We start from the raw sequence: 72,089 nt of genomic DNA, 5'->3' as shown, positions 1-72,089 counted from the left end.
ATTCAGTTGGAGATCTGGGCCTGTTGAGTGGCTTGAAACTCCAAGATAAGTATCTAGGCCTGGGGACATTGACTCTCTTTTCAACTGGAACCAAGACTAAATAAAAAGACAATTTTAAACCCCAAATCTTTGCAGAAGTCTGAAGTAGGATTATGTTTTGCCAAGAAATCTCTCCTCTTGGCATAGCTGCCTACCGGGACTCTTAAGCATTGTAAAGACATTCTCTTCTCAGTGATGACCTTTATTATATCTCTGACAGGACCTCTTGCCACTGAGGAGTCTGTCTTCCTAGCAAAGCTGGTTTCTTAGTGCCAATAAAAATCCCTTTTGCCATTCAGACTTTTTGGGTTTGTGAATTCTTTCATGTTGTACCTGCACTGACCAGAGGGGATTCTCACACCTGAATTCTCTACCATTAGAACTACATCATTAGTAAGGGAGCACACTGAGGAAATAAAATCAACAAACATTTATTAGACTTTTACTATATTCCAGTCATGTGCTAAAGATGGGTTACAAATTAAGGCAAAAATAGCCTTTACTTCCAAGGCAATCAAATTTAATGGGAGAGTGAACATGTCCTTAAGAAGAATTTACAAGATGGACTGCTAGCCTTGAAATTCTTTGTTTTTCTCAGGAAGAGTCTACAAGATTATTAATTGATAAGCAAGAACATTTCTGTACTGGATGCTCTATTCAAATTGTTCCTTTTTGGGGGGAACTGGGGAGTGGGGTGGGCAGGGAGACAGCATTTTTTTTTCCAACAAAAACATAAACTCTATTCCAGGATTTTGCAGAGCTTTTTCAGTTATGCTTCCATGGCTATACTTTGAGATGGTGTTAGTCTCTATTATCAAGAAGCCATTAGCTTGAGCTGGCATTCTGGTTGTTCCATTATATAATGATGCTTCACTTATTTCCTTTAAAAGGAAGGAATGCAAAAGAACCAGTGAGGTGAGATCCTTTGTGTCAGTCATGTAATTCTGTGGAGTTTTGTTATTTGTAGGTTTTCCCTATATGTCTCTATATATTTAACTTATTTCCAAATAATATTTCCTCTTGCTTTGGAGAACTAGCAAGGTTTACAAACTATTTTTTATGGAATTTAATAATAATTATCTACTAACTTTATATTTAAAAAGATTTTTGTCAGTTTTCTTATATCATAATTTATAATAATCCTTAGTGTACCCTTTTATATTACTACCCAGATTATTAAGAATAAAGAAAGTTTAACAATTCCTTTGGTGCACTGAAGTGATTAAAATCTTAAATGCTAACAGAGGATTTGAAGACTCTTTGTAGCTTCCATAGTTTCCCATCACATCACAATATCAAAATACAAGCAAGAATAATCGATGTAAGAATACTGTTCATATTATATAAACATGGCTCATCAACTTCCTTTGAATTCCCCTATGTCATAGCTAGTCTATTGGTTCTAGCATTTTCCCTGTGTTTTAGGAAGGGAATGTTATGGTGCCCTAATAGTCAGAATACTTACCAGAGTTATATTCCATTTTTGATGTACTGTGAAATATTAAATAATTTGGATAACTTTTTAATGTCATGGGGTATTTCTATTTATAATAAACAAGAATATTTTCTATATATGCAGCAGTTTTCGAAGATGTTTCTACATAAGAGAATTAAACAAGTGAAGGTATTATGTCACAATGTATCACAGAATCAAAATAACCTTCTTGAATAATGAATAAGAACTTTTATCTCATTATAGTACAAAATATTACATGCAGATTTTTTTTGGGGGGAAGCTAGTGTCATAGTTTATTCCCTCAGTCATGTATAGAATGCTCAAGAACATATTTAGTCTCTGAGATTGAAATGCTAACACTGTAAGCCAGTGATGTCAAAGTTAAATAGAAATAAGGAAAACCCATACATAAGGATCCTTGCAGGTTGAATATTGACTTAGTTTTACAATGTAATGTTAACTGTGTTTCACTGTATTTTTATTTATTTTGTAAAATATTTACCAATTACATTTTAATCTGGTTTGGGACCTCAGGAGTGTTGTGGGTTGTATGTTGCATGAGGGGTGGTATTGATAACATTTGCTGTAGGATATAGTGAAATGGGGAAGAGTTATGGAAAAATCCAAGGAAACTAAGTACAATATCCAACCATAACTATACTACCAAGGAATTCTTTTACAATTTAATTGACCTTATTTAGTGATAGAGTGTCAAGTACTGACAATTCTATGCTTGCTTTGGTAGGCACATGATGGCTGTTAGATACCAAAATCTATTTTTTAAAAAAAACAAATATTCTACAAGCACTGTTATAGGACTAAAAATGATAGAACAGCATAGTTTTCAAGGAATTAACTTTTCAGCAGGCTCAGTTAGCAATAGAGAGCTACACGATAGGCACAAGTGAAATAAAACATATTTCCTTTAATGACCTATGACCAAGAAATAATGGTAGGAATATCTTTTTTTTAAATAACTTTTTATTGATAGAACACATGCCAGGGTAATTTTTACAGCATTATCCCTTGCATTCACTTCTGTTCCGATTTTTCCCCTCCCTCCCTCCACCCCTTCCCCCAGATAGCAAGCAGTCCTTTGCATGTTGAATAGGTTACAGTATATTCTAGATACAACATATGTGTGCAGAACTGAACAGTTTTCTTGTTGCACAGGGAGAATTGAATTCAGAAGGTAGAAATAACTTGGGAAGAAAAACAAAAATGCAAGCAGTTTATATTCATTTCCCAGTGTTCTTTCTTTGGGTGTAGCTGCTTCTGTCCATCCTTGATCAATTGAAACTGAATTAGTTCTTTTTATCGAAGAGATCCACTTCCATCAGAATACATCCTCAAACAGTATCATTGTTGAAGTATATAATGATCTCCTGGTTCTGCTCATTTCACTTAGCTTCAGTTCATGTAAGTCTCGCCAGTCCTCTCTGTATTCATCCCGCTGGTCATTCCTTACAAAACAATAATATTCCATAACATTCATATACCACAATTTACTCAACCATTCTTCAATTGATGGACATCCTTTCATTTTCCAGCTTCTAGCCACTACAAACAGGGCTGCCACAAACATTCTGGCACATACAGGTCCCTTTCTTTTCTTTAGTATCTCTTTGGGGTATAAGCCCAGCAGAAACACTGCTGGATCAAAGGGCATGCACAGTTTGATAATTTTTAGAGCATAGTACCAAATTGCTCTCCAGAATGGCTGGATGTGTTCACAATTCCACAACAATGTATCAGTGTCCCTGTTTTTCCACATCCCCTCCAAAATTCCCCATTATCTTTCCCTGTCATTCTAGCCAATCTGACAGGTGTGTAGTGGTATCTCAGAGTTGTCTTAATTTGCATTTCTCTGATTAGTAATGATTTGGAGCATATTTTCATATGTCTATAAATAGTTTCAATTTCTTCATCTGAGAATTGTCTGTTCATATCCTTTGACCATTTATCAATTGGAGAATGGCTTGATTTCTTATAAATTAGAGTCAATTCTCTGTATATTTTGGAAATGAGGTCTTTATCAGAACCTTTGACAGTAAAAATGTTTTCCCAGTTTATTGTTTCCCTTCTAATCTTGTCTGCATTAGTTTTGTTTGTACAAAAATGTTTCAATTTGATATAATCAAAATTTTCTATTTTGTGGTCAATAGTGATCTCTAGTTCTTTTTTGGTCATAAATTCTTCCCTCTTCCACAGGTCTGAGAGATAAACTATCCTATGCTCTGCCAATTTATTTATAATCTCATTCTTTATGCCTAGGTCATGAACCCATTTTGACCTTATCTTGGTGTATGGTGTTAAGTGTGGGTCAATGCCTAGTTTTTGCCATGCTAATTTCCAATTTTCCCAGCAATTTTTGTCAAATAATGCATTCTTATCCCCAAAACTGGGGTCTTTGGGTTTGTCAAACACTAGATTATTAAAGTTATTGGCTGTTTTGTCCTTTGAACCTAACCTATTCCATTGATCAACTAGTCTATTTCTTAGCCAATACCAGATGGTTTTAGTAACTGCTGCTTTATAATATAATTTTAGATCTGGTACAGCTAGGCCACTTCATTTGATTTTTTTTTTTCATTAATTCCCTTGAAATTCTTGACCTTTTGTTTTTCCATATGAACTTTGTTGTTATTTTTTCTAGGTCATCAAAATAGATTTTGGGAGTCTGATTGGTATAGTGCTAAATAAATAGATTAGGTGGTATTGTCATCTTTATTATATTTGCTCGCCCAATCCAAGAACATTTAATATTTTTCCAGTTGGATAGATCAGACTTAATTTGTGTGGAAAGTGTTTTGTAGTTTTGCTTATAAAGTTTCTGATTTGCCCTTGGCAGATAGATTCCTAAATATTTTATACAATCAGTAGTTACTTTAAATGGAATTTCTCTTTGTAACTCTTACTGTTGGGTTTTGTTAGTGATATATAAGAATGCTGATGACTTTTGTGGGTTTATTTTGTATCCTGCAACTTTGCTAAAGGTGTGGACTGTTTCTAATAACTTTTTTTATTAGAATCTCTGGGGTTCTTTAAATATATCATCATATCATCAGCAAAGAGTAATAATTTGGTTTCCTCATTGCCTATTCTTATTCCTTTAATCTCTTTCTCAACTCTTATTGCCAAAGCTAGCATTTCTAATACAATATTAAATAGTAACGGTGATAGTAGGCAACCTTGTTTCACTTCTGATCTTACTGGGAATGGTTGCAGTTTGTCTCCGTTACATATGATGCTTACTGCTGGTTTTAAATAGATGCTACTGATTATTTTAAGGAAAAGTCCATTTATTGCTATACTCTCAAGAGTTTTTAATAGGAATAGATGTTGGATTTTATCAAATGCTTTTTCTGCATCTATTGAAATGATCATATGGTTTTTGTTAATTTGATTATTAATATGGCCAATTATACTGATAGTTTTCCTCATATTGAACCAGCCCTGCATTCCTGGTATAAATCTTACTTGATTGTGGTGTATTATCCTGGGGATGATTTTCTTTAAGTCTTTTTGCTAATATCTTATTTAAGATTTTAGCATCAATATTCATTAGGGAGATTGGTCTATAATTTTCTTTCTCTGTTTTCAACCTACCTGGTTTAGGTATCAGTACCATGTCTGTGTCATAAAAGAAATTGGTAGGACTCCTTGATTCTCTATTTTTTCAAATAGTTTATAAAGCATTGGGGCAAATTGTTCTTTGAATATTTGGTAGAATTCATATGTAAATCCATCTGGTCCTGGGAATTTTTTTTTTAGGAGTTGATTAATAGCTTGTTCTATTTCTTTTTCTGAAATGGGACTATTTAAGCAATTTACTTCCTCCTCTGATAATCTGGGAAACCTATATTTTTGGAGGTAGTCATCCATTTCACTTAAGTTATCAAATTTATTGGCATAAAGTTGGGCAAAGTAACCCCTTATTATTTCTTTAATTTCCTCTTCATTCGTGGAAAGTTCTCCCTTTCCATTTTTTAAGACTAACAATATGATTTTCCTCTTTCCTTTTTCTAATAAGATTTACCAAAGATTTATCAATTTTATTGGTTTTTTCATAAAACCAACTCTTAGTTTTATTTATTAGTTCAATAGTATTTTTTTTTACTTTCTATATTATTAATTTCTCCTTTTAATTTTAAAATTTCAAGTTTAGTAATTGATTGGGGGTTTTTAATTTGGTCTTTTTCTAGCTTTTTAAGTTGCAGGCCCAATTCATTGATCTTCTCATTCTCTATTTTATTCAAGTAAGCCTTTAAGGATAAAATTTCCCCTTATTACCACTTTGGCTGCCTCCCATAAATTTTGGTATGATGTTTCCCCATTGTTATTATCTTGAGTGAAATTATTAACTGTGTCTATAATTTGCTGTTTCACCCAATCATTCTTTAAGATGAGATTATTTAGTTTCCAATTACTTTTTGGTCTATTTACACCTAACTTTTTGTTGAATGTAGTTTTTATTGCATTGTGATCTGAAAAGAAAGCATTACTATTTCTGCCTTGCTGCATTTAATTTTGAGGTCTTTATGTCCTAATATATGGTCAATTTTTGTGTAGGTTCCATGAACTGCTGAGAAGAAAGTATATTCCTTTCTGTTACCATTCAGTTTTCTCCAGAAAGCTATCATACCTAATTTTTCTAATATTCTATTTACCTCTTTAATTTCTTTCTTATTTGTTTTGTGATTTGATTTATCTAAATCTGAGAGTGCAAGATTGATATCTCCCACTATTACAGTTTTGTTGTCTATTTCTTCTCGCAACTCTCTTAACTTCTCCTTTAGGAAGTTAGATGCTGTACCACTTGGCACATATATGTTTAATAATGATATTGCTTCATTCTCTATAGTACCCTTTAGCAAGATATAGTTTCCTTCCTTATCTCTTTTAATTAGATCAATCTTTGCTTTTGCTTGATCTGAGATAAGGATGGCTACCCCTGCTTTTTTGACTTCTCCTGAAGCATAATAGATTCTGCTCTAGCCTTTTACCTTTACTCTGTATGTATCTCCCATTTTTAAATGTGTTTCCTATAAACAACATATTGTAGGGTTCTGACTTTTGATCCAGTCTGCTATCTGCCTCCTCTTTGTGGGAGAATTCATCCCATTCACATTTACGGTTAAAATTACTAATTCTGTATTTCCTGCCATCCTAATATCCCCAGATTATACTTTTCTTTTTCTTGCCCTCCTTCCCTTCTTCCCTAGTATTAAACTTATTGATCTTACTTGCATCATGCAGCTCTCCATCTTTAGTATCCCTCCCATCTCCCTTTGAATCCCTTTGTCTTTCTTGTACCCTTCCCTTATTACTCTTTTTCATTTTCCTCTCCCACTTTTTAATGAAGTGAGAGAAGATTCTCTGTAAAACAAATATGTCAATTATTTCCTCTTTGAGCCAACTCTGATGAGGGTAGGATTCACACAATCTTCCTCCCCTCTCTAAGTTCCCTCAGATATGATAGATTTCCTTTGCCTCATCTTCACATGTAGTTTCCCTCTTTTTATCTCCCCTTTTCCCTTTTTCTGACACTATTCCCTTTCCATTTCCACTTCCCTTTTTTATGTTATATCAGTAAAATCAAATTATACATATGGTTTTTATTTATATCCACAACAGAAATACAGTTCTCAAGAGTTCCTTTCACCTTTTTCTACTTCTCTTGAGTCCTGTTGTTGGAGATCATTTTTTTGGTTTAAGTCTCGTTTTTGCCTTAGAAGCAATTGGAATTCCTCTGTTTCATTAAATGTCCATCTTCTTCCATGGAAAAAAATACTCAGCTTAGCTGGGTAGTTTATTCTTGGCTGCATTCCAAAATCTTTTGCCTTTCGGAATATCTGATTCCAGGCCCTTTGATCCTTTAATATTGAGGCAGCCAGATCTTGTGCGACCTGTATTGTGGCACCTCAGTACTTGAACTGTTTTTTCCTGGCTGCTTGTAAAGTTTTTTTCTTTAGTCTGAAAATTCTGAAGTTTGACCACAATATTCCTTGGAGTCTTTATTTTAGGATCTTTTTTCAGAAGGTGTTCCATGAATTCTTTCAACACCTATTTTACCTTCCAGTTCTATGACTTCTGGGCAGTTCTCTTTGATGATTTCCTGTAAAATAGTATCTAGGCTCTTTTTTTCATCATAATTTTGAAGTAGTCCAATGATCCTCGGGTTATCTCTCCTAGATCTATTTTCAGGTCTGTTGTTTTTCCAAGTAAATATTTGTCATTTTTTTCCCAATCTCTCATTTTTTTGGTTTTGCTTGACTGATTCTTGATGTCTCAATGAATCAGTCATTTCTCTTTGTTCAATTCTGATTTTTAGTGAGTTATTTTCTTAATTAGCTTTTTTTTAACTTCTTTTTGTATATGTCCAATTGAGTTTTGCTCTATAGAATTTTTTTCCATTTCACTAATTTTTTTTTTTTTTTAGTGAGTTATTTTCTTTTTCCAATTCACAAATTCAGGTTCCCTGCACTTCTTGGGAGTTTTTTACCTTTTCCAATTCACATTTCAGGAAGTTGTTTCCTTTTTCCACTTTATCAAATTTTTCTTTTAGTGAGTTATATGCCTTTTCTGTACTCTCTTGCATAGCTTCTCTTTCCTTTCCCTATTTTTCTTCTAATTCTCTTTTAAGGTTTTTAATAGTCTCTTCTAGGAGAGTCTTTTGTATTGGGGACCAACAATTGTCTGGAGACTGTCTGCTATTAGTTTCTTCAGGGTTGAAAAGCAGTTCTCTTTCTGTATAGAAACTATCAATTGTTCTTTTGATTTTTTTACTCATTTTGTTAAAGCCTGTAGGGTCTGCCTTTAGAGCCAGGAGGTTACCAGCTTCCTCTGCAGAGCAGTGAAAGGTGTATGGATGGGCAGCTGTGCTGCTAGTTGGGTACAAAAAGCAGAGAGGTACTGGAGTGCTCTGGGAAAGAGTTCCCCACTGGGGAGGTTACCAGCTTCCTCTGCAGAGCATTGAAAGGTGTATGGACGGGCAGCTGTCCTGCTAGCCGGGTACAAAAAGCAGGGAGGTACTGGAGTGTTCTGGGAAAGAGTTCCCCACCTGGGAGTAACTCAGGCTTGCAGGGCTGAGCTGGAAAGTGTCCTGGAAAGAACCCTGGCTGTGTGAATTAACAACTGCCCTGGGGCTAGATGCTGAGCAGTGAGAGTTTCACTACCCCAAGCCAAAGCCTGCCCTGGGGCTGTAGATATTAGCAGCTGAGTAGTGAATGGATTTGCAGGGACAGGAAGTGTCTCCCTGGGAAGCACAGTCTGCTGGGGAAGTTCTATTGCTCGAGGCCGAGCTCCCCACTGTGTCAATTAGAGGCTGACCAGGCTGTGCCCCCCTGCCGTGCAGATTTGTAACTGCCCCCACAAAAGCTCTAAACTGCAGGACGTAGCTGCAGGGCCACATTACTGTTTGCCTGAGTCACTTCCGGGTTTGAGGGGTTACAACCAGATCTTGTTAGGTTCTGGCAGTTTTAGAGGACCCTCTGTTGTAGGCTTTAATTTCTCTGCCAGTTTACTGCTTTGTAGTCAAGGTGGAGCAGTTAGCCTATAGCAGAGTCGTCTCTATAACTTCTCTAGCCACAGAAATCACTCCCACGCTTGGTCTGCTCAGGACGCTAGTCTCTTGCTGCCTGTGCTAGTCTGTTCCTGGCCCCTCAGGACAAACCTTTCCTGACAATCTTCCAGATTGACTTTGGCTGGTAAGTTGTAGTGCTTCTAATCTTCATGAATTTAAGCAGTGAAGAACTATTTTTGAGGCTGAATTAAATAGTTGGTTATGCGGGGAATGAGAGGAGCTTAGAAAGTTGTGTGTGCCTTCTCCACCATCTTGGCTCTACCCCCGGAAGTCTGCAATTGACATCTATTGATTAAAAGATTTATATGCTCAGTTTTTATCTTTTATTCACAACTTTGTTTCCTCAGTTATTTTATCTTTCACTCAGCAACAGTTTTGACAAGTCAAACCCTGTAGAATCAAAACTTGGACCCCCAAATCCACAATCTTTTAAAACAAAACAACTCTCTACAGTGTTTCAGTTAATTTTTCACTAAGGAAATTTTTCATGGAAGACTGCCACTTTTCTCCACCTGCTCCTTCAAGAGACGCTCTCCTCATTTTCTCCAAACTAAGGTAAGGTTTATCCCAGCTCTACTGGAGATGGTTTATCCTCACCTGGAGATTGGAGAAGGGTTATTAAATTTATGGGAATTTTAAGTTTAATTTTACTCCCACCCTGAAGGCTGAGGAAGATTACTTTGGGTAATAGTAAAAGATTCTCCTTTCAATAAAATTTTTTGTCATAAAATCAGGGGAAGAACATGCTGTTAAATTGATAACCTAGTCAATAAGACTTGGAACTTCCTATACAGAAGTGGAGAGGGTGACTAAAAGAGAGAGCTCTCAAATTATCCCAAAATACATAAAAATCTAAATTATTCAGAAATTTGGGCTGAAGAAGGGACTTTTAATTACAGCAAATTAAAGACTTTGATTCTCAGTGGGAGATAAGGAGGTGATGAGCGTGTTTGTTGTATTTGTCTGTGGTTTTTTTTCTTTGTCGTATGTCATATCAAATGTTATTTTTAGATTCTGCTACCTTAAAAGATATCTAAGGGAAACTACAGACAGCCAAAAAGATTCCTAGAAAGCTGCAATTAAATTGTTTATTATGCTGAGGAGGATTAATGACATTTTATATTTGAAACAATTCTTCTAGCTATTTGTCACTTGAACTACACACTTTGTCCCAGTAATCAGGACTAATTTACATTTTAGGCTTTCAACAGGAGATTGGGTTAAAAAGAAAAAAATCTGCAAGATACTTTTTAGCCATTGCCATTTTGAGATTACATTTGAGATTATAGTCATGTAAAGGAAGTAGAGACTAAAAAGATTCTAATAAATTTTGGATATTGGAAGATTAAAGAGATTAAAGATTAATCATTAGGAATTTTGCAAATTAATAATTTAAAAATTGTTGGTAAGAATTCCTGGAACTTTGGGTAATTCTAGAAACTTCCTTCTCTTTGTCATAATTGATAAAGTATAAATCAGAAGCTTAACATATGCTGAAATACTTTATGGAATTTTGAAGTACCACTTTGTAGAATTTGTTTTAAGAAAAATAAAAATTAAATTTTATGAAAGTTTTAGGGGTAAATAATAGTTAAATGAATTTACCCCTGTGAAGCTTGATCTGATGCTTGATATATTTATTATTTTAAGTGTAATGAAGAAAGACAGGCAGCTAATTTGAATATAATCCCAAAGTAAAAGGGGGAAAAAAGTGTGCAGTTGCATTTTAAATTTATCCAAAACTAAAATAGCTTCTTTTTGTTGACCATTTTTTGACTATGAAAATAGAAAAGATTATTTAAATTATGGAGCTAATTAAAAATAAGTAAAATTTAATTAAAGAATGAAGAGAGTAATTTAAATGGAAGAGATAATCTTTGGGAAGGTGACCAGAAAGTAGAAATGTCTTTTGGAAAGACTGAAGTAGAATTTTCAAAGTATTATGTTACAGAATTAATTGTTAAGGTAAACTAGAAGCAATGTCACCAAAGAAAATTAGAAAGAAGCCATGCATTTGTAAGCTTCTAGAAACCCCAAAAGGTAATAGGATTGCAATTAATTGGGGTTGTGTAAAATGTTGCATTAAATTACAAAGGAGAAATTCGATGGAATAATTATTAGTTATTTAGATAATTTGGGATTTGATTACAAAATATAGCTCCTGAAAAATATTTAGAATCTCTTAAACTGCACAGCAAAGAGATGAGAATTGTTAAGACTGTTGCTTTAAATCTCCATCTTTCACTTGTGGTTAAAGCTGAAAAGGCTTGGGGAATGAGAGGGTGGGGCCAGGTTATGAATATGAAAGGAATTTATTTGCTTCTTTGCATGATTTTTAAAAGAAAATAAATAAAAGTTTATCAATAGGTAAAAGTACTACTGCAAACTTTGAGATTTTGATTTTGTCATTGTAAATCCAGACATTATTTGACTGATATTTGTTCTGTAACTAAATTATTAAATTGTAATATATGTTCTTCTATTAATTGTGACATTAAATAGAAAAAAGATGAACAAATACAGAGAAATCTGAATTATACTCTCAGTCTTAGCAACTTATTAACTAAGTGGTCTTATGCAAGTTATCTTAATTCTACTTCAGAAAACTGAGGTAAAAAGGAAAATAATAATGGTAGCCATCTTCCAGGAATACTGTAAGGATCAGATGATATAATGATTGTGAAATACTTAAAATTGTGACTAGCATATGGTAAGGCTATTTAAATGTTAAGTATTGTTTTTGCTTCTTTGATATCATAATGTTATGACTGCCAAATTTTAGATATAATTTGTATAAAATATGAAGAATGATAAAGTGAATAATTATTTTTATGTAAGACAATTTAGAAATGCATTAAACTGAATTGATATCATCTGATTAGTATTTTTTTCATTATTTAAATCCATGGCATTATATGTTATTATTGTGTTTCTAAACATTTTTCTTATATTGTGAAATGCTGTGAGAAACATATTAGAAATTTTAGAAAGGCAACTTCTTTTAAAAAATTTGAACACTGTTATATTATAAATTCAAGCCATTAAAAGAAGGTGATAAAATACATATTTGAATACTGTCAAATAGTTAATGGGGCATTTTGTATTAAAACAGATAACAACAATAATAACAATGATGCTAATAATGATGATAATTTACTATTGGGAGAATTTACAAGTTTATTATAATGGAATGAATTTTCATTTGAATATTTTTGACTATCACTTAGAAAAACTGTGAAAATGTATAGAGTGGTTCAAAGAGGTAACTTTAATACATCAATATGAATCTACATTCAGTTATTTTTTGTATGCCTGAAACCCCAGAATGTGATTAGTTTGAATTTATAAGTAAAGAATAAATGAAATTTAACTGTTAGAGAAGAATGAGAAACTTCTATTCAAGCCCCAAGCTGTGATTAGTGAAATTTGGTGTTTGTGGAAAAATTTCTTGAGATTTTAATTTTGTTTTAAGCTTTGATTACAAAGATGGTTGTGTGAATTATCATGCAGTCAATAGTTCATCAGTGAAGGGGAAAAATTATATATGCTGTAGTTTAAAAACTATAATAGATAGATGTCAATTCATAGAAAAAGTTGAAGGGTTGACTTTGGCATGGCCTAAGATAATCTCTTTACTCAGTTTACCTATTACACTACTTTTTTATGTTCAGAACATTTTCCTATCAGTTTAATCCTGAGAAGGACTATTGATACCCTGTGACTACATCACTAATTGTCAGATGTAATTTGTGCCTGAAAACAAATTGAGCTAAGAAATTTTTCTCTTGTTATAATTTGTATCATGACTTTAAGGGGACAAATCTTGACATTGCTATGATTATGTCCCTTCTTTTCCTTTCATAAAAAATTTCTATAATCAGAGGAGGTGAACAATAGACATTTTATGAGTACAATACTATATCTATTAATAAACTGGAACTGGAATATCACTAACTTAAACAAGTATAAAAATTTTTTTAATTAATCTGAATTTTTGAGTAAATGATAATACAAAGATGATATCATCCACTTGTGAAATAATTTTAGATAATATAAATATAAATACATTTTAAAAGCAAATAAATAAAGATAAATAGGATCCAAAGTGATAAAATAAAGATGTAATGAAAAAGTTTTCTAATTAAATGAAATAGTAAATTTTCAAAAAGTAATAGTTTAAAATGTTTTCTCTAAGATATATCCATATTTATATGCGTGACTTGCAAGTGTTTCTCATGGGAAATTCAGATTTTGATTATGTTTCAGTAATAAGTTTTCAAAATTGGATTCTAGGATTTTACATATAAAATTGCATTGAGAATTGTATAGTAAGTAAAATTATTTCCTCCTTTTAAAGCATCTGTCTAATAATTTTAAAAGAGAGGGAGGTTTGTTTTATAAATCAGATCATCATGAATTTTTTAGATATTTATAATAGAAAATGGATTTAAGTAAAAATAAAAATAAGAAATTGTACATAAAAACTAAAATTCTCTAAAATCTCAGTTCATAATTTGATGTTTATTTTATAGAACTGTTGTTAATAGAATCAAAAGCATAAAACCTAAACTGGTTTTTATCACATGAATTAGTTATTGGAAAACCAAATTTAAGAGATTGTTCTAACAGAATTTCTGTTTTCTCTACAAGTGATTTCAGACCAACAAAGCAGAGATTACTTCAGATTTATCCTGAGAATGAGGCCTATTCTAGAATATACAAAAGAAGAGATTTCCGAGCATTGGATGATCACATGGGACATTTGAAACTCAAGTCAAAATGTAATAATTAAAATATGGACATTAGGAGTAGGTTACTAGGATACAAGGAAACTTGATGTTGTTTAATATTGATGATCATCATTGTATTTCCTTGTGTTTTATGGTGTTTATGTTTACTGAATTGTCTTGGTTACTTTGGTCATGTGTAAATTTCCTCTCTTCAAATTAGTTCATTGTGAGCCTTCTAAGTAGATTGATCTCTGGCTTGGCAATGCAATTCTGATTATATATATATATATATATATATGAATAACCTTATAGATAAGTGATCCATGAGAAGAGTAGGCTGGCTTCTCCTCCATAAATTCAAAGAGGGAATTGAGGGAATGTAGGAATTGAGTAAATTACACTGACTCAACTTGTGAATCAGTTTTGGAACTACCTTAGGTCCTTTTCTAGTCCAATTTCTGTGTAAAAGAAATTTTTTTTTTCAATTATGAGGATTGTGAGGAAACTTTATTGATCGAATCTTTCTTTGCATAGTTTGGAAGCTGAACTACTTCTCCCTGTTGCTTAAATATCCTTAACTAAAGATCTAGGTTCTACTAACCAGAAACCCAGTTCGTTCTGAACATTGGTACAAATTGTTTTTCTCACAATGTTACATGTCAAACAATCCATATTTGAAAACCGATCCCATACTGGTCAATTAATTATTTTTTCCATGTTCCTTTGATTGACTATAGACACTTTTTGGGGACTGAAATACTCCTTTTTCTGATTTCAGGGAATTGTTCTTATTTATTCTCTCCTTCTCCTCAAGTCTCGAAATTTACTCATCCCCTTTTCAACTCAGAAAGTCCTTAATATTTCCCATAATTAGTAAGCATATCCTTTATTTATACATTCTTTTTTAATCTTATTATCTTTTAATGTATATGAGTCTCTCCTTCCCACAGCCCCCAGGCCTAGTGCCAAAGCTGAGGAGGTCTGGTATTGATTTTTTTATGCAATTGGCATGCATTGCTTAATGGATTGAGATGACTGGAAACTCAAACTAATTTGAAGAGAGGAGATTTACACATGACCAAAGTAACCAAGAAAATTCAGTAAACATAAACACCATAAAACACAAGGAAATACAATGATGATCATCTATATTAAACAGCATCAAGTTTCCTTGTATCCTAGTAACCTACTCCTAATGTCCATTTAATTATTATATTTTGACTTGAGTTTCAAATGTCCCATGTGATCATCCAATGCTCGGAAATCTCTTCTTTTGTATATTCTAGAATAGGCCTCATTCTCAGGATAAATCTGAAGTAATCTCTGCTTTGTTGGTCTGAAATCACTTGTAGAGAAAACAGAAATTCTGTTAGAACAATCTCTTAAATTTGGTTTTCCAATAACTAATTCATGTGGTAAAAACCAGTTTAGGTTTTATGCTTTTGATCCTATTAACAACAGTTCTATAAAATAAACATCAAATTATGATCAGTTATTTGTTTCATCTTTCCCCGACCATTGAAGTTGGAAGAGAAATCTTGACCTTCTCACTATATATCTAGAGTAACTTCTCCTCAAATGCTAAGTACACAAAAATGATACATAAACAATGGATAACCAAAACATTTTATCTATGCTGATAACAAACAAAAATCAGAGAAGTTTTACAAATGTGAACACCATATATCTGTGGTGGCTCTGATCAAAGGAGTAAGGAGTGTAATTTTTTTTTTTTGATAGTTGAAACCTCCCAAGATATTTTGGGATTTACTGACTATAATTCTTTCTTATGGACCGTATCTTAAACCCAAATGACTTTGGATTTCATTGATTTGCCAATAATAAGGCCCAACAAGTCCCAGTGGGTCATTATTTGAGCTCTGATTGAGTCAGGATGAATGTAAATAGCATTGTTTCCACTTTGGTCAGAAACCCTGATGAATATCACACAAAATATCTAGTGAACAAACCTTTCTTCTAGGAGTGACATATCTCAGGTCAGCCAAGAGAGAGCTTTGAAGGGTGTATTCTCCAAAGTTTTTGTGTGGAAAACTAGAAATAGGAGTTTGATTGATGTGCTAGCTCTTCTATATGTCAGCAACTTCCCAGAGTCTTTTTTTACCTTCAAGTATCTTTTGATGAAGAGCATCCTGTATTTCCTCATAAAATTGAAAGGCAGAAGATCAAGATATCCCTTCCAAGCTCTTGTCAACTCAGGGTAACTGTATTTGTACTGTATACTTCTCAGGATTGTTATGAAGGAAGCATTTTTAAAATCTTATAGCTATATAAATGAATAAGCTATGCTAATTTTATTATAAAATTACAATACATTGTATAAATTAAAAAACGACACAATTAAACCATTTTAACCAACAACATGTTTAATAATAGCCATGCTTTCTCCACCATTTCTGTTAACTAATTAATTTACATTGAAGATAAGCAGTAAAATAACTGATTTTTCTTCTTCACTGCTTAGGAACCATCAATAAAGAAAGCATTAAATATATAACCAATAGAAGAAAATAAAACCATGCATGAAATTGTAAACTATATTAACTAAATATTTTAAAAATAAATCTATTAACTTCACTAAGATAAAAATTAAAGCCTTTTGTTTATTTTGTACTGATTTTGGTTATAAGCATCCTTTAAAATTGTTTTATACTTTATATTTTAAAATTATTTCTTTCTATGATTATTATTACTAAATCATCAGGGTACCTGTTATTGTTATAATTCTGCTTTTATCCCTGCATTATTTCATCAAATTTCTTTGCATTCCAATATTTCTTTGTATTCTTCATCTGATTATTTCCTTTCATACAATATATGCTACTTTGTGCTTATACCACTACTTTTTAAGTCTTTCCTCAATTTCAATGTATGAGTTGTTTTTAGAGGTTTTTTTGCTAATATTCCTAACATTGTTAAAGAAAATTCTGGGGGTAGCTAGATGGTACAGTTGATAAAGTACCAACCCTGAAATCAGGAATATCTAAGTTCAAAACAAGCCTCAGATACTTAACACTTATTAGTTGTGGGACTTTGGGCAAGTTACTTAATTCCAATTGCCTTACTTAAAAAGAATATTTCATTATTTACTGAACTATATTTCATCTATGCTTTGACTTGAACATTATAGATGTATAGCTAGAGCCATAGCTAGAATAAGGTAATGGGGCTTTGTTCCAATGTGAAAAATTTTAAGGTTGCTGTCATAGAAATGCATTCTTTTTATTCTCCTCAATCTCACTTCTTACTCTGTTCCTGTGATAGCCAAAATGTAAACTGCTGTCTCATTTCTGTGTGCATCCTCTTCTTCTTTATCCCTGGATAGTACTTAGGTTGGAGGTAAGGTCAGTAACCTAAACACAGGGATTCTTACACACTCTTTAGCTTTTAAGAAACCCCTAGTTGTTGTGGGATTCACTTCTTCCCACTAGCAATAGTGTTCATGTGAGCCTCACTCCCCTTATCCTCCCAAAGCATTATTTATTCCATATATATAAATCACTAATTATAATTGACATTAGCCAAAAGGTCTTCCAAATTATTTCAGTGTAATGGAGAACTGGCTAACAATCCCTGTCCTTATTATCATGCAGAATGCTTCATTGATTAAATTCTCATGAAGCCTTTGAAGAATGTGTAGACATTCTGTAAATGGTTCTGGTCTACTATGTGATGAGAAGTCTTTTTGTCTGGCTGTATCACCAGAACCAGAGTATATTCAAAAGACACTAGTCACATGGTGCCAGGCTTGGTTTATTTATCTTAGTTGCTATTCAGGTGAATGAGACAGTTATATAAGAGGAAAAACTTCCTATCTGAAAGCATAGGTGGCCTATTGAGAAAGACCTCTCTTCTTTGCCTGTGTTTTTTTCTTTCTTACTTTAAGTAAAAAATAATGGAAGTGTCTATGATCTTGTGAACTTCAAAAAGACAGGAAAGTGAGACATTAGAATCTAGAAGCTGGAGCACATGGCAAGATTTTCTGGAAGCTATAGGTTGAGATGCAAAACCCAGAGCAACTTATTTGACCTTGCCCATCAGTAGAAGAAATGTGCATTCATTTACCCTTTGCTACACTGACCATGCTACATTTGAAAATGAACCTGGTGGGATGAATACTATAGAGAAGATATCTTAAGTCTGAGCTCATTTCTCTTAGCTACAGAGGAAAAAGGTATAGAGGGCTGAAATTCCAAAATGGTATGCTTGAATCAGACAACTGAGCCTTTAAGGCTAATTACCTATTCAATGTGAGACAATGACTCTATTAGCATATGTTTGGATAAATGGCTCTTCTCATCATTGATACTTGCTGAATGTTTGTGGGCAAGGATTGGAGGGCAGAGGGAAAGGGGCCAGAGAGTCACTTGGCAGCAGGATGAGGAGGAGAGAGGCTGGTGACTCAGGACTCCAGAATCCAGGAGAGATCTTTGGCAAGCCTTGTGGCTCCTTTACTTCCCCCCTAAAGACCAAAGACTTTAATTTATCCTGACTCTGGCTGACCCCGAGGCTCTCTAGAAAAGGGAAAGCCTGTTTGTAGGTATTGAGGGAGGAAAATGTCTGCACTTCTATTGTTATGCCACAGTTCTCTTTAACTGTCTTGACTCAGTTTCCCTGCACTAGTTTCCCTTGTCTCAGTTTCTTTAACTGTTCTGTGTCAATCCCCTAAGTTGTAAACCCCCCACTCTGGTCTGACCGAGGACCGTTTGCTCTAAGGTTATAAATTGTTAGCAGGACAAACAAGAGAGTAGACCTCCTGACTCTTTTCTGTCCTCAAGGATTTACAATATCCCTATAAAATATTTCAAGATATTTCACTGACACCTTTATCTCTGTGTATTCAGACATCCTGTTTCTGGGTTTTTTGGGGGTTATCCTGACAGAGGCTTTCCTGCATTCCCTCTTCTTTGTCTCCAAAAGGTATTTAAAGGTTTGAGATTCCTCCATGCATTGCTAGAAGCTGGAGGCTGGAGGCTGGCGGCTATATGCTGGATGCTGGATTCTTTGGGATGACAGTCTCCTCCAGCCCTGGGACCAACATGGATTCCTTGGTCCCAGTATATCTTTATCTCTGTCTGACTGGATAATTTGAGATGAGAGTTCTGTCCAGTCAATTATACTCTCCCATTAATAAAATATTAAAAACTCTCTAATCTCTCTCCTGCCTCAATTTCTCCAGCATTACATTATTCTTCAAAGTAAATGCTCCTTTGTAAAAGAGAACCAAAATTCATTGGCTAAATAGACATAGGGAATAAAATATTGAGTTAACAGTGAGAAAACCACACCGGAATCAAGAATTAGCCAAAAATACTCTAGAAAGAACCCTATTGCCTTGAGCCAGCAATATAGTTAGTTTCACTCTGGATGATCAAAGCCAGAGGTAATGTAACACAAATTATGTTTTCTATGCCTTGAGTTTTCCACCTATTTTTCTTCTTTTAAAGAACATTTAACAACTTAAAACATTTTGTTATTCTTCTTTTCTCTTTTTTCTGAGGCAACTGGGCTAAATGACTTGCACAGGATCACACAGCTAGGAAGTATTAAGTGTCTGAGACCATATTTCAACTCAGGTCCTCCTAACTTCAGGGCTGGTGATCTATCTACTGCACCACCTAGCTAAACCCTATTCTTTTCTTTGTATAACTTGGGTAGCACAAAAAACCTGTAAAAGAATTGGCCATAAATTTCTAATTCCAATTAATGCTTTCTATTCTATTGCTAAGGCACATCCATCAGAAGTCACTTGAGAGTTCATTTTGAGATCTATAAGCTACAGGATGTGATGCCTGAGTAAGAATGAATTTCAGTGATTTCATTGGAATTGGTGTTTCTATTCAAACCATGAGTAGAATTCATATCAGTTTAAGAAATAGCTAAATACCATGTGCAAATAGTTTGAGACTGAGATGGATGAGAAATGGTTTAATACTATGCCCCAAATTACATATCATAGTAAGGCAGAATTGTGTTTCAAAATATACTATACTACTTCTCATTCATACTATGATGAAAACTGATTATAAGTTTCATGGAATTTTTACTGAAGTCATTTCTCATGATCACATGGATATTAGATCTAAGATTAACTTCTTGCTTTCCTTTCCATCTTCCCTCCCTCCCTTCCTATTTTCCTTCCTTTCTTTCTTATAGATTGCTAATTTTTTAAAGTGAAATAGCTTCATGGGCTCAAGCAAATGCAACACAGAAGGTAGCCATATTGAATAAGCAATTCATAAGGGCAAAGACAAGTTCCCTCATGAAATTCACAATTAACCAGGAGGAAGAAGCCATTAAAGGGAAGATGCCATGAGATGGGAATACCCCATAATATGCTAGCCTTAAAAGAGATTAGCAAAGATCTATAGTATGAGCAGAACTTTTATAGGGGAAACATAACCTCAGGATTTTGACATCATAAATTGACTTTCTGATTGGATATAGTAATTTGGGGCTGCTGACAAAGAACCAGGGAGGAGATTGGGGAGATAAAAATGAGATCAAAGAGGAGTTAGGTAGAATCCATCTGGTGATCTGAGTCCTAAACCTATCTAAAGATAGATCAATCGAGATCTCAAAGGTTGTTAGGACTACTTTAAAGATGATAACTAGATAATCTTAGAGGTTGGGATTTTGGACAATGAAAAATCCAATGGGCCAATTTAAGAGTTTCAGCCTCACATTATTGAGACAATAGAAGCTGATTAAGGATATAGTCTCTCAGTATTCCAAAGAAACTGGACAGTTTATGAATAACTAAGTTCCCAGGAAAGAATCCATTCCATCAGACTACATTATATTTAATTATCTTTAAATTTTCTTCCATGTCTTTCATGTGCTTTAACACATGTTTGCCTTCCCTGGTTCAAGATTGTTGGAAATAGAAACCCAAAAAATATTGTCTGTAGATTCCTACAAACGTTCAAGTCAGGCAAAAAAGGCATAGTATAATTGTAATGTGAAGCTTCAGTTATCCTGAAATTTGTCTACATCATAATAACTAATAATTCCTTGACTTGCTTAATCATAGCTTCACATTTTATTAGCTGAAGGAACCATTGAGGGCAACTTTGATTCTGCACTTGATTCTTACCAACAAGGAGGAACTAGTAATTAAGATAGAAATGATGGCAATCTTGGAGGGAAGTAACACCTTGCTCTTAGAATTAGTGACAGAAAAAGAAAAGAAAGGCTGATTATAATTTGCATGCATTATTATTTTGAAAGAGATTTCAAATCATTAAGAAAAAGGATAAAGTGGATCCCTCAAATGAAAATTTTATAAGGAAAGTTAGTCCAGGAGAAATGAGAAAATTTTTGTGAAATTCTGAAGACAAACAGTTTTGATGAGAAGAAACCTGAGTTGGCTAAAAAAAAAATGATGTGGCTGTATGTCATCTGAGTTATTAACGCAACTCATTTTTTTTAAAGAGACAATATAAAAACAAGAGCAAGATATGAAAGAGGAAACAAACGCTGGACACATTGTTAGTGTAGCCTGGGAATGGACATTTAAACTGATAACATAATCTTTAATGACATTCTCTCTAAACCATGGTTCCTTCATCCCCTTTTTCTTTCTTTGGGCTGGTCCATTAATTCATCTTTCATTTGCATTGACAGATCTGAGGTATTTTCTCAAAGTGAGAGACTAATCACAGCCATGATCAAATTAGATTTAAGAGGTAATCCTTGTGGAGGGAAAAATCTCTATTTACCTTTGTAGCTTCTGAGTCCAAAAGTGCTTCCCATTTATGAAATGTAGTTGCAATGTTCTTAAACATATATTAGCTCTTAAATATAAAATATTTATTAAATAAAAGACAAAAGCAAGAATAACTATAACCTGTACTCAATAGATGGCAAAAGCAAATTTATACTTAACCATGATTATACTCTCCTACCAAGGTATGGTATCCATAGAGGGATGAGTTATGAATTTATATTTATACAAATGTAGTCATGAGACACATGAATAGAGAATCTATGCTCCTGGCAGCAACTGATTACTCTGGATTGAAGGCTTTAATGTCTTTGATTATTTGAGGGTATTGGCACCTTGATATGACACTGACTTTGGTGTCAATCTTCTTTGAATATTTAGCTTCCTGCATAATCATGAACAAGTTACTCAACCCAATTGGGTCTCAGTTCATCATCTGTAAAATGAAGCAATTGGACTACATGGCCTCTGGGTTTCCTTTTAGCTCTAGACCTAAAACTCTATCATCCTAAGTCCTATCAGGGTGCATAACACATCACCTATTAAACACAACTGATTTTCTGTTCTCTGCTTCTCTCCGGTCTTCACAATTTTGCTATGCAAAGCCACTTTTCAGCTATTGAAACATATAAAGCTAGTTTAGCATATGGCTATCCTTCACAGGGTGCTGGGATACTCTCTAAACAAAAATATATCAATATTATACTATTTCAGTGAACCAAAATTTTTAAGCCTGAGGTTTACAATTTGCCAAATCAGCTTCTTTTCTGGGTACAGAAGAGCAAAACCAATTAGTCCAACATTCTGTACATGGGAGATTTCTATTTTCGCTAAACAATTCCTAACAATAATGCTTCTCCTCCAATCATCAGAGATTCCTGGAAAATAACTAAGAAGCTTGTCTTTCCCATCTCTCCCCTTTCTAAATATGTAAAGGGAATAAATTGCAACACATATACCTGAAAGGGTTTCCCTCTTTGAAACTATAAATAGTGGCAAAAGGCAATGCAGCTTTTATTCAATCATTCAGCTCTCAGCAAAGTGGTACATCTCTTCCAAACAGTATAACTCTCAACAAAGTAGCTGAAAAGCCTGTTTATATTCACTCAGATCTTTTACCTTGAAATAGTAATAATTTTCTATGTTCTGTTTTTTGGGTTTTTTTTAATGTTCTGTTTTTTGATGCCTTATCTCCTATAAGCAGCTTCTCTTGTGAACTTCTGGGCTTCTGGCCCTGGAACAATATTATTGTAGCCTGAGAATGATCATGTGATATACTTATGTTGGCAGGATAACCTGTGGTAGATTCAAAGCTGTGGCTCCTGTACCTCCTTTTTTCTTTTTTGGGGCTGGTCTATTAATTCAGCTTTCACACAATGACTTGTCTGGGATGTATTATAAAAGCTGGCTCTTGACTCTTCTGTATTCAGTTTCCTATTTTTAATGGGTCAGGGTAAAAACCTAAATACTGTATACAGTTCTCTCAGGTATGGCACAGACAATATACAGTTTCCCAAATTCTACAACAGTTCTTTGATTTATAGATTCTCATTTATATCCTTCAAAACTCAGAAAAGTCTTATGTTGCAGAGTTGGTAGATCACGGTGCTTTTCACTTCTTGTCATATACCTGTATTCAGGCATATCTTCTCTGTACATTATCTGAGAATTGTTGTTATTCTTTTTTTAGGTTCATCAGAACTTTCAAGCTGTTTTTCTTACATTAATATCCTCTTTCTATAATAAGTAAAATGTCCACTAAATGAATAGTTTTTACATATAAATATGTATGTATATATGTATACATACATATATACATACATATATATATAGATGTAATATTAATATCTCTGGGGTTTAGAATGAATTGAACCTAGGTGAAAACCGAGGAAAACAAAATGTTTTTGAAAGTTATGTTGGAGCAAAGAGCAATAACTCCATCTAATTCTGGGGTGGATGAGATCATGATAAAGAATAGCAGAGAAAGATGAGGCTATCTAATTCTTATGCTTTTTGTATTTTCTCTGAGAAGCAGAATGATCTTTCAACTTAGAAGGAAAGAATAGCTAAGGAGGGAGATAATAAAAGAGTACCACAGTAAAAAAAAAAAAAAAGTAGTGTCTTTCTTGCATTCAATAAGCCAGATGGGTCCATATAAACTATATTCCAGGATATTGAAAAAAAAAGCTAGTAGTTATGATTGCTAGAGCCGCTGTCTGTCAAAAATTTGTAGAAGATTGTGGAGAACAAGGAAACTGAAAGAGGAAAGGAGATGTTATCTTGATTTTTGAGAAAAAAAGATTGGAGTCCTCAAATTATAGATTGATTACTTTGCTACTTATAATGTTATATATGCCAAGCGCTTTGGACATTGTTATTAAAGATAAGGATAATGAACAGACAGAAGGTGAACCAATAAAGTTTCATTTAGAAAAGATCATGGCAGCCTAACCTTATCTCCCTCAGTCTTTTTTTAGTGGGGCAGGGTGAATAGTTAGGCAATTCAGGGAGAAGGAACTGATATGGTTTACCTATCCTTTGCAAAACACTTAAGAAAAATTCCCATACTTTTTATACATAGTAAAAAAAAATTGGGACATAGAACTAGAAAATAGTACAGTTAGTTGAACTTAGAACTAATTGCATAGTTGAATCAAACAGTGATTATTAAGTGTACAATAGTCTGTTGGAGTGTCCTGGGCATTAATACTTGTCTCTATATTATTTTTACTTTTTGACAGTGATATATACCAGCATAGATGTCATACATATCAAATTTTGAGATGACATAATGTTAAGAATTAGAATATTGAATGACAAAAGTGGGCTCAAAAAGTCTGGATGAGTTAAACTTGAAACATTTCTTTGAATAAAAAAAATTAAAATTGGAGGAAATTTTAACAAAGAAATCTTTTAGATATTGGTTAAACTAGATGTCTTCTGAAATTACACATAGATTAGAAATACAAGAAGTAGGTAGCAGTTCATCTCTAAAAAAAAATTAGAGATATTTAGTAGGTTTTCAGCTAAATGAGTCAACATCAATCAAGAAAATAAATGAAATCCAAGATTTCATTTGGGGAGTAAATAATATCCAGGACCAGTTAGGTGATAGTTCCATTGTATTCTGCTCTGGACAGACATCATCTGGATTATCGTATTTAATTTTGGAAAACACATTTTAGGAAGGATATTGATAAACCAATAAACATAAAGAGGAGGTCAACCAAGATTGTAAAGGGAGGATATGAAAATACCACACAAGCAGTTAAAGGAAATTTTAGATGGTTAAAAAGGAAAAGAAAAGAATGGGGTGAGAGAAGGCACATGATGGTTGCCTTTATGTATTTGAAGAGCAAAAAGAATTAAAATTTTTCTGCTTTTATTCATAGAGAAGAATTAGAAGCAATGGTTAAAGGTTATAAAAAGACAAAATAACCCTTTATATAAGAAGAAAAAAAAAACTATCTCAAATTTTGGACTGTCTAAAAGTGGGATGGGTTAGCTTGAGAGTTAATGTGTTAGCTCAGGAGTTAATAGGTTGCTCCTTATTGAGGTTTTTCAAGCAATCATGAAATGATTATTTTTATTTATGTTGTAGGAGACATTCAGGCCTAGACACTACTAGGAAACAGACCAAGATGGCAGTATTCATATCATAGCATGCCCCAGGACAGGTTACCCAAGGGAAACTTAGTCCAGAAGGAAGAAAATGATGAGTGCAGCATATATATTGATTGGGGGAGAAGGGAGATTATAGGTTACAATCCAGTCAAAAATTAGGGAGAAAGTGGAGACCCAGCCCAGCCATCACCTGCTTAGCCTGCTAGCATTTAAACCTGCTTGGAGTCCCACCTGGGGACAAGAAATTAGAACCATCCCCTAAGGTCTCTTGCCACAGTTCTGGCTGTAGAGAGAATAGACCCTGGCCATAAGAGAATATCAGGTGAGATCTTCATGCTATCTAGAGAAAACAAGGCTACAGAAATGAGATAAACAATGCTTACCTAATATGAGTTTAGAAGAAGAGAGCCAGAAAGTTTCCTCAGAGTGAGAGTCCTCAGCCAATTGTGTTTTTACTATTTCCATGGTTTAGTACTTTTAAGATAATTTTTCTGTCTTAGAGATGAGAGGAGTAAAACCTAAGGAAAAGGCAGAGGAAGGACAAGTCTTTAAATGCTTCAATAAATTTGATTCCACAAATCAGAATTTAAAAATTACAGTATTGTTAAAAAGTCTGTATTAAAGGAAAAAACAAAATAAATAAATTTGCATTTAATTTATTGTTTTGAGCTGGGTTTGACTCAGACAAGTAGTTTAAATCCTGCTAGTTTAGGCTTAATATTGTAACACAGGGAGACATTTATTTAAAAGTTAACAAAAGCAGATTTACTTAACCACAGAGAAGAAAGATATTAAACCAGAATAGGTAATGAAAATATCTTGGGTCAGTTTGGCAGAGCAAATCTCCTTTGCCTGAGCTGCTCACTGTGGTCCACAGGCAAGCATCAGAATGTACCTATACAAGGTTCTTCATTATTCTTTTGTAAGAAACCAGGAAGTGATATCAACAGCCTGAGCCTTTAATTCCTTGATCCAATCAAATATCTTTTTTCCTCCCCAAATTTATTTTATTTGAAGAAACAGAATAAGAAAAAAAGAAAAAAACAGAAAAGCAATACAAAACAAAAAGAAACAAAACAGGACATTATTATGTGGCCAGCAGAACACCAGGGAAGATTCAAAATATATGACAAATGCCAATTTAAGAAAGTGTGTGTGTGTGTGTGTGTGTGTGTGTGTGTGTGTGTGTGTATACACACACACATATACATATATATATATATTAGTAGAAGAAATTATATTTATGTGTCTGTCTTTACTTCATTGTAAATTGTTCTTTTGTTCTCTGCTGCACAACTTTTTACTTTATTCTTTTTCCCCTTCCTCTGCATCTCCAAGAAGGCTATAGTTAAGAATATATATATATATATATATATATATATATATATATATATAATATATATATATATATATAATATACACATAGACTCATACATCTCCCTTTCATCCCCCCCACCCCCAAGCAAGCCACAGTTCAAAAAAAGATATATTTATGTATACATATATAGGTATATATACATACATTCACACACACATATCTCACATACACACATCTTTCCTATTCCTGATGACTATTTCATTAAATTCTGCTCCATAACTTGACTTACTGTTACTTAACCTTCCCCTAGCCAGGGAATCCCTTGTCTTCTTACCTTACCCTTTGCTTCCCTATCCAACTATCCCTCTCTTATTAAGATTTTTTATTTCTTTACAGATTTTGGAGGATGCTGTACCCTTTATGGTATATATGTAGTGTTGTATATTGAACCCATTCCTGATGAGAGTAGGTTTTAGAACATGAGATTTCCTCCCCTCTATAATGCCTCTGTGTCTATTCTTCCTTTGCACCTCATTTGTATAACATAATAACTATTTTTACCTTTACTCTGCCAATCTTTCTTTTGAGCTTGCCCTATTGTTGATGTAAATCTTAAACATAAAGTATACATTTCCCATGTAAAAAACATATAAACAATTTGTCCATGTTTAAACTGTTTATGTTGAGTTTCTTAAAATTGCCCTTTGATAATGGTTCTTATAGGTTAAAATTTCTATTAAGTTTGAGTTGTTGAATATTCTTATTCAAAATTATAGATGATTTTGCTGGATGTGATATTTTTGGCCACAGGCCTATCTCTTTTGCTTGTTTGTAGATATGATTCTAAAACTTGTGGTCTTTTATTGTAGGTGCAGATAAGTCTTGTACAATTCTAATTGTAGCTCCAGCATATATGAATTGTTTTTTCTTTTGTCTTGCAAAATTGTCTATTTGATCTGCAGGTTTTGATATTTGGCAATAATATTCCTATGTATGTTCCACACAGGATCTCTTTGAGGTGGTGATTAGTGGATTTTTTTTCTAACTCTACTTCCCTTCATGTTCTGTCACTCCAGAAAAATTTTCTTGCCTTGTTTCTTGCAATATTGTGTCAATGTTTTATTTTTGATCACAACTCTCTGACAGTCCAATTATTCTTTTAATTTTTCTACTTGATCTGTTCTCCAGATCTGTTGTTATTCTTATGAGATGTTTTAAATTCTGTTCTACTTTCTCATTCCTTATAATCTGTTTTGTTATTTCTTGCTCATAGTTTACTGGCTTCCCCTTGCCTGATTCCTAATTTTCAGAGTTATTTTCATATTTGAAACTCTGTACCTCCTTTTCTAATTGGTTAATTTTTTTTCATAATGTTCTTATTTTTCTTGAATGGTTTTAATTTTTTTTCTTTAGTTTTCCCTCAATATCTCTCATTTGATTTTGAATCCTCTTTTAAGTTCTTCTATAAATTCTCTTTGGGCAGGGAGCCATTTCATGTTACTTTTAGGGGTAGAAGCTTTTTAAATTTTACTAAAAGTGTCCCTCTGAAGATGAATTAAGATTTTCTCTGTTCCCATAATATGTTTCAGTGGTGGGGTTCTTTCTTTTTTGTTGGTTAATTTTTTTTAATGAGGTATAGGGGAATGGTGCCTCAAGCTTCCCTTCAGTTCTCCACTCTGACCAGAAACCCCAACCAATAGTTCTACCCTTCTGCAAGTTCCCACAGCCAGCAGTGTCCCTGCCTCACTGCTTCTATATCCACCAGGTGCTGGTTCCTTCTTGCTCAGAGCCGCATCTCAGCAGCACAGCTGGGCCTGGTGTTCTCAATCAGCCAAAGTTTACTCTGCCTTTCAGGACTCAAACCTACACTTGACAAACAGTCCTGGAAAATCTTTGTGGTTCCTGCAGAAGGTCCAGCCACACCCAGGTGTTTTTGCAGAGCTAATTTAGGGGTGTTTGCCCTTCAGACCAGTTCTTTCTTCAGATCTTGTCTGGTTGTATCAGGAGGATTCCAGTTCTGTCCCAAATCAGTCAAAACTTGCCAGTCCCAAGTTTTTCATCAAGTTTCTATGTTTGCCCTGAGGCACAAATTAGTTCTATTTGTGGGGGAAATCAGGAGAGCTTGAAATTTTCCAACCTACTCTAACATATTCCCAGAATATTCTCTGCCATCTTTGCCAATCAAGTATCAAAGATGTTTCACTATCCTTTAAATAAAAACTAGTGAGATTTATATGGGGTATAGAGCTTTCTAAAACTTGTATCAAAACTTATTTCATCAATATGTATAAGAGAATTGACATGTTAAACATATATTGTATTGCTTGCTGAGTAGGGGAGGGTGGAGAGAGGGAAGTGAGGGAGAAAATATTTAGAACACAAGGTTTTGCAAGGGTGAATGTTGAAAATTATGCACATGTTTTGAAAATAAACAGCTTTAATTAAAAAAGAATGCAAAAAAGAAAGAAAATAATAAATTTATTCCATCTTTCGATGATTACCCTTTGACTAAAAATGCTTATGTAGGAATGAAGGGAAGAAGAAATTCAGGATTGGGGATTTACCTATCACATCATATGTTTCTCAAGTATCATTAGTGAGTCGGGTTATTTAAAATGAATGATGTTGGTCTAATCATAATGTTAATTGGTATTGATAAATTATTCTTTCAAAGCTTGCTTCCTGATCCTCAGATTGGCTAAATTATGGTTCTTTCTCCCTTTATCTCAGAAGTCCAAAAATCTCTGCCATGTCACAGGTAGTAATCATCATTATTTCCACACATTTTCCCCAGTGGTCAAGGAATTTCACAAATGAAAGACAGATATACAATTTTTATTTCTATACTATTTTGATCGTCAAGTGGACCAGATGATTTCTGGTGATCATTTCCTTTTCCAAAACTTGAGTCATGCATTTTAGCTGATTCCTAGTTCTAGCTAAAAATATAAAACAAGGCTAGATATCACTGGCTCATTATCACATGATATCCCTGGCCTCCAGCTTCTTCTTTTTCATCTATACTCCATATATTTACATAATCAATATTCCCAAAGTATAAGCCTTATTATTTTATGCTTTTGCTCAATAAACTCTAGTGGATCCTTCTTTTCTTTCAGATTAAATGTAAACTTCTGTTTGGCAAGCAGAGTCTAACTCATTTTATCTGACTGATTTCACATAGATCCCTATTATATTACAAGATATTCCAAGCCAAATTGATTAACTTGCTCTTCTTTGTGGGTGACATTTTATCTCAGGTCTTTTTGCTTTTACAAAGTTTGTATTCTATGTCTAGATTGCTCTCTGTCCTTTCCTTCAGCTCTTAGAATCTTTTATTTTCTTTCACAACTCAGTTCAAATACCACTTCTTAGCCTGAATCATTCCTGATTGTCCTCTGCCCCAGTAGGTTAAAGGGATAGATAGATACTGGTTTTAGAATCAGTAAAACCTGAATTCAAATTCAGCCTCAGCAACCTATATGACTGAACGAGTCACCTAATCTTTGTTTGCTTCTGAAATGTAGTTATCAAATATTTTGACATTTTTAACAAATAAATCCATGAATCTCAGGTTAAGAACTAATAAGTTAATACTATATCCCTACCTTATTTAGGCTGGAATTTTAGAGTGGCCATTCACAAGCTCAATCCTGATGAATATGGAAACTTTGACCTATTCTATTTCTAACCTGGGCTGCCTACATTTAGGCAGCCCAATGGCCCCTCTGTACCTGTAAGCTCACTATATTGGTAATGACCTTATAGCTGACACCTGATTGATATTTTTCCTATTGCAGCTTAGATCATCCAGATTCAAGTAATCCACCAGCTTTAGTTGCTATAGTAGCAGAGATTAAAGGTGGCACCACCATGACCAGATATTTTATGCTTTAAAAAGAAACATTCAGGGGAAGTCTTTGGTCCTCACCAGAATGCCAAAAAGGTCTACGAGACACAAAAAGTGAAAAATTCTTGACTTAAGTGAATAGAAGAGAGTCTTATAGATGCAGGGCATAATATGGAATAAAATGTGAAATCCAGAGTGGAAACAGGAAACAAACTGAATCAAGGGAGGGTTGACTTGACAAAGATATAAATTATAGTAATATAATATCCTAGGAAGTATGATGAGTCATTCAGTGGCAAAGTTTATTTCTCTTATTCTGTAGGTAAGAGTGGAAATTCATTTGGAGTCAACTATTTCTAAATATATCCAAAAACATTTCTATTTAGGATCTTAAACTTCACCTTGAAGCTCTTCATGTTGGAGTTCCTTGTGATTTTTTGTAAAAAAAATCAAGAAGCCATATCAAGAGTCTGAGTTTAAGTTGGCTAAGATAATTAAATCCTGAGGACACTTTTAATAATTATTAAGGAAAAACTAGCTTAATCTTCATGGACAAGACCTTAAGTTATGGTTCCTACTACAAGTAGGGATTGAGACAAGAAGTTTACAAGAAACAATTAGAGCAGCAAGGGAGAGATGCTGTAGATAAGTTTAAAGACTTTGAAGGAGAGGGGATTCTTCCTGGCCACCAGAAACTTGACTGAACTGTTCAGAGGTCAGAGATGATGGATATAGATGAGGCAAGATGGTGAGGTAGCAAAGAAAATTTCTGTTTTTAGACTACATCCCTATTTCATAGTGATGAGTTAGCTACAGTAAGAAGTTGAAGAAAAAGTGCCCACCTCATCTAGAAACTCAATAACTATTTATTAAGTGCCTGCTGTATGCCAAACAATGTGTAAGCATTGGGGGGTACAAAGAAAAAATATTCTTCTATTGGTTGAGGCAACATGTTTAAATATAACTACATATAAATATATGCACAATGAAAGCAAGGTAATTAGAGAAGGAAGTACACTAGCAGCTGAAGGTACCAAGAAGGTTTTAAGAACAATTTAACACCTGAGTTGAGTCTAGAAGAAAATCAGGAATTCAAAGAGATAGAAGTAAAGAGGGAATTCATTAGTCATGAAGACATTTAGGACAAAGGTATGGAGAAGGTAGATGGAGTATGGTTTGTTTGGAACAGCAAGTAGACCAGTATGATTAGATCAAAAAATGAAAAAAAGGAAGGTCATTTTTATGAAGTCTGGAAAGGCGGAAATAAACCAAACTGAGAAGAGATTTAAATGTCAAATATAAGTGTTTGTGTTTCATTCTAAAGATAATATAGAGCCAATGGAGTTTGTAGAACATAGACAAAACATGGTCATATCTACACTTTAAAAATTCACTTCAGTAGCTGTGTGGAAAAAGGATTGGAATAGGAAGAGGTTTGATGCAGAAGCCAAATAGGAGGCTGATGCAATATTCTTTTTTTTAATTTAAATTTTATTTTAGTTAATAATAACTTTGTATTGACAGAATCCATGCCAGGGTAATTTTTTACAACATTATCCCTTGCACTCACTTATGTTTCATTTTTTTCCCCTCCCTCCCTCCACCCCCCCCCAAGATGGCAAGCAGTCCTATATATGTTAAATATGTTGCAGTATATCCTAGATACAATACACATTTGCAGAACCGAACAGTTCTCCTGTTGCACAGGGAGAATTGGATTCAGAAGGTAAAAATAACTCGGGAAGAAAATCAAAAATGCAAATAGTTCACATTCGTTTGTTCCTTCTGTTTCTGTCCATCATTTATCCATTGAAACTCAGTTAGGTCTCTTTGTCATAGAAATCCACTTCCATCAGAATACATCCTCATACCATATCATTGTCGAAGTGTATAATGATCTCCTGGTTCTGCTCATCTCACTTAGCATCAGTCCATGTAGGTCTCTCCAAGCCTCTCTGTATTCATCCTGCTGGTCATTCCTTACAGAGCAATAATATTCCATAACATTCATATACCATAATTTACCCAGCCATTCTCCAATTGATGGGCATCCATTCATTTTCCAGTTTCTAGCCACTACAAACAGGGCTGCTACAAACATTTTGGCACATACAGGTCCCCTTCCCTTTTTTAGTATTTCTTTGGGATATAAGCCCAATAGAAACACTGCTGGATCAAAGGTATGCACAGTTTGATAACTTTTTGGGCATAATTCCAGATTGCTCTCCAGAATGGTTGGATTCGTTCACAACTCCACCAACAATGCATCAGTGTCCCCGTTTTCCCGCATCCCCTCCAACATTTATCATTATTTTTTCCTGTCATCTTCTGATGCAATATTCTAGATGAGAAGTGACCTGCAGTTATACTGTATGTAGTTTATACACAGTGGCACGTTTTCTCCCCCATTAAACTATGAGCTCTTCTTTTTTTTTTTTTTTTTTTTTTATCCTCAATATTAGCCAAGTTTCTGGCAAATAGGAAGTACTTAAAATATTTATTGACCAGTGAGGTCCTGAACTAGTTTGTTGGAATCTTTACAAACTGCTAACTCATTAGAGTTGATAGGTTATTGATCTGATCCTACAAGGAAATGTTTTGGGCCAGAACCTGAAACAAGGTACTAAGTAGAACTAATTGATACAATGCTTGTGTTCACATCTTTACTCACTGGAGTTCACAAGCATGAGAGATTCACAAAGTTAACTGTGTAACTTTGTGAATTCACACCTCCCTTGAAGCTCTTAGGACTAGAGAGCACTATGGGAGAAAACCCATAATCCCTCTCTCTTGTATCCCACAATTCCTCTCTCTCGTATAAAAGAAACAGACAGAGGCTCTTGGACAGATTTCAGCAGAATTACATGAAGAGTGGAGCTGGATTGAAGACTGAAGAAAGCAGAAGCAGAAGCAAAGGACAATCTGCAAGAGCTCTTGGAACCAGAGAGATAGGCCTCGACTAACTGGGCTATTCTGAAAGGAGAAAATAAACGTTTGCATTTTTACCAACTGGCTGCATTTGGAAGAACACGAACCCAACACTAGTTTGCTAAAATTTTTAGTGGAGAAAAAAGGTCATACATGAGAGATGTTTTGGTGATAGAAACAGCAATATATGACATCCAGTTGTATGAAAGTGAGAAGTTAATTATGATACTGAGGTTTTAAACCTAGATGATTGGGTGTCCTTGGCAATTTGTAAGATAGGGAAGTTTGGAAGAGATGTGGGTTGGAAAAATTAATGGAAAAGAGGACAAAGTGTGAAAACATCTTTTAAAAGGATTTTGGCTGAATAAGGGAGGACAGATATGAGACAATAGTAATTAGGGGGTATAGTTGAAAAGGTCTCTGATGATACTAAGAACCAATTCTAAGACAACTACAGACAATAATTTAACATTGATCTTATTAATTTTTTCCTTTGGCTAATGACCAAGACAAAGAAATATTACTAGATAAATTGAACCACACCTCTATTGATCTATTCAATTATAAATGGAACCTGATGAATTTAAGGACATAGCAACTAAATTCCTTGACTCTGAAAAATATTAAGTAGATGAAAAAAAATCACTGTCACTATTTCTCTTTTTTCCCGAGGCAATTGGAGTAAAGTGCCTTGCCCAGAGTCACACAACTAGCAAATGTTAAATATCTGAGACTAGATTTGAACTCTGGTTCTCCTGATGTCAGGGCTGGTATTCTACTCATTGCACCACCTAGGTACCCCTGGAACTATTTCTTAGAGAAGTTTGACTGATGGAAAACCAAAATAGCAATAAACATAGAAATTGCCCAAGTCAGGAAAAAAAAATTTCTTTACAAATTTGACAGCCTCAATAACCAAAGATAATACTAGTGTTGAGTACAAATTCATCTGTGCAATATTAAGCAGAAGAATAATGGGAGTATCCTCACAAGTAGCATCTCACAAGAGGTTCACAAGTTCAGGACCTCAGTGGATGAAAAGATCAGTTGAGAAAATGATCATAAAGAGATGTTGATGTAAGCTTTGTGTTGATGTAAGCTTTGGGTTAAACCAAATTATCCCATCCTGAAAAGTATTTGTTGATGAGACTAAAAGTAAGAAAACATATATCAAATGGAATTGATTTGCTCATGTTTCCCAAATAGCCAACTCTTAGAGAAAGTAATGATGGAAATACCACATTTGGATTTTACAACCTCAAAATCCAAGGTCCCATGTGAGGAAGTGACAATAGTACTTAAAAAGATAAATCAGAAATTATACTCATGTATGCCCAGACACATACAGAAAAATTCTTTGCTGGGACTGGCAGAATGTATAATGGTACTCAGAGATGTATAATGGCTACCTCAAAGAAAAGAGGATTCTAAAAGAATGAATAACACCTTTATCCCAAATTAAACCACTAGAAAGAGATCAGCAATTAGTGACCCTAATGTTCTCACAACATAACTTCACAAAATAACAAAAATAAAAATATGTTAGAATGATCTGTGCATTTTAATGGAAATATGAAATATGAAAAGAAGATAAGATTTTGCTATGATATGTGTAGTGACATAGGTGATTGACAGGTTTAAGGAGTTTTAGAACCTGTTTCTCTTGCTTGTTGATTTTAAAAAACCCTTGATTTAATAGAACAAAATACAATTGTAAAAGCTCTCAAACAAGTTATATGCATTTGATTAATATAAAAAAAATCATTAAAATGAGAATATAGGTAGCTTTTAAATGCCTGGCTAAGTATTAGTATCAAATAGGAAGATATATGATGATTTAAAGTATTAGCTATTTTCTTGGAGAATATCTTGCATAGATATTGAAACCTGGGAGAATTCCTTGCTGATATGCTTTTTTTTTTTAAATAACTGAAATCCAAAGATTCTGAAACTTAAAATTTAAAATTATTGAAATTTAAAAATTATTCAAAAGAGAAATATTAGCTTAAGCATCTATCAATAATAGAAAACCAAAGTAAATGAAAAATAAAATCATGGTATGTAGCTAGTAGACAGTGTAATTGAATTTCCATTTTATTGGATAGGTTCTATGATAAAAGATGAGTAGGACCAAGATTTGAGTATGTGCAAAAGATTGCATTAGATCTTTTTTTAGAAACTATGCCAGAGCCCTTCTTGTAGTGGCAAGAAATTGGAAACTGAATGGATGCCCATGAATTGGAGAATGACTGAATAAGTTATTGTATATGAATATTATGGACGATTATTGTTATGTAAGAAATGACCAATGATTTCATAGAGGTCTGGAGAGATTTATATGAACTGATGCTAAGTGAAATGAGCAGAACCAGGAGATCATTATAAATGGCAACAACAAGACTATACAATGATCAATTCTGATGGACATGGCTCTCTTCAACAATGTGATCATTTAAACCAGTTCCAATTGTTCAGTGGTGAAGAGAGTCATTTACAAGACTGTGGAAACTGAGTGTGGATTACAACATAGCATTTTCACTCTTTCTGTTGTTGTTTGCTTGAATTTTGTTTTCTTTCTAAGGTTTTTTCTTATTTTTCTTATGCAGAAAGATCACTGTATAAATAGGTAGACATATATTGGATTTAACATATATTGTAACGTATTTATTATATATTGGACAATCTGCCATCTAGGGGAGGGGATAGGAGGAAGGAAAGGCAATTTTGGAATATAAGGTTTTGCAAGCATCAGTGTTGTAAAATTACCCATGTATGTGTTTTGTAAATAAAAAGCTTTAATAAAACAAAGGTAAAAAAAGAAACTATGTCGTGCTGAATGATACTAAGGTTCATCTTCTGCAAATCATGGAATGGCTATGAATCAAGTCCTGTCTAGACAACTAGAAGACACAGTGTATAGAATACTGGATCTAGAATCAGCAAGGTATGGGTTCAAATTCAGACTCAGACACCAACTATACCTAGGCAAGTCACTTAACCTTTAGTTCACTTAGTTTCCTCAACTGTAAAATTAGAACAATAATAGCACCTATAAATCCAGGTTTCTGTGAAAATCAAATGAAATATTTTTAAAATCCTTAGCACAGTGTCTAGCACTGTTATATAAAGGCTGTCTGTTATTATTATTAATCACGTAATACCAAACTCTCAAAAGAATCAAAACTGTATATGATATAAAGTTCAATGAAAAGATGCTACTTTTGGCTCCTATCCATAGTGCCAATGATAACTTATTCCTCAGAAGCAGCATTAAATATTTCATCAAAGATATATATGACTGGAAAAAAGAGGTAGACGTGCACATGCATGTACCCAGGCATAAGGAAAGGTCTCTATAAGCAATTTTGTCATGAGTAAGGTCATGATCTTGATCTTGATCTTGAAGTACTAGTTACCACTAGTTTCTAATTATTATCACAAATCCTCTTTATAAATTCACTGCTGAAGATCATTTTTGCTGATCATAATAGATGAAAATATATTATGGTTATAGATAGGATATCATGCTAGTGAATGCCATAAAAAGAGGTATAAGGAGATGGTTACAGTTCTTGATATATTTACAATCTGACATCAATAAATCACAACATAATAACAATAAATATAGCATATACTAATTGCAATGAATTTTAGAAAGAGAAAGGATTAAGAAAGTTCAAAAATTGAGAGACTACTATGGGTTGAGAAAGCTGACAGAGTCTTCTAGAAAAGTGAAAACTATTTGGATATTGAAGGAAGAATAAGACTTAGATAAACACAGGGATAAAAGGTAGGGAGAGAATTCTGGAAAGAGAGCACTTTTAGCAAATGTATTGATTTGCTCAAGTTGTATTTCAGGAAATAAGGAATAGACTAGGTTGAGAGCAGAACATCGTGGGGTTGGATACTTCTGTGGGGATATGATAGTATGTAGAGGGCTAAAACTCTGAAAAGGTGTGCTTAAATCAGACAGCAGAGCACTTAAGGTTAATTACCTATTCCATGTGAGATAATGGCTCTATAAGCATATACTTAGATGATATGGTAATATGATGGTTCTCCTCACTGATTGGTGCCTGCTGTGTGGTGGTGAGGTAATCCTAGGCAAGGATTGGAAGGCTGAGGGAGAGAGGTGAGGGTCACTTGGCTGCAGGATGAGGAGGAGAGAGACTGGGGACCCCAGACTCCAGAATCCAGGATACATCTTTGGCAAGCCACGTAGCAGCTTGCCTTCCTTCTTCACTTCTCCCCCTAAAGATCAAGGACTTTGATTGATCCTGACTCTGGTTGATCCTGAGGCCCTTCAGGGAGCTAGCTTGGACAATTTAATAATTGAAGACCTTGAATGCAAGACTAAAGAATTTAGTATATTTCTATATGTTAGGAACTTTTAGTTAGTTATCCAGTGAGTATTTATTAGCTTTTACTATGTGCCAGGTATGACATTAAGTGCTGGGTATACAAAAAAAGGTAAAATACAGTTTGTGCTCTCAAGGAACTTATAGTCTAATGTAGGAGACAGCATGGAAGGCGTTGTTTATCCTGAAGATTTATGAGCTACAATATTTATTGATGAAAAGTTGTATTTTAAGAAGATTAATTTGGTTGAAATATAGGAAATCATTTGGAGATGGGGGAAAACTCAAACCAGATATATCAATTGGTAAATTGAAGAGAGCTTGGATTAGGGTGATTGAAATGGGAACAAAAAAGAAAGAGTACCATTGGAAAAGAAAAAGAGGATTTTGTGATTGATCTTAAATCTTTATATGAAGAAGGTATAAAAAAAGAAAGAGAAACAAGGTAATTCTTTGCATTGGTATGAGAGGAAAACATTAGAATATATGCATCTAGTAAAGGTCTATAAATAATCACTTATACTTCACAAGTGATCTTGGGGTTTGGGGAGCTAGAGTTTTCCCTTATTTATTTCATCTAATATTTTATCATAAAACTGGGACAATTAACTTTTTTTCTCATGTGATTTTCATTTATGATTTTTTGAAATATAGCCTTAGAAAAGCAGATACTGATAAAGACCCTTAAAATTAAAGTGGAATTACTTGACTATGTCTTTAAACCTAAATTATTCTGGCTTTCAATGAGTGACTAATAAGTCTCAGCCCAAACCTCACGGGTTTATTATTTAGGTTTTGATGACTTTGAGTGAGAATAAATTGCAATTTTTTGCTTTAATTCTTACCTAACTTTTAATTACTGAATGGGCATTGTCTCACACAAACTGTGACCTAAGGAAAGTTAGGAAAGACCTAACTTTAAAAAAGGTCAAAGTCTCCCACTACATCTAGGGTCATCTAGACCTATGTCATCCACTCATCCCGATCTATGTCTTGATACTGTACTCCTGTGACTGGAGGAGAAAATGAGGCTGATGACTTTTCACAGCTCTGCCTCACTTAAATTTAATTTACTTATAAGTCAGGCCATTACCCTGTTGATAACCTTGGTCTTCTTCAAGAACAAAGGATGAATGATGACAATGATAACAACAATAAATAATGCAGTATTTTGCAGTTTGATATAGTGAATCAAGAGCTGACCTCAAAGATCAAAAGGCCTGAATTCAAGTTCAGTCTTTGACACATACAGACTCTGTGACCCTGGGCATCACAATTCCTCAGTGTTTTAGAAAACTCTCCACATAAAAATTCTTAACTTTTCTTCTTCTTTTTCGTATTATAAATACCTCTTTGGGAAGTCTAGTGAAGACTAAGGAACCCTTCTCAGAATAATGTTTTTAAAAGCATAAAATAAAATACACAGATTACAGAAGAATCTAAATATGTTGAGATATACTTATCAAAACATTTTACAAAAAGAAATAAATCATGAACCCCTACACTAAGACTACAGGTTATAGAGAAGGTTTCTACCTCTATTGGTAGAAGGGAATTTTTCACCTGGAAATTCCTGAAGATATCGATGAAGTTATAGGTGTTGTGTTCATCCCTGTTTGTTAAATATTATCCAAGAAAACAAAATTATGGGGCAAATATGATTACCTAAGCCATTCTACTCTAAAGCAGTCTCATTTGGTACAATCTAAGTTCAAATGGGAGAAATAATGGTAACCTTTATTACCTTATAGAAAATTGTTAGTGAATCTACATTCCTGAAGAAATAATGAAAATAGCCTCTTGGGGCTCACAAAGGCCAATGAACTATAATGGAAATGACAAGAAAGCCTGAAACCTCTCCTACTGAATTTAAACTGAAAGTGGTTTTATTCAGTTTTGCAGCAAATGGCTTATAGACTGCTTCTTGCAGGTATTCCAAGTGAGCATGGTAATTGAAAGCATGGTTTGTCTTTATATGCATTTAGCTTTAGTTCTCTAAATTCAGGCAACAGGATGGAAAGGCTCACCATTTGTGTTAAAATGATGAGAGCTTTGCATGTTTGGTCACATCCACCAGAAGAAAATGGCATGAATAATAAAAGGACGAATTATTTTTCTATATTTGTCTATGGGGCTGCTACCAAGTAAGGCAGTGGTGGGCGGGGTGAGGGAATTGAGAAGAAAAACTTGAAAGTAGTCTATTTTTATGTGTTCTCTGAGTCTTTATTAGAGTAGTTATCTTTAAAAAATACAATTTGTCCTCAAAACTTGTTTGCTTGTATTTTTGTGCATACAAATTTGCATTGTCCTTTGTCTTTCTTTTAAACATATTGTTCTGAGTGGGGTTGACATTTTCCCCTCTGCAGTAATTTAGTTAACCATTTCCTTGAGCTAAGCATAAAAGAACATTAAAAAAAATCAACACCAAATCTGTGTGCTCACTTATCTACCATCATATTGCATGAGAAACTGTTTTTCTAAGTATACCCATAAATTAATTGGTCTCTAAAATCTTCTTTCAACTTTCACTCAAAATTCAATTATTCCAAGATCTATAGGTACCTTTGACTTAATAAGAATATCTAGTCCTCAGTGGTACAATAGGTGATGGATACTTTTTAAAAGATTTCCACTCCAAATGTATTGTTAGGGAACCTGAATGAATTCACATGCTTTTATCTAATAGGGTCCATCAATCCTTCACATCTCAGGTATACTTGGGCATCTTGTCATCTGCTTGACCTGTTTCTGTCTACCTAGAACAGTTATCTTTATGAACATGCCCTTTTTCCTGGAGAAGGTAATCTATTTGCAACACCACACTGGGAATGAATGAGTCTTTTTCGTTAATGAGTTCAAACTCAGCTAATCTGAATAAATTTTGCATCTAATTTAACCATCTCACTGGAAATCTAGATTTACCAAATACTGTAATGCTCCCCCAACCTTCTTGATTTCCAGCTTTATCTCTGAAGGAAGTAATCAAATCAATACTACCTTTGTTACTAAAAATGCATGGCAATCAGTTACCCAGTTTCTTTTTATTTATTTATCGGCTTATTTGTTTATTTTTGTGATCCCTACAATTGGTGACTTCCTAGGTCAACAATCTCTGGCTCCCACTCCCCAATATATGTATTCTTTCCCTATTAGAAACTAAAATTTTTGAAATCAGACTTTCACTTTTTGTTATTATATCCCCAACACCTAAAACAAAGTTAAGGAACAGGAACTGAATGTGTGACTTCATTCACAAAGGAAATTAATTCCTTTAGCATTTTCTCTGCAAATTTGGTAGGTCAGTCAGGCATCGGATGTATAAGTTCTGACTACATGCCAGTCATTGTACTAAGCACTGGCGTTACAAAGGCAACAAAATACAACAGCAACAAAGGCAACAACAAAAATAGTCTGGAGGCAAAACTTAAACCCTAGTCAGCTTGACTTTGAGACTTTTACTCATTCGCCAGTCAGTCATCCATTCAATTAACAACTGCAAGCCTGATTCCTTTTTCAGTCAGTCAACAAGCACCTATCAAGCATTTACTACATTCTAAGCATTAGGGAAGTATGTCTTATTCTTTATTTTCTAGGATTTTGAAAAATTGCTGAAAGTCTAAGAGTAGAAAATAGATTTAATGACTACTTCTGATCCACTAGAACAGGTTCTTTCTTATCTTGTTCTTTCTTACACACCTTTTATTCTCCTTTCTCTGTTGTTCGTTTTATTGTCACAATTTTCTGTCAGTTGGAATAGAAAAGAGAAATTGATTGAGACAAAAATGAATTGTGGTAATAGTAAGATTCCCATTTTCTATTGTGAGAAAGAGCCTAGTTACTGGATATTGTTATTCTAATTGCTTCTCTAAGGGTCTGGATGATTCCTTAGATAGAGGACCAGATGATGAGCACTGACTCCTTCAGATAATTGGATCTCATATTACTAGTTCTTTAACAATTTTAGCTAACACTTAAACTCATACCCAGAAGCTATCTGAAAGCTAGGACAGAAGTCTGACCATAGATGGGCATGCCTCTGGCTGTTCTTTTTTTTTGGGGGGGGGGAGTGGGGGAGAAGGATGGTGGAGCTAGACAGATGGATTTTTCTTAGCTAAATCTTTCAAATAATTTCTAAACAGAGCTAGGAGGATAGCAAATTACAGTAGTGTAGCCTGGAGAATCACTGTAAAGTCTGAGCTAGGTCAGAATGGCCAGTCATTGGGAAAATCTAACATGGACTATGTACCCTGATATCTTTTTTCCTTCCCAGTTTTTTGATCACATCAGTCCCTCTCCTCTAAATACTCCATTTCATGTCGCAGCTTAAAGCTCTAAAGTGAAAACAATATACTTTTCCAGTGAGAGTTTTACCTCAGCTCAATATAGAAAGGTTTAATGGATTTTAATCACAAGTAATTAATTCAGAGAATATCCTAAGTTCATCATTGCTTTAATTCTGATCATTTCCCCAAAGATATTCATTCATTTTGTCAAAAGTTCCTGATATCATTTTAGATACTTCTACTTTGATTTTCAACAAACATTTATTAAAAATATACTTCATATAGAGTACTATCCTAGGAGCTGGGGGAGATTTGTAGCTTAAATAAGGCACTGTTCTCTTCTTCTCACTTTATTCTCCTAATCTTCTAGAGGGATACAGCAAAAAACAAACAAACAAACAAACAAAAACCCCACTATACTATGAACTGATAAGAGAGGCAATGTTGCATAAGTAGAGCTGACTTCAGAGCCAGGAAGATTTGAGTTTCTGTGTCGTTTCCAATACATACTGGTTCTCCTCTCAGAGCTTTGGTCAATTCTCTAAGACTATTAGTTACAAGATGCTGACATTCATTGATAATTACAGGAGTTCCCTACACCAATAAATTTAGAAGTCTTGTCTATATCCATTATAAAACAAATATTTGTTCAGCACTAGTTCTTGGTAAAGTATACTATAAAGTATACTGATGGAAATAAAGAGCTTAGATAAATCATGTTCTTTGCCCTGATACAGCTTTCGTAATAAAAAGGTTTGTGAACTATTGATTAGGATATTAGCAATGAGAAAAGAAAGGAAAAAAATAGGTGAATTTGTAGAGGTAGAAACTATAAGAATTACAACTGTTTGGATGTGCCAAATGAGGGAAAAGAAATAATCAAAGATAATCCCAATTCAATTAAAAATTAATTAAATTTGGAGTTCTAAGGAACTGATATCCAGGTAGAGAGGTATTTTGAAATATGATTTGGAAGCTCAAGGAGTGGAGGTAGGGAAGAGAAGGGGGTGGGTAGAAATGTGCATTTATATTATGAACACTAAGTGCCTGGCAATGTGTTATGTCAAGCCTGGAAATTCAGATTTGGGAATTTTCTGCAAAGAGATGGTCGTGGCATAAATTATAAAAAGATCAAAAAGGATGAGAACTAAGGAAAAAACCTGAGGCTTTGGATTTGGCAATAGTCATTGATTTCTCTTGAGAAATTATTTTCTGTAGCACGGTGGAAATAGTAACTAGATTTTAGAGAACAGAATAAACAAACAAATGGAAAAAAAAACTCCCATAAAAGAGTTTTATGATTTACAAAGTGCTCTCTCTCAACAGAGGCAACTCTATGGTTCAGTGGATATATCTAAAATCAGGAGATTACAATTCAAACCTTGCCTCGGATAGTCATTATTTATATGACCCTAAACATGTCACTTAACCTTTATCTGACTCAATATCCTCAACTGTGAAGGGGAGATAATAATAGCATTTACCTCTTAAGTTTGTTGTGAGGATCAAATAAGATAATACTTGTAAAGTGTTTGCCATACAGCAGGACTTAAAAAAATTGTTCCCGTTTCCTCCCACAGTTTTATAAGATAGGCAGTGCAAAGAATACTTGTCCCTAGTACCTCTGTGATCAAATACAAATACTAGTTGGCATAAAAAGCTCCTCATTGTCTGGTTCCAACTTACCTTTCTAGCATTATTATATATTATTCTTCTCTATGAACTAATTCTTCAGTTCAGCCAACTGCCTTTCTTGATGTTCCCCATATGCAATATTTCATCTCTCATTCATGCCTTTTCATTCCCAGAATTTACTTACTTGCTGTATTTCTTTCAAATTCAATGGTTTTCTTCAAGACTCACATTAAATACCTTTTTCTATATGAAGTTTTTCCTGATTGATTCCTCCAATTACCTCCTTGCCTTGCATTTTATTTTGTATAGTCTTATATTTAAACTTATACATGTATCCATATGTATGTATATATTACATATATATTATATATACATATACATATATACATATCCTTATATAGGATCATAGAATGGAGAACATAAATTTAAATCTAGAAGAGACCTTAGCAGTCATTGAGTTCAACTTCTTCATTTTATATTAAAAAATACTTAGACTCAGAGAGGTTAACTGACTTACTACATAGCTACAAAGAGTCTTATACAGGATTTGAACTCAGTTCTTAATTTCAAGGTCTCTCCCTCTCTCTCTCCCTCTCTGTCTATCTCTTTCTCTGTCTCTCTTTCTCTCTCTGTCTCTGTCTCCCTTTTTCCTCTCTGTCTCTGTCTCTGTCTCTCTCCCTCTCCCTCTCTTTCTGCTTCTTTTTCTCCCTCCTTTTCCTCTCTCTCTCCTTCTTCCTCTCCTTCTCCCTCTCCCTCTCTCCTTCTCTATTATTTCACTTAGGCACCTATGTACAATGTATAAGCATATTATATACCTATTTTATAGATGAAGGAACTGAGAAACTAAGAAATTAATTAACCTCATTAGGTAGGACTAGAATTCAGATCTTCCAATGCCAGGATTACTGTTCTTTCTATACTTCTTTGGGGAAAAAAAGTTAAGAGACAGCTAAGTGGCTCAATGCTAAGTGCTAGGCTTGGAGTCAGGAAATGTTTGACTCAAGGTAACTCAAACTTTGTCTACTTCAGTTTCCCCAACAGTAAAATGGGAATAACAATGATACTCATCTCTCGGCATTAGTAAGGATCAAAGAAATGACATTAATCAATCAATAAACATTTATTATATACCTAGTATGTGCCAGGCACAGTGCTAAGCTCTAAGGATACAAAAAGAGGCAAAAGATAGTCTCTTTCTTCAAGGAGTTTATAATCTAATGGGAGAGAGAACATACAAACAAATGCATACAAAGCATGCTAAATCCAAGAAAATAGGAAATAGCACAGATAAGACACTAGAATCATGAGGGATTGGGGAAACCTTCTTATAAAAGACAGGATTTTAATTGAAACTTAAAGGAAGTCAGAGAAGTCAGAGTTGAGGAGAATGTTCCTCGCATGGGAGACAGCCAGAGAAAATGCCTGGATCCACAAGTTTCTTGTTCATGGAACCATCAGGATTCCTGTGTCACTAAATCAAAGAGTACATATCAGGAAATAAGATGTAAGAAAACTGAAGAGGTAGAAAAGGTTTAGGTTATGTAGGGCTTTGAATATCAGAGTATTTATATTTAACCCAGGAATTGGTAGGGAGTTCATTGAGTAAGAGAACAACACAATCGTATCTGTGCTTTAGGAAAATCATTTTGGTGGCTGAATAGATAAAGAATTGGACTGGGAAGACCCTTGAAGTAGACAGATCCATAAACAGCCTATTCCGGTAGTCCAGGTGTGAAGTGATGAGGACCTTCACCAGAGTGGTGGCTGTGTCATAAAAGAGAAAGGAACATAATGGAAAGATCATATAGAGGTGAAATTAACAGGCCTTGACAACAGGTTGGATATGAGATGTGAGAGGTAATGTGGAGTCCAGAATAACTCCTCAGTAATAAGCATCAAATACTGGACAAGTGACATTGCCTTTATGTAATAGGAAAGGTAGGAAGAGAGGACAATTTAGGTGGAAATTCTGTTTTGTACATATTGAGTTTAATATATCTATCATACAACCAGTTTGAGGTACTGAAAGGCATTTGGAAATATGAGATTGAAGGTCAGCAGAGAGGTTGGGGCTGGGTTGGCAGATTTGAAAATCATCAGCATAGAAATGGTAATTAAATCATGGGAGATGGTGAGGTCATCAGTATAGAAGGAGAAAAGAAGAGGTCCCAGGAAAAAACCCTAGGAGTGATCTGTAAGAAGATCCAGAAAGAAGACAGAGAAAAGGCAACCAAATAAATAGACAAACTAGAAGAGAAAAGAGAGTTTCAAAGAAGAGAGTGTGATTTATATCATCAAAGTCTGTAGAGAGGTCAAGGAGAATGAGAAATGAGAAAAGGCCATTTGAGAGAATTAAGAAAGTGAGGAAAGAAAATGGAGGTACCTATTGTGTATCACCTTTCTGAGGAATTTAGTTACAAAATCAGGCAAAATATAGGATAATTCAGTAATGAAATATCCAGTGAGGGTTTTTTCAAGACAGGGAAGACATGGACATGTTCGCAAGCAATAGAGAAAGAGCTTTTATTGATTAAGAGCTTAATATAGTGCTTAGAACATAATAGGCACTTAACATATGCTTATTTCCTAACTTCTGAGGTAATGAGGAAGTTGAGGAATTAGGTATAGAATACTTATTCAAGGAATTTTGGTGAAAGGAAGGAAAGAAATGAGATGAAAGCTTGATGGGGTGTAGAGTCATTCTATTCTTAGCATCGTTGTGCTGAAAAAAATGAGAATCTCCTTGGTGATTAAATGAAATTTAACTACCTGAAACCTAAGAAACAATTTCATGCTCTTAATCATAGAATACACTTCAATTTAAAACACATCTCTGTGAATCAAAATGTTGAGCTATTTCTCCTCCCTAATTTACATCTAAACATGAGGTATGGGGTTCTTTTGTTTCTTTGATGATGAATTTTTGGCAATAATTTGGACTCACTGACTTTTTTTTTAAATACAGAAAAGTGCTATTGGAAAAGAAACACATTGGAATGATAAGAGCATTGCCTTTGAAGTCAGAGTAAAAGGGTTCAAATCTGAATTTTGCCACTTCTTACTATGTTAGTTTGAACATGACACTGAACTTTCCTGAGCTTGTTTCCTCATCTGTACAGCAAAGGATTCAGACAATATGATGTCTCAGGTTCCATAAAGGTCTGAATCTATCATCTGTGAATTTATTTTATTCCCCTTTGTTGCCTGCAAATACTCAATAGGCAAATGTCTGGATAATAGTTGAATGATCTCACTTCAAATACACAGAATAGTCCTAGGAGTTAAGGCAGATTTAGACCCTTGTGATTCATTATCATCTAGATTAGCTCAGGGGATCAGCTGGTAAGAAGGATTCCAAGGAATAACTAGAGAAGTCAGCCTTGTGCTGTGGTTTAGGACCTGACTAAAATAAATCCTTGGTTCACTCTGGAGAGTAGACCCAAACTTATGTTATATTTTTTACTATTTCATAATCATGCTTATAATTACAATACTTGAAGTAGTTTCACTTCTCCCATTCCCAAGATATTTTCCCTACAATAGTCTGTTTTATTCTTCTAATCACAAGCCAAATGCTTTGTTTGAAATTCATATGGTATTAATCTATTCAATTTCTATCTTAGATATTTATAATCATGAAATTCATAGATTAAATAGATGCTATGGAATTCAAGCTAGCAACTATAGAGAAACAATGTTGTTTTATCCCTTTTTGAAGAGGACCAATGGCCTCATTGGGTAATGTTTTGACTTGAGTGTGAATTGAATTTAAGTGAGGTGGAATTAAAACAAATTGTCACTGAAGTTCAGTGGCAAGAAAAAAATCAGCACTAGTGATGGCTTGGGATGCAGTGGGTGACCTTGGAGTCTCAGATGTTTGACCAAGCTCTAAGCACTCCACAGCATCTACTTCAGTCACCTTCATGGTCACTGGAACAAATTGTTCTTATTCACTCATTCCACAGGGAAAAGTCTTCAGGTTCTTGGGACAGATATCCCCTTAACTCACTGATGAATTTGAGACTTGTTGGTTGCCCTCAACTTGGGGTGTGACTAATACATTTATTATAGCTTCTTGGAGCCACAGGTGAGAAGTGGGTAGATGAGCAGGGCTGAAAAGGGCTCAGCAAGCCCTCATGCCAGAGGTATTAGTCCTCCCTGAGCATCCCATACAGCATGGAACAACAATAATGCAGTACTCAAGATATGCCTGGATATAGTAAAGGAGTTATTAGAACAAATCAATGAACTAGTTCAATGGGGATATGTGAACATTCAAACTGAGAGGGAATAACAAGAACAAACCCATTGAAAGTTTTCAAACAAAATGATGAACTCAAAAATATTCAATGGTTTTCATTTTTTCTTTTGATTTCATTTCCTTCTCTTGGTGTTTTACCTTCCAACTATGGACATTTTTATTCTTCTGTATTCTCATACTTTTTCCTCTATTCTCTGAATCAAACTTTAATCTCATGTAAATTCACATGCATAGGTATAAGCGGCTAGTAAGGGCCAATGTTTTATTCTTTTCCAGGTTTTTTATTTTAAAGAGGGGGCAACATTTTAAAACAAATAAGTGAGCTTCAAATGATGGAATTTTCTTCACTAGTAATTTAGGTGCTAGAAGTATTTGAGGAAGAGGGAAGCTTCCTTGGAGCTCTTTAAAAATATTATTTTTCCAAAAGGAGATTGAAAACATTGGTTTTAGTCAGAAGCTATGTAATCCCCATCTGAATTCTTTTCCTCATTATCTAGGAATTTTGGAAAATCACTCAACTTTTCTGATCTTAATTTTTTTTTCATGTAAAAAATAAAGGAGGGTGTGTGGATTTGATGACAACTGATATTATTTAAAACTCTGAATCTATGAACTTTTGACTATATACTTCATACACTTACAGGATAAACTCTCTTCTAAAGTGGATGCAATGTGTGCTAAATCAGCTTTGTATCTTTAACATACCTTAGAAAGGGAATATAAAAGAGAAATGGCTGCAATGAGATTTTATCTGAAGCTACTCAGGCTGTCTTTATTGGTTATGGACACATCCTGATCAATACTATTCCAAAGAAAGAGAACTTTCATTTGTACCATCCAGTGGTTCACAATGAAATGTATTGAGTGTTGTTTTTCAGTCATTTTCAATTGTATCAGACTCTTTGTGACCCTATTTGGGGTTTTCTTGGCAAAGATACTGGAATAGTTTGTCATTTCCTTCTCCAGCTCATTTTTACAGATGAGAGAACTTTGGCAAAAAAGATTAAATGACTTGCCTAAGGTCAAACAGCTAGTTACTGAGGCTAGATTTGAACTCAGGAGAATGGGTTTTTTTGACTTCAAGCCAACATTCTATTTACTGTGCAATCAAGTGCCCAATGAACTAAGGGAAACTCTTTTCAAGGGTGTCTGTGGTTAATGGTACTTTTCAATTTGTATATGTTTCCAAAATTATTGGTAAATACAAATTTCTGTTTATGCAGAGAGAGCTTTTAACAAGCTTCACAATACAAAGTAGAGAAATGCCTATAATATAGTGAAGGTATACTGGTGATTGTTATTATTAATATGTACTATATACTTCTTGAGCAAGTATTTACTAGTATAAATAACATAACATGTTCCATTGCTATCCTAAACAAGTACCTACTTGTCTCTTAAAGTAGTCTTGAACTATAAGCAGATTTAGACAAATAAAACAATCCTCTGCTAGAAACAAATCATCTTAATCTAACATGGAGATAAAAAGGAATTTACAGGCATTTCAGGACAATCTGAAATGTGTCCTCCTTTCTTTTACCCTTTTCAGTTAAAGTTTTTCCTTAGCTATCTTTTAAAAGTGTTTATGCTTAGCTTTAAAGACTCTATAGTTGAATCCATCTTTAGTCATTTACTTTCTTTCTACCATTCCCTTATATAAACCATCTTTTTCAAACAATCTAGTCTATACTGGCTTCTTCACATGTTCTGGACTTGTGCCTTAATCATATAATTTCTCTTTTGTGGAATGCTCTCTTTTGCCCAATTCCTTATTTCTATCCATTCTTCAAAGTTCCCTCTTTCTTAAATTCTGCTTCTTCCTGCTTATAATTTTTTTCTTTCTAATACTTTTATTGTATAAATAGTCATACCATTTAGCATTTAATTATTCTGAAACAGACTAATTAAATGCTAAATGGTATTTTCTTTATCTACTTAATGAGACAGCAAGTGCCTTGAAGATAGTACTATATCAAATGCTTTCTCTGTATTTCCAGGTAAAGCCTAGCACAGTGTAAGGTTCACAATGGGTCCTCAATATGAATTTTTGTTTATGAATTAATTTGCTTCATACTGCTCTCCCCAAAGTCATTGGAGAGTATACATTACAATGTAGTGGAAGAAGAGATACCCATACTATTTTTGTACAAAAAATTGAGTTTATCATAAATTTTGGCAACATATTTAGATTTAAAGGTATCATTAATTCTAGATTCCCTGGGGGAAAAAAGTGCTTGAGTGTCCTATTTCATTGTGATTGGTGTCTGTGGATAAGATTTCCAACTATTTATTATTTTCATGCTAAAATTAATTCTCTTCCTTCTTTCCTTCTCTCCATTTCTTCCTTCTTTCCTTGCACCAGAATAAAATAAAGATCATATTACCTAATTTCTCATTGGAGCCCTTCAATGCAACTGTCTATCTACTTTAGATATAGACTGTCAGAATCCATTTGTTGTCTCGGCACTAAAATTTAACAATAAATGAAGAGGCATGGTTCTTGCGGACTATTCTGTAAAGCTCATCTCTGTTTTATTGCTTCTTATGCCTTCATTCCCTGGGCAAATGTAGATGTAATTGATTCTGCTCATGACTCTTAAAAGCAGGAAAAATTCTTTTAGGACTCCTCCCCTCTCATCCTTCCATACAGCAGAGACGAATCAATGGTAGTTTATGTTCCTTGACAGATTGATGCAGCGTTGACCAGTGTAGAAACAAAGGTTCCTTTAATCAACCACCCAAATGAATGCAACTGGAGTTAGGAACAGAAGTGATTTCTCTCCCAAATCCTTAAGTCACAAGAATCAAAAGAAAAATAAACCCTACATCAGAACTATTGAACCTATATTTCTGACCTTATGTATATTTAAGATATATTATAATTCATAGGACTTCTACAAGAGGTGAGCCTAAAGTTGACATGTTTGCTTTTAAAGATAAATACGATCAAGAAGTTTCTGCTGTTCTTGCTTATCAAGAAAGTGAATAATAAAGAAGGCTGTCAAATGAAAGTAAAAGTTGACAGTTATTGACAGCAGAAGCAATAGCTTGACTTTTTAATAGAATCCCAGAAAAGGATGTCCATTTCCCCTTGCCTCCAAGCAAGCTCACTGAAACAATCATAAAGTGAAGAATTACTCTCCTATTTTTAAAGCATTTTGAGGATACCATAGCCTCCAGAATCACCATTTTCAGAATTCCATTCAATGATTCACTCAATTCATTATTGGAAAGACGTTGCATGACAAATTACACCTCAATTTATCTATGCTAATAGAAGAAGAAATGATGCTGAGAATACTAAACAATGAATAAACAAGAAAGTATTTTATCTTGTCCTAGGCTATTCTAGGATCTACAAAGACCTATAGTGTCCCTGAAAAAAGTTTTCTAAGTGCTATTAATAGCATGCGCAATCAGGGAAATATAGTATAGGAAAGAGCAACAGCTTTAGAGTCGAAACTGGATTTCATTCCCATCTTTTCTACTACCTCTTTGTAGACAAGTAGCTTCATCTCCTTGGGCTTTTTTGCTCACTGAAGGAGCTGGACAAGATGATTTATTTACAAAGTTCCTTATATTCCTAAATCTTATGACCCTGTTATTTTGAAGCATATTGTATTTGTGTTTTACAAAAAGAAATTAGAAGAAAATTATCCCTTCAAAGGAATTTATGAAGAACACATTTAATTATCCTTTACAATAAATCTCATATTGCAATTAAAGTCTCATTTCAGTGCCTCATTGTGGTGTGTAGATGTCTCTGTATCTTAAAAGGTTATTGCAGCTGAGCATAGACTGACAGATATTATCACTATGGGACTGCTCTGACATCTGAGGACCAGCATAGTCAAATTGAAAAAACTATCAACATAGTGGTAAAGTTTTTATTCATGGCAACTTACTAAGATTGCATTCCAATATGGTAGAGAGGTTGTGAACTGAGTCAACGTAGGGAATATCCACACCAGTGAAATCATGGAAACCTTCAACTTTGTTTAATCAAATGCCAGCATAGAGATAGCAACATAATTCTAAAGCAAAAACAGGATTAAAAGAAAAGGAATTAAATTTTCAGCAGAAGGGAAAGTCCTTCCCAATTAAAACAGTTATTGATATCCTAGAATAAGCTATTTTAGAAACATGTGAGATTTTATCTGAAGAAGTTTATTTGCAAATTGGGCTCTCTCATAATGTGATACCAGAAAAGCTACATCCAAGTTCAAGGCATTTGTTTGTCAATGCTCATTCATTATATTTACTTTTACCAATCATCGAGAGGAAATATTAATTTAAAACAAATCACATTTAATCAAACAGTGTAACAAATAATTTGATTAGAAAAGATCCCAACATATACACAAACACATATACATACATACATATATCAAGTACATTGAACCTTCCCCTAAGCTTACAGTGACACAAAATATACTCTGAATTGAGAGAAGAGACTTGCTATAATTCCAGCTAAAGTATAGAGGAAGGAGTTCACCCATATGAATCATCTGATAACTTCCAATTCAATTCAATTTAAAAAGTATTAAGAACCTACTCTGTGCAAGGTAATATGCTAAGTATTTGCATATATGAAGACAAATTAAAAAAACAACCAACCAACCAATACAGTCTAGTTGCCCTCCATTCAGCATAATAAACATTGACTGAGCACAGTATTGGGGGCTGCAGTAAAAAGGAAAACAAAAAGAAAACAAACACCAATCTCAAGGATCTTATATGTTGTAAAGGAGTAGGGAGGATGGTGGAGGGGAGAGACAAAAACATGTGAATAAGTAAATAAATAAATGCAAAATTATTTTGAAAGGCTAAAAATATCAATAATTTAGTATATATTCTTGTCAAGGGGATAAGGCATGTGAACACATTTAAATTTTGGACAATTTTAATGAGGAAAGAACACTAATAGGAGGATTGAAGAAAATTTTCTCTGGGAGATGATATATAAATTGACTATAGAAGAAAGCTATGGTTTATAAGAGGTAGAGGAAGAGAAAAAACATTCCAACCAAAGGGGATAGACTTTGAAGAGGCATAGACAGGAGATGGAATACCAAGTTCAGGGAACAGAAAACAGACTCATTTTTGTTTGTGTAGGCAATTAATGAGAAAGTAGCCTAAAAAAGTTGCTTGGAGCCAAATGGTTCAGGCCTTCATATGAGAAATAAAGTAATTTTATTTTATCATGGGACTTCAAAGAACTACTAACAGCTCTTGAGTGACATAATCAATGCTTTAGGAAGAGTATTTTGTTAATTGTGTGGGAGATGGTTGGAGAGAGGAGAGACTGGACTCTAGTAATCCAAATAGGAGGCTGTTTCTTTCTAGAGTTGATGTAGGATTGAACAAGAGTGTTGGCCACCTGAAAAGAGAGAAATTTATGGCTACAGGAAATAATATAGGGATAGACTTTCTATGATTTGATATTGATTAGATATGAGAGGTATAGAAAAAAAACCAAAAGTGACTTCAAGTTTGCAAATTTGAATAAATAAGACAGTGGTGGTATCTTTACAGAAAGAGGGAATATAGGAAAAGTAGATTCAGGGGATAGAGAAAATGAATTCTATTTTGGATATGCTGAATTCTAAATTTCTTTAGAACATCCAGTTATAGATATCTACCAGACAGTGAGTGGTGATAAGTGTTTGGAACTTGGAAGAATTCCAGTTAAATATATATATATATATATATATATATAGTAGTTGTCCATGAAGAGATGATCATTAACTTATGGTAGTTGATGAGCTCAGTAAAACAAAAAGTTTAGAGAGAGAAGAGGAGAGGCCCCAGGACAGACTCTTAGAAAGTACATATGAGTAGGAGGTGGGACATGAATGATTTTCTTGCAAAGGATATCTTCAAGAATCAATCAGTTGAACTGGAGGAGAACCAAAAAAGACCAGTGTCAAGAAAGGTGAAATAAGAGAACAGTGTCCAGAAAAAGGCAATAGTCAAGTAATGTCAAAAGTTTTAGAGAGATCAGGAAGAATGATGTCAGAGAAAAGACTATGAGATTTATCACTTTAGAGATCAGTTGTTAATCTTGCAAAGAGAAGTTTCAATTGAACCATTAAGATCAGAAATCAGACTTACATACAAGAGGTAAAGAAGTGATTTGGAACAAAAAAGGTTAGTTAAAGAAGAGAACTGTTGGTTCTTTTTAGTAATTTGGCTGTGAAAGGTAGGGAAAATATAAGAAGATATTGCTCTTTTAAGTGTACTTGTTAACTACTTCAAGATAATTTGTGTAGGAATGGAAGAGGTCAGAGCATCTCCACTCACTGTCTCTCCTATTCAATCCTGTACACATAGATACTACCTCTGCACATCCCTCTTCTGTTCTTTTGATTGATGGAAAATAAGACCTAGACTCAAATATTGGGAAGGCAAAGATCCAGCACCCTCCCCCAGAGGTTAAGATGTGAGAACAGGAATTTATGTTTGGGCATACATATCACAATGGTCTTGCTTACCCCAGTGTGCATTTGAAATGGCAGAAGAGAATATACTGTCACTGACCTAGTGTTTATTCAAGGTCAGGATATCCACCTCTTCCTCTAGTTCTTACCTCAGACACAGTTTTATATGTGGGAGGGAGTAGGAGTTTATAGCATTCACACTCCTGATGCCGATAAGATGCCCTTTCATATCCAATCTTTTTTGGGGAATGAAACAGTTACCAAGTGGATCAGGTCTTGGATTAGCAGCATGATACACTGCTAAGGGTTATTCTCATTTTATACTCCCCACATATGCCCAGCTTATTCAGCTCCGAGGTTTAAAAATTTGGACCTGTCTTCCATTCCTCTAGATATTTTTGCCTTCTTGAATTTAGCTTCGGTTTGAGGTACTCAGGGTATTAGAACTACAGCAACTCAAAAGAAGATGAGTGGTTTTGATCTCAGTGAAGGGGCAATGGTGGATAAATCATCCACTTTTGCTGGAAGATCAAAAACAATCTTGGTGATTATGCTTTCTCATCACTCTACTCTTAAAAGATATTTAGCTAGTCCCCAAGCAACTTGTGGCATCTTCTAAATTTCTAGGGAAAAGTTTTATTTGCTCAAGTGCAGTTATTTGATCATGGGCTCAAGTTCAGGAAGCACAAAGCAGTCAAGAGTCATACAGAATTAACTAATTAAAGATGAATAGAATAGTCAAATCTCTTGTGTACAAAAAGTTTACTCAGCTACTTTCTTATATTGCCAGATATATCTCTTAGGAAAATGATCCCTTTCTCCCTCCTAAATTTCTAAAAAACAAAAAACTGACCAAACAGCAGTAACAACAATAGCAAAATAAGACACATGCATTTTTCTTGAGGGACATAAATTATCTTGCTAAAGGGTGTGTGTGTGTGTGTGTGTGTGTGTGTGTGTGTGTATGCGCGCACATGTTCAGGACTTTTGATAGCTCATTGAAAAAAAAACACTGGTATTATTCAATTTAGTGGTTATGCTTACTTCTTCTAATTTGGCTTTCCAAAAACAATATTACAACAGAATTTAAATTACTAATATGTGTGTGTACACCATCAGGCTCAGCTTCATTGCATTTTGATTTTTTTCTGGAACAACCTATTTATAAACTTTTTAAATAAAATATCAGATTATTGAATGTAGCAGAGACAAATGACATTGGATTGAGTGACATATATATGTGTGTGTATATATATATATATATATATATATATATATATATATATATATATTTTATACATATATACACGCAGTCTTCTTGTACATAAGAGATCTAGACTGCATCCAAAGAATTTTTTTATTCTAGATAGCCTGGTGCTTCTAGGCTACATCATTTTACCTTTAGAGGTTGGCAGGAGTAAATTTACATGGCCACTAGATCTTGATAAAGTAATGTAGTATTTAATGGAAAGGGTGTTAGACTTGGAGTCATGAGAAGTCTAAAGTCAAATCTTTCCTCCAACAATTATATACTATATGACAATGAACAAATCACTTAACTTCTCTGGCTCAGTTCCTTACCTGTAAGATGAATAATAATTCTTATAGTATATGTTTTATTTTTAAAAATTTAATATTTAATTTTCCCTAAATTACAGGTAAAATTAATTTTAAGATTTGTTTAAAAAATTTTTTTTGAGTTCCAAATTCTCTCCCTTTTTCCTTTTCTCCCCTTCTTCTTCTCTTCACTGATCCTACTCCTCCCTCATATACACACATTGAGAAAGCAAGCAATTTGGTTATTATATTCATTAGAAAGTTCTGAGGATCAAATGTAATAATGTGTATAAAAGACTTAAAGTATTATACAGGGTATCCATAAAATCTTAATACTTTTTTTTAAGTTTTAAGCTATTAAAGCCTAAAACTTCCCTGCACTAATACTTTTGGGACATCCAAGTTAACATAAGTTATTATTACTACTACTGGCATTACTTGTGTTACCTGTACACTGAGCAAGTCTCTTCGCTTCTTTAGAATTTAGCTTTTTTTTTTCTTTTAAAATAAAGAGTTTAAATCAGATGATCCTAATATTGTTTTTGCTAATTTAAAATCCTATGATCTTAAAGAAACTGAGTTTACACTATTCCTAAGGTAAACACAGAATCATTTCAAGTCCAACTTCCAGCTTTGATTATACAATATTAACAACAATGATAATAGTTGACATTTATGTAACACTTTAAGGTTTGCAGAGCACTTCACAAACATCATCTCATCTAAATCACAGAACCAGGCAAGATGGTTTATCTAACTCAAGAGAAGAAATTCAATCTGCTGAAGTCCTAAGCATGAGAATAAGAATTTAGTTACAAAGGGACTCTCATATCTAACATAAACTCTACACTGTAATCAGATTGATACATTTTCTATTGACTGTATGTGATATTTCATTTCCTTTCTCCATGTCATTGCATGAGTTGTGCTTTATGTCCATAATGTCCTCTCTCCTCATTTCTGCCTCTCAGAACCATTATATTCACGACATCTCATATGTCACCACTTTTTCTGATTTCCCCCTGTTATTAATGCTCATCCTCTAATTTAGTTGGTTTTTCTTAGGCGTTGTTTGGAGTTAGAAGAGGTGACCAAACTCTCCTGTCATCTTTCATAAACATTCAGCAACAAACAGTGCTTTTTTGCCATTTATATTAATTAATAGCAATATTAAAGAACTGAGACAGCTTATATACAAAATATGTGTTTCTCTGTGTATATATATATGTGTATATATATATATATGCATGTATTTGTATATGTATTTATATATGTATACACACACAAAATCACACACATATGTATATGTGGATCCAAACACTGAAGAATATTTAGAGTTACGAGAAATTTAAACATAGATAATGAGGTTAACGGCAATGCTGATGATTCTTTTTGTGTTCCTTATGTGGAGACTTGGGTGCTTTCCAAGTCCTATACTGGCCAGTGACTCAGAGAGGAATCCAGGCCTTGGCTAGCACAATAAAGTGGTCCCAGGATATAGGATAACTGAGGCAAAATGGCTTCCAAGTTTTCCTCATAAAGAGAAAAAAGGTCTACCTCTGATATAGGCTGCTGATGCTTCATCACTTTTTTTATATTTTAAGATCTCATTATTTTAATTGGTAGGGAGGTAAGGTATATTTGTTGCTTCTATTCCTAAATCTATTCTTTGGATCTTTTACTATTATGGTTGGTTGAGGAATTAAAGAAAGAAAAGAAACAGAGAATTTCTGGCTTATTTGGTGACCTTGGTTGAGAGATATCATTTGTATAAGCCTACAGACAAGTGTAACAAATGGAAATTTTATCTATCTATCTATCTATCTATCTATCTATCTATCTATCTTTCTACATATACATACCAGAAATACACATGTATGTATGTGTGTATAACATATTTATATATTTTATATAATTTCTTTATATTTCTTTTTATATATTTTGTATTTGCTTCTCTGTGTTCATACTGTCTAGCAATATCCTTCCCTCAATCCATAGAATATCAGCTTCTTCTTCCTCTTCTTTTTTTTTTTTGCTGAGGTAGTTGAGATTAAGTGACTTGCCCAGGGTCATACAGCTAGGAGGTGTTAAGTGTCTGAGGCCAGATTTGAACTCAGGTCCTCCTGACTTTAGGGCTGGTACTCTAACCATTATGCCACCTAGCTGCCCCTTTTAAATACTAAATACTAAATCTATGCTGAATTGAATTGAGTTTAATTGAAGTGAATTGAATCTGCTTGGCTTAAAGGTGAGATGGCTCCTTCATTCTACTCCTAATTTCCAAGTGTTCTCAAATCAAATAAGATAATGGATATGAGGTGCTTTGGAAATCTTAACACATTAGATAATTGTTAGTAATTATTAATGCTGTTTTTAATAATAATGATAATTATTATTATTAGACAGCCTTTCTAATTTTACATTTAGAAATTTAGATTTCCATATTACAAGGCTTGAGAAAACATGTCCTTTTAAAAATAAGGCCTTCTGTGGAACATGGCACCATAACAGAACATAGGATGACAGATCTAACTTCAGAGATTAGATGTTTTGGAGCAGGGGCCTTTCCAAGCCCCTTAAATCACAACATGTAGGCATGGTAGTCATTTGCTCTTTAGTAACTCCTGCATAACAGGTTGCTATGGATCAGTTTAAAATTCACATTTTTGCTAATACAGTGATAGCCTTGAATTTGCAGATTCCTTAGGTGGATATAAGTGGAGAAAATATGAAATTTTGCTGCAATAATGTTGAAAATGCCTCCAGGGAATGTGAATTTTGATTATCTACAATTAATCTGAGACTTTATCTGAACAAAAGCTCAAAAACTGTTTCAGAAGTGAAAAAAGAGTGGGTGAAGTGATGATGCTAAAGATACCTAAAATACACTTAATGAAAATAGAGAAATTTACTATGTTAAGGCTCAAACTAATTTCATTAGATTTTTTTTTAATGTTTGCTGATTAAGATCCCTTACTCAAGAAAAGACCAGATAGTCCTTATAACAGCTATTAGCTCATGAGGACAGTTTCCAGAAAAATGAATTGATCGCTTTGCATTTTTAGTTTTATCCTTAAAAACTGCCTGTCACATAAATTTAATTAAGAATCTATTTAGCAAAATATATGTGAGGTGATTTTCATACACAAGATGACTATCTCCCTTCAAATTAGTCAATTAGCAAGCATCTTTTTTTTTTTTTTTGAAGGAGGTAGCATTTGAAACTGAATTTTAGAGTAACCTAGTGATTCCAAAGGGAGGAAGAAGGGAGAGGAAGCATCCCAAGCATATAGAATGATTTGTGCAAAAGCTTAAAGAGAGGATGGTATGCCAGGTAAGAGGAATAGCAAGTGAATTGGTTGGACTCTAGTATAAAGGGGAGGAATATGTAGAAAGATAGATTGAAGCAAGACTGCAAGTGCTCTAAATATCTAGCAAAGCTTCCTGAGCAGGGGAATGACATGTTTAATCTGAGGAAGAGAGAAGTTTGCAGATTTGTAAAAGATGAATCAGAGAACTGGATAGAGGAATCTAAAGGGACTGGATGGAGAAAGAGCAGTTAGAAAGCAATTGTAATAGATCAAAGGATTATAAGAGACTATTGTGACTAGGGAGTATTAAGGAGTAGAATTGACAAGATTTATCATCTGATTGGAAATGGTTGAATGTTGGTGAGAGTGAAGAAGAGGGAAATGGTTCTTAGGTTATGAACTTGGATGACTGAGTGGTGCTTTTGACAGGAGTGGGGAAATTAGAAGCAAGCATGAATGGCATAATGAGTTTTGTTCTAGACAACACTGAATTTGAAGCTTCAATAGAACATCAAGATAGGAGATTTAAGCAAGTAGTTGGAGATGAAGGGTTGGAAATCAAGAGAGAGATGAAGACTGGACACACTGATTTTGGAGTCATCTGCATGTTGATTATGTTTGAATTTTTAGGAGATGATATTAATGACAAAAAGTATAGAGAAAAGGAGAAAACCCAGAAAGGGTCATGTATAATCCTGCAAAGGAGACTGAAGTGTTGGTCGGATAAGCAAGAAGAATATCATGACAAAGTAGTGTCATGAAAATCCAGAGAGGAGAGAGTATCTAGTCAGAGGGGATGGTAAAGTAGGTCAAACACTACCCAGAGATCTAGAAGGATAAGGATTGAAAAAAGATTGTTAAATTTAAGAATAAAGGGATCATCTGTAGTCTTGGAGAGGGCAGTTTCATCTGAATGGTTGCATGTGGAAGTCAGATTTCAAGGTATTGAGTGGTGAGAGGGATATGAGAAAATAGTGGCAAAGAGTTTAATTGTGAAAGATAGAGAAGAAGATATATGGGACCAAAGATTTAAGGATAGCTTAATGTAAAGTGCAGGTAAATGGTTTGGAATCAGATTTAGTACTTTGATATTGGGAATGGTGGAAGAATGCCTTAAAAGAATTATTTTTAATTTTCTAATCCAATTCTGTAGCTATATTTTTGCTCTCAAAATAGATAATAGAAAGGAAAAATAGCTTTGAAGCTGACTAAGTACTTTAAGCCTTGTCATTTCATTGTAATTTCATTGATACATGGGAGCACCAAAAAAGGTTATTTATTCCAGACCCATCTCACCATCCAATATAGATGAGTATTGAACCTGTACTTGCAGACCTCTAGGGATCAAGATTCCATAATCTCCCACTCTACCCTGTTCCAGACTTAAATCACTCCTTCTGGGCCTTCAAAAATCATAAACTGAAAACTTTCATTTTCTCTTGGAATCATTCTATTCCGGATTGCTATAACATTCTGCCCCCAAATGGAGGGGATTGACTTTAACCTCTCCTTGAAATGCGGGATTAAGCCCACAATAGATGACAGCATCAGTATTCAGTTCATTGCTTGACTAGTTCATATTTATCTAAATAAACTCAATGAAGTCATTGTTTGCTTTTAGAGAAAAAAAGTATGGTATTAGGTGAAGTAATCATGTGTTTGCTTGAAATAGCACAGTGAAATTCAATATTTTTATTCCTTAGCAGATAACTACTTTGTATAGAAGATAGATAGGAATAATTTCCTATTTTTTGCAAATATTTTAAAGAAGTTTCTTGTGAATCTGATTTTTTTAACCTGAATGAAATTTTTTAATTTTAAAAGGAATATAGTAGGTTTTTATTGAAATAACTTTTTTAGTTAATCCTTTAGTTAATTCTAACAAACCTATTTATAATTTGAGCAATAATTCCTTCATTTATAAATCTATATCTTTTGATACTGGGTTTTCCTAAAATAAGATGATTGTATTTAGTATTTAGTCAAAGACATGGAGATGTGAAGGAATGCTGCTTCCTTCAGTATAAGGAATTACTAGTTCCAAGGACTTCCTTCACCAACTGAGAGCAACATGTCTATGCCAATAAGTCTTGGGGAATTGCTTTCATTATGGAGAAGCTAATGGATTTGTCCAGAATCAAGCACAAAGTTATTAAATATTAGAGGTAGAATTTGAAACTAGGCCTTTATAACTCTGTGCTGAGAAATCTGGCCATTACACCATGCTGTCTTTACTACTTTTGATTTCTTGTTTACTGGAGCTGTGATTTCATTAATGGAGAGAATTCTTAATGAGGATACTGCTTGTGCAGGCTGGTACCTCTTCTGCAACTAAAAATCTTTAAGAGTTTTCTGGTGCAGAGAGGTTAAGTGATTGCCTAGAAGCACCAGTCAATATGTGTTAGAAGCAGGACTGGTCTTCCTGGTTATGAGACCAGCTTTCTCTATACTATGTTATGGTTACTTCCTTAGGTTAGATAATGAAGTTTTATTTTTTTTAAGCAGTTATTTTCCAATAACCTGACTCTCATCAAAAATCTGTTCTTTTACACTCCCCCCAGAAAACCCTAATTACTGAGGGAAAGAGAGTCTCACTGATTTTAATAATTAAGGGGAAAAAAAAAGCCCATATGTTCTAGAAATAAAACAAAATAAAATACGGCAAGCTTAATCAAAACTAGAAAGATAGCAACTCATAATGTTGGATGTAATTGACACTTCAAATAGAATAGTATAGCAGCAAAGTTCCCTAATCCCTGAATAATGAAGTTTGCTATGATAGCCAGACATTAAGATATAAAAATATTAGAAGTCAGAGAAACAGAAACATCCCCATTATTAGATAATAGAGAAAAACTGTTCTAGAAAAATAGTAATCATCAAGTTGCTGTGTATAAAGTAATCAATCAAGGCTTGGATGGATAATAAAACAAATGCCCGAAATACAGTGCTTTCCAATAATTTTATTTTAAAGGTAGGAAAATTTTGCCTTTCTCTAACATCCTCAGATATATATATTAAATATTTTGGAGCTTGTCTCATGCCTAGCAAAAGAAGACATCATATATAAATGAAGTGAAAACCTCTTTGAAGTTTGTTATATACATATATAAATATATAGACATATATGTATATGTATATATGTGTATATTTGTATACACATATGTACATATGCATACACACATATATGCATGTAAGCATATATGTATGTATATATATATATATATCCCTGTTGCAAAATCAGAGATACTCTGCTTGGAAAATCCATCTTCATTCCTAGGCAGGACTACTGCAAATGAAATATGCTTACCTCTTGTGATGGGCTATATAATAAGAACTAAACTCTGCAAATACTAGTCTTCTTATCGTTGACAGATGCACACACTATTATGGACCCTCCTTGGACTCTGGTTGTACATAAGGCAAGAGTTGATGCTGGTCTTGGCACAAAAAGGTGTGGATCTTTTAAAAGAAGGTCATATTTAGGTCAAACCTAGTGTAATTTTCACAAGGAAGGAAAGTAGAGAACAATACCATTGGGAAGTCTGAAAAATAAGTGGTGAGGATGCTTACATTCTGTGGCAAGTAGCTCTAAAAACCAAATGGCGAAGCAATTGTGGTTTGGAATAAGTTCAGTTAAATGGCAATTAAGAAAAAGAAATGGGAAGGTTTGGAAAAGATAAATTTGGTGCTGGGGAATGGCAGGACATGGAAATGTATGTGTTATACTTTTCAGAGGACTTCATATCATTATCTCCCTTGATCTTCATAACAACCTTGTGAGAGAATTTAGGCAGATGCTGTTATTGCTGTTTTATTCATCTAAAGGATTTAATTGATTTAATCACAGACAGTGGGTAGGTTAAGTTAGAACATGGAACTCTTGATTACTTGCTTAGGGTTTTTTCCTCTACTATATGGCCCCACAGACAAAAACAGAAAGAAGAAGAGAAAGGGAGGTGTCTCACCTAAAGACTGCAATATCTATAACGCTAAAGAGGTGAGAGTTGAAGATACACGGAACACCTGAGGGAGGATGAGACATATTCCTAGGCTAAGAACTCAAGGTCAGAGAGAAGATACAGTAGAATGGTAGCCAGCTCTTTGCTGGCTTTGCCTCTGTATGTACATTTCACTTATCCCTGAAATGATAAAGTAGAAATGTCAAGGACTAATCAAAAGTCCCTGAAAGTGACAGAAAATCAAATGGAAAAGAGCCAGATTACAAATTTTGGGGTAAACTAAGGACCTATGCTGCAAGGGAAGCCAAAATCCAGAACCAGAATTACTCAATTCAACATTTAATGATTTATCATTTTAAATTCCACATGCCAAACATATATTGAAGTTTTGTTGTATTTTCTTTCTTTCTTTTTTTTTTCTTTTTAGGTTGAAAGGGTGAATTATTAAATAAAGTGAGTTGTATATTTCCTAGAATTCCTGTCTTTGAAATGGTCCATGTACTGCTTGGGGGTATATGATGCCTATGAAAAGTTGTAAGCACACAGTCATGGGATAGATAATTTTGTTTTGAACTGCTTATTGTTTATGGTTTTTAAAGATTTCATGCAAAAATAATAAAATATCATACAGTTCTGTGTATTTTTTGTATTTATGATGAACTTAGGCAATATCAAAGAAAATGATTATTTCCTCATATAAAATAAAACAGAAAAAGAGAATTGTACATGAGACTAAATTTTATATACAGCTTGCTTTTCTTTTTAAATAGATAATGATAAAACATAATGCTTCAAGATTTGCAAAGCACGTGAGAGATATTCTCTCATTTGATCCTTATAATCTCCTTGCAAGATAGTTGTATTCTTATCCCCATTTTTACAGATGAAGAAACTAAGGCTGGCAAAGAAATCATGTATTTGCTCAGACTCATATAGCTACTAAGTGAGGTAGGCAAATCTTGCAGACAAGAAGTTCATTATTCTATGCATTGCAGTCCTCCCTTCTCCCCCTTAATAACCATCCTATTTGTGTTTTCTTTTGCTCTTTTCTATGCAATAAAACAAATCACTTTAATTCATTGACTTTCTTTTTCTTTCTTTTTTGAGAGTCAACTCTTTTAATATTGCCTTTTACTACCTATTATTGACAGTCAAGCAAAACAAATTCCCATGTTAACCATGTCCAAAATGGTCTCATTTTATACCTTGAGCCCATCATCTGTCAGGGAGTGTGAAGCATATTTCATAACTATTCATCTGGAATGGTAGTTACTCATTGCATTGATCAGTCTTTCAAAGTCCTTTTTTTAAAAAAAAAACAACATTGTTATTATTGTGTAGTATCTGGACTAGCTCTCTGGAGGATCTTGGGACCAGCCTGGTCTTAGTGGAGGAGTGCAGGAAACAGGGAAGTCACCAGGAGGATGGTCATGTCTCAATGTCTCATTTCCAGTCTTCTCAGCCTTTAAATACCTCATTATGATTACATCATTACAGCACACTAAGTGTGTTCGAACTAGAGAACCATTATCTCATCAATCACACTGAGTATGTGCTAACTATAAGCATCCTGCTATGTAAAATACCTCTTGCTGTAAGAATCCCTTGCTTCAAGTAGAACACAGGTGGTCATGCCCTCCCTGACTTCTCAGGAATGGATGTGGGAACCAAAGGGAAATGGGGAGCCAAACCAGATATTGTCAGCAGATTTCTTCTGGGCTGAAGAGTCTTATACCTTACCCAGAGTATCCCCACTATATGTGGCCCTCTGCATTATTGTATTTTTCTTCTTCTGGGTTTTTTGTACTTTATATTTGTCAGTTGAAAAGGCGTCCCCATAGTTCTTTAAAAATATTCCTTTCATCATTTCTTATGTTAGTATCATATTTCATTATATCCACATATTATAATTTGTTCAGCCATTCCCCATTGATAAGTATCCTCTGTTAGCTTTTAGTTCTTTGCTATAACAAAAGGAGTTACTATTGGAATCTTTACAAACTGCTAACTCATTAGAGTTGATGTTTTGGGCCAGAACCTGAAACAAGGTACTAAGTAGAACTAATTGATACAATGCTTGTGTTCACACCTTTACTCAGTGGAGTTCACAAGTATGGGAGATTCACAAAGTTAATTGTGTAACTTGGTGAATTCACACCTTCCTTGAAGCTCTTAGGGCCAGAGAGCACTATGGGAGAAAACCCAATAATCTCTCTCTCTGGTATATAAGAAGAAAGCAGAGGCCGAGTGAGGAGAATTCAGCCAAATTACATGGAGAGGGAAGCGTCAAGTCAGAAGAAGCCACGAGTTGGAGTTGAGCTAGAGCCAGGAGAGAATTACTTCGTAAGGCAAGAGAGACAGATTCAACTTGGTGCTGGCTGGAGGCTGAAGAAAGCAGAGGCAGAAACAAAGGACAAAGCTGCAAGAGCTCTTAGAACCAAGGAGAGAGAGAGGCCTCTAAGAAAAGTTAACAGGGCTATATTGGAGATTGAGAGCCAGAAGCCCTCTCTCCGAGGCAAGAGATTCATTCCATTTTCCATCGGCTGGGTGGAAGACTGAAGGACAAACCTTTGGATTTGGAGATATTCGGAGGGAGCTCTCAGAACCTAGCAGAGATATAGGCCTCTAACAATCTAGCTATCCGGGCCCAAGGAAAAAGACAAGACTTGGAAGGAGAAATAAACATTTGTATTTTTACCAGCTGGCTGCATTTGGGGTAATTATTGATCTGAACTGATACTAAGGCTGCCTCCAGAAAACCTCCCCGAGAAACCTATCTTCTCCCAGAGAGAACCATCATATTATTTTATTTTAAAAGAAGAAAATCACCACAAGTTACTATAATATCCCAAAAGTCTTAGTGTAGGTTTTTAAGCCTTAATTTAATAGTTTTGAAGCTTAAAACTGCACTAAGAGTTTTGGGACACTTATTATATATCCTCTCCAAGTATACCTTTTTATTTAGATGGTTGAGGGTGAGAAAGAGGAATACTAGTATGAACAAGGTCATTTGCTTAATATTCAGAGAAACAGAGTAGATTCTGGAGGAGGTGGGGTTTCTAGTAGTTATAGAACCAAGGTTACATTGCATTGAATTGTTCAAGTTTTCACAAAATATACAGCTTGGGTTAGCCCTATAAATTTAGTTCCCTCTTTTGACATTTGTTTAGTGTTTGGCCCTGAATAAGGCAATTAACCTCTCTCAATTTGTTTTCCAATATGTAAAATGTGAATAATAACAGGAGCCATACTATCTACTTCATAAGATTATTTTGATGCTTAAATGGCATAATGAATACAAGTGCTTAACAAATGCTCACATCTTATATAAATATCAGATATTATTCTTCTTAACAGAATATCCACCAGATAAATTAGAATAAGTGAGCAATTTATAAGCCAGACTTAGTAGGTGGAGTGTCAGATAAGGAACCAAGAAATTTTGAATTCAAATTCTGCCTCAGACACTTGCTAGTTTTGTGACTGGATAAATTACTCTTTCAGCATTAGTTTCCTCATCTATAAAATGAGTAGTTGGATTTGATGGCCTATAAAGTACCTCTAAGTTCTCTATGATTTTTGAAATCAAAGTGCCCTAAGAAGAGGATTTGGGGGCTTTAACTTCTTACTGTATTAAATGTGTTCTTTTGTTCTTCAAATATCTCTTTGCCAATGGCCTGTCAATAGCAGAAAATATTTCTCTCATGTAATTAGTAAGAGGAAACAAAGATAATTTGGTAATTTTCTTTGATTTCCTAATGACAACACTTTCCTTTATTTCTCTGGGCCTTCTTCAGATTGAAGCTTCTTTCTCATTCTACTTATCTCAGTTCCTAAAGCTGTCTATGTTTCTATTAAACAGGATAATTGATGTTTCAGTCTTTTGGGATCTACAAGATGTCTTAGGTCTGCACTGAAGATCATCAGTCACAGCTTAAGATACTAGAGCAATGGAAAGTTCAGAAGTCAGATTAAAAAAACAACAAAAAACAACAAAACAAAATCTTCCAAACCAACAAAAAAGTCCTTTAATTAATGATGATCATATGGAGACCATGCATTTTCTGGGTATATATGTGTAATCTTTTGTGGAAACAAATAACAAGCTAGATAATTTGAAAATGCATACTATTTAATTTCATTTGATAGGTGTGCAAGGGAGTTCAAATGTTTATAAAATATTGAGTACACCAGTAATGGAGAAATTGGGGAACTGAACAGGAGAAAGGAAAGGGTTGGGTTTGATCAATACACTTTAGGACATAAGCTATATAGTACTGTTCAATTTATAGGAAAATAAATAAAGTAAAGGAGACACTTAAGATCCCAGAGGGCTCTTTTTACCAAACCAATCAGACATTTGGAGTTTTGGTCTTTTAAAAATCAATGTGTATTTCAGAGTAGTTTATCCTGTTCAAGGAGGGAGAAAAGGAGGCAGCTCTAAAGGGAAGAACTGCTATTGATGGTGTAAAACAAATAAATAGAAAAAAAAAAAGATTTAGTGAGGGTGAGACTCTGTGCTTGTCGTCTCTGTTCTTATATGACCCTTTGCTTCCACAATAAGTCCTAGATACAAACTTATTCACATTCTCAGTTGGTTGATAGGAGCCACAGCTTTTTTTTTTTTTTTTAAAGTGAATGGACTTCAGATTATCCCATTAGACTCCCTAATTTTATATATGGGGAAATGGAGACTTGGCGTACATAGCAAAACTAGGATTCAAATTTGGGTCTTCTGACTCCATATCCCATATTCTTTGTGGTTAGGTTTCTATACCATTTAGTTTAGGTGACAATAAGTGAGCAAAAGTGACTCCTTGCTCCCTTATTCCCCCCAAATAAGCATTTTTAGCACTAATAGTGATTATACAATTATTTAGCATAAGAAAAAGGGGAAAGTTACAAAATTAAGGAAACTGTAAGTTTTAAAAATTATTCATATATTTTGTTTTTATAGCCTTCATTTCTCACTTCATTACCCTCCAAAAAAGGATGAAGTGGTATAAGAAATAAAGCAGCATTAGGGGGAAAAGTTCAGGACAGATTGCATATTTTTTCATTCCTATAGTCCTCCACTTCTACAAAAAATGGGAGAAAATATAGTTTCTTATCTTTATTGTCAAACTTATTCCTTATAATTATAGTGTTGTTTCACATTTTTTGTTGTCTCTCATTTATTATTGTATTTATTGTATGTATGTTTTCCTAATTCTTATTTCACTTTGCATCATTTCATGTTTTCTCCTGTTTCTCCAAATCCTTCATAGGTTTTGTTTCTTATTGTAGAGTAAGATTTCATTACATTTATGTATCATAGTATACTTAGTTATTCCTGATCAGTGGAAATCTACTTTCTCTTTCCAATTCTTTGCTACCACAAAACTATTGCTATTGATAATGTTTTATAGATGAGACATTTCTTTTTGCTTTCCATCTGGAGATAAATGTTTTATAGTGGGGCCTTTGAGTCAAAGGCTATGGACATTTCAACTACTTACCCCCTTATAATATAGCTCCAAACTGCTTTCCAGAATGGCCAAACCAATTTACAAGTCAACTTCTAACATTTAATACAGGTTTTGGATACATGTTTTATAGAGAACTTAGTTCTCATTCTTTTCTCAAGTTTCCCTTTATTATGTGGCTACTCTCCTTTCTTTCAAATCTTATCTAAGGATGATTGACACAATACCAAAGTCAAGGTAGATTCTGTTTGGCAAAGCTGGCATCTTTTTCCTTTTTATAAAGGAAATTTTTATTACTGTCAAATTAAAATAAAATGGGGTGTCCCAAAACTTTACATAAGGATCCCTGAGAGCCACTTAATTTCAAAATGTATTGCTATGTTTTATTTTATTTAATTTGGTGAACATTTCCAAATTCCATTTTAATCTGGTTCAGTTCTACTTGGGAATGTTTACTTATCTTGTGTTTGATACCTCTATCCTTTGCCAATCACAGTTTTATCTGTGGACATCCCAGAATTGGGGGAGAACCCTCCTTCCAACCACTTTCTATACTCCCTGTGTTCCAGAGTCCTGTACTTAGATAAGAAGAGTTGCAAAATTCAATTGAACTCAGCAAACCTTCATTAAATACTCACTAAAGTGTAAAATATTCCACTTAATGCTAGAATCCAGAAGATCTAAAGGCAAATTCTGTCTCTAGCACTTAATAGTTGGTTGTGTGACTCTTAGTAAATCATCAATTTCTCTAAGCCTTTGTTTCTTCATTAGTAAAAATGGTGATAATATCTATATTTCAGACGTTTGTTTTGCAACAATATATAGAAAGCTCTTTGCAAATATTATTAAATTAAATTAAATCAGTTATTATTATTACCATCTTCATCACCACCATCATCATTATCAGAAAACATCTGCTTTTCTCTGTTTCTACTATTTGGCCAAGGATTCATGAATCCCATAAATTTGACTTCCTGAATCTTTCAGGTAGGACCAAGTTCAAGGTCTAATAAGAGAGAAGTCTGTCTTCAGGTTCAAGTTATGTGAATATGGTGAAATGAGCTTGTTAAGCTTCCCCAAAACAAGATTTGTCACTACATGGAGCTATCAAACCTATGTTCTAAGGGGAGAAGGAGATTCTCTTTGTTCAGTAAAAACAAATATAATGAATATCTCCCCCAAATCTTGGGGAAAATCTGATTCCAATGGCAAAGTAACAGATCAGTAAGTATATATTCAAAATACAAAATCAAAGTGAAAACCTGGAAATATATGATACCTCACTTTGAGTTTGTGAAAGTCTATTTTTTGAAAGTGGGATTTAATGTAATTTACTTGAGGTGAAATTTGAAGAGTGGCAGACTAATGCTGCATCAAAGGAAAAACTTCCTTATAATGGGGATTATCCTAAAGTGGAATGAACTGCTTTAGCAAAATTAAGTTTGGATGATCTCTTCTTGTGATTCTTGTAAAAAGAAAATCTTCCTCATCTGTGGATCAAATTGTCTGTTGCCTGAAATCATTTCTATTTCTAAAAATCGGCATATTGTTCAGATCTTTGGATTACTGAATCCAATTGCACTTGGTGTTCTAGTTGCTCAAAAGCAAGAAAGCTTAAACATTTTTCCCCTGTGTTTTTGTTTTCCTATACTGATCTCTGGTAGTCATTACCTATGATATACATATATGCAAATTTCAGCTGCAAATTCCAGTGGCTTTAGTCTGGGTAGTACTATATCTTGTCTTTTTCCTTATCTGCATATATAATCATCTCCTCTACTACTTATTCTGAGATAATAAACATGTTTTTAAAATATTTTAATAACTACTTTAACATAATTTCTTTCCTCTATAATCCTCTATATTGTATTTGATGTATTTAAATTCTTTATTCTAACAAGAACTCACCAGACTACCAAAAATAATTCATGATATAAAAAAAGGTAGTATTATTTTGGCCCCTTCCTATTAAGAGTTTCTGTGAGTTGGTTAAAGCTATGGTATTTCCCTTCCTTGAATTTTGAGAGTTCCATCTCACTTCCTAGGACGTGCTTTCCTCAACAATGTATGTGTATGTGTATGTATGTATATATAATACCTACTTAAACCAGTAGTCCTTTGTGATTCATTTAGAATTTCTCAGACTTATTTATCTTTGAGGATAATGAAGTCTGGACCACCACTACTGAGTTGCTGGATTGAACTATCATTGATAATAGACATACTCTGGGAATAAAGGCCAATGGGCATCTTTTCCCGCCACAGGTCTTGATATTGTACATAGTTTCATGTAACTTCTTGTGTTTTTTCTCACATAATCCCTAACCTTTTCTTGGAATTTGGATTTCTTTAACAAATATTATTCATATCTTTTATTTTTATATCACTCTCATATCCCTTTCCACCCCCCTCAGCAATCCATTTCTTTTAAAAGGAGCTTAAAAATCAGTTCAGTAAATCTAACCATAACATTGGCAGTCTAACTGTCCAAATACTAACAATCTATATGATGTCCCATACCTGTAATCCCCTCCTTTTAAATAAGTAACAAGTTTTCTAGACTCAAGATTTAATTTTTTAAACTGTTAAAATATAATAAATCCTATCAAATAAATTCAGTAAATCATATTATAAGGACTAAATATGGCACCACAATATAAAAAAAAAACTATAAAAATACTTTCTATATAAAAATGTGTTTTCTGACACGTTATAAAGTGACAATAAAAAATAAAAAATGTGCATAGGACAGCATAATTAAGTAAATTCAAAACACTCAAAGCAAGCGGATTTTACTCTTATCTTGTTATCCTACTAACAATATTTGAATAGTTTTGAGCATCTGAAAGCAAAATAAATTCAGAATATCATTGTCATTACTGGTGTCATCATAAATTATGTGGGTAATTTTGTGTTATGAATTATGCAGTCACTTCCTAAATCTAGCTGTTCCAAAATTTTCATACATAAATGAATGATACTGAGAAAATACTTTTAGGGCCTATAAGACTAATTTGATAGCTAAGCTAATGCAAGAAAAATACTGGAGAAAAGGTTAAAAGCCCTTAGCTATCTAGATGAGTTAGCCTCAAATATTTAAATGTGAACATTGGAAAACACTTGCAGCTGTGGGAGCAGACTTTAGAACACATCCTCTTTAAACTGTTTTGCAAATTGTCTGAATGAGATTTGGCAGGTAGATAAAAGACTCACCAATTCCCATTTGGGGGATTGAAACAGGCTTGTTGCTTCAACAGGGTTTCAAACCAGACTTGCATCTTATAGAACAGACCAAACCCTGCAATCTGTTCCTGGCATTACAAACCCCAGAGTGACCCAGCAAATCGGCTGGGAGGTAAGTATGGCATTAAACTGCATATGAGGCAGCTGTTGTCAAGAATTACTAGCCCCAGAGGAAAATGTTCTCTTGGGGTAAGAATAGCCTAGTAATTGACCTCCAGAATAGCCTACATAGTTGTATTCCACAAGAATACACACAATCTTTGGCTTAGGATAAGAATTACATGCAAATAGATTATATTC

The sequence above is a fragment of the Antechinus flavipes genome, chromosome 3 (genome assembly GCF_016432865.1).
Source record: "Antechinus flavipes isolate AdamAnt ecotype Samford, QLD, Australia chromosome 3, AdamAnt_v2, whole genome shotgun sequence".
NCBI classification, from domain to species: domain Eukaryota; kingdom Metazoa; phylum Chordata; class Mammalia; order Dasyuromorphia; family Dasyuridae; genus Antechinus; species Antechinus flavipes.
Note: the sequence above shows the minus strand (reverse complement) of the source record.